The sequence below is a fragment of the Vicugna pacos genome, chromosome 14, assembly GCF_048564905.1.
Source record: "Vicugna pacos chromosome 14, VicPac4, whole genome shotgun sequence".
Taxonomy (NCBI): Eukaryota; Metazoa; Chordata; class Mammalia; order Artiodactyla; family Camelidae; genus Vicugna; species Vicugna pacos.
In genome coordinates, this window is record NC_133000.1 from 22857747 (window position 1) to 22929835 (window position 72089).

The following is a 72089-nucleotide window of genomic DNA, read 5'->3' on the forward strand; positions in this document are numbered from 1 at the left end:
GAGGGCAATAAAAAATAAATTAAATAACCTGCAGCATGCCACCTTCAGAAGACCTTAGTTTGTTTAAAATTTTATTTCTTTTTGTTTTTGTGTTTGCCCTGAAGGAGGAAGACAGGAAAGGGAATGACTATTTTAAACTTTAACATAAACTTTCTTTAAATTCCTTTTTAGTTTAGTGCACTGTCCTGAAAACAATGAGGAGGCCATAAGAATTTTAAAAAGAGTTCTTTTTTAAAACCATTCATTTTTTTCCCCAAATATATGTTGAACCTCTTCTCTCTGTCAGATGTTGTACAAGGTACTGAAGTTAACATGGGGAACAAGGGAAGTATGTTTGCTGCCCTTGAGCAATTTGGGAAAAGATAAATCAGGAAGAGTTTTCAATGTAAGATTAGATCTGGCTTACTAGGGGCTGTTCAGGGTGCATTAGGAAAATGTGTAAGATGTATAAACGGCATCTATACTGGGTTGAACAGGGTCCCCTCAAAATTCATGCCCAATGGGAACCTCAGAATGTAACCTTATTTGGAAATACAGTCTTTACAGATGCCGTTGGTTAAGAGGAGGTCATACTGGGTTAAGCAGGCCCTAGATTCAATGACTGGTGTCCTTACAAGATGGCTGCATGAAAGCACAGACACATTCTGGGAAGACAGCTATGTGATGATTGAGACAAAGGTTGGATTGATGGTCTAGGAATGTCTACAATTGCAAGCAACTCCCAGAAGTTAGGAGAGAGGCATGGGACGGTTTCTCCCTAGGGTCTTCAGAGGGACCATGGCCCAGCCAGCACCTTGATCTTGGACTCTAGCCTCTAGAATTGTAAGAGAGTACATTTCTGCTGTTTTAAGCCACCCATTTGTGGAATTTTGTTAAGACAGCCCTGGGAACCTAATGGATCATCTAACTCAAACCTCAGGGAAATTGAAGAGAATGGATGTTACACGGCGGAAATATTTCAAGTCAAATGAAACAAACTGTGTAAATACCCAGAAGAGAAGGAGAAAATTTTGCACTTGAAGTAACAAAAATATTTTTATACATTGAAATATTGAAGTGTGGGATCAAGAGTCAAAGCGAGGGAGAAATATAGGAACTGGATGATAAGGGTGCTTCTAAGCCCTGTTAAGGATGTTAGAACTTTATCTTCACAGCAATAGGGAGATAGCAAATGATCTTAAACTGGAGAAACACAGACTTATACTTGCAGTTTATAAAAATCACTATAAGTGCATCGTATTCTCTCCAGAAGAATGGTCAGAAGGACAAATCTAATGGGAGAAGTATCAGTCATGAGGTTTTCAGAAATTCAGATGGAAAACAATCATTATCCAAGTAAAGAGAGTGCAGGTGGGAATGGAGAGATGTGAGTAGATTTGACAGACAATTATGAAATCAAATTTTTACAATTTGATAATTATTAGGATGTTGAGGGTAAAGGACAGAAGGAAACCAAAGATGATCACATATATGCTTGAACAACTAAGTGACATCCACTAATTTACAGCCAAGAGGAGAGTGAGCAGGCAAGTGAGGAAGAGAGGATTTTAGATTTGGACATACTGAGTCAAGGTGTCCGTGGGACTTCCAAGTGAACATGTCTCATAAACAAGTTGGATATGGGGGTCTGAGTCTCAAAAGGGGATATTTATGAAATAGAGTTGGAGGGGGGAAATTGATCAGAAAAACAGAAGATTCAGGCAAGCAACTAAAAGAAGAAGTGAAGAGCGTAGTAGTAATAAGGATTTAGATGAGAAGAGATATTAAGGAAGTGAAATACACAGGACTTATTGGAGAGAGAAAAATTTCTAGAGGGAGGAGTGGAAATACTATCTCTTATCTCTAAAGAGATTTGAGCATATATGAATGTTAAGAGAAAAGAACCAGTAAAGATGGACAGATTAAAAACAAAGCTGAGACCCATGAGAATTAAGGGAATCAGATCCAGAAAATAGGCTTGTTGTAAAGAATAATTATGAACCAATGAGGCATCCCTGACACCAAATGACCCTTACACTAATACATAGCCTGGATTTGCTAACGGATGGCATATAAATAAAAGATGGCAGGCACCCTCAAGAAGATTATACCTTTAGGTGCAAAATCAAAAGCCATCCAATTTTTCTCTTTAGGAGCATCATTTAATAGCATAGGTGAGGGGTGATATTGGACTGCGAGGGTTGGAAAACATTTGCAACAGGGGAAAAATGCTTAAATAATAGAAATACCTGTATAAATCTTTCGAATAGCTTTTCTAACAGCTGGGCTTGAGGTGTTTCATCACATATTCCTGAGCACTAGCGGGTTTTACACAGGCAGTAGAGGCAGGCTGGCCTTGGTAATCAGCACCTCATCCAGGAAATTTACAGAGATCACCAGGGGCGTGGAACTGGGGCACAAGTGCTGGTTTTCGAATATCTCCTGTGAAGAGAGGGAAGGGGAATATTTAGGTGAAAATTAGGATGTATTTGAAGGTGTAGGATTTAAGAGTGAGAAAGAGACTGGACCCGATGGTGTCTAATTTCTCTGTAAGGGAAAAGGTAAGGTTAATTGCTGAGAATGAGGGTGACCGGGAGTGGTGAAGGGACTTAGGGAGGTTGGTGACTTCTTAAAATAGTTCATCTGGGACAAAAAAGGTTGACGTGTTGAACATTGCAAAGCAGTTCTGAAAACATCACAATAATACCATAATCTGTTTGATCAGAACTGTAGTAGCTGCTTGTGGTGTTAAGAGAAGGTTGTGACTCACAAAACGCTGAGTCATTTAGGTCCAGTTTGTGATTCAGCAAATGGGTGCCATTGCTTGCAGTTCTGATCAGGATGTTAGCCTACTAAGTCGCTATTTGCAAATGTAAGTATTGGTCAAGGCCAGAGATCATTCACATAGTCATTCAGAGATAACAACCCAGGAAATGATTATGAGAAATGCAGCTCTTCTGTTTTGTGTTGTTTTGGGCTCTTGTCCTTTTTAAAACTTTCCTTTTCCTCTTTTTGTGCTTCATTGTATTTTTTTTCTCCTTTTTCCTCATTTTTATTTTCAGCAAGCAGATGGTTTTATAACCCTTGTAGATCCTGCTCTTATTATATTTCAAATTTACATATTTGCCATTTAAAAAGGCAAATAATACTTCCAGTCCTGCAAGGAAAAGGAATTATCTTCTAGAAGCCTCACCATCCTTACCCCAAGTCCCTTGACAATCAAATACTTCACCTGTTTGAACCATTGCTTCTGGTATTAATGTATTCAAATCTTAGACGTTAACTTTTTACTTGTAATATTGCAGTTGAGGATTTAACTCTCTTGTGCCCTGCCACTCACAAGTACGGTCCTCACTTCCCTTCCTCCCGACATCATCCTATGATAATATTGGTTGCATCAACTTTTATTTAGGATTTATAATGTGTTGACTGTGTAAATATTTGTCACAGCAGAAAAAAGCACACACATACACACACCCCCTCCCCAGCCTTTTGTGCCCACCTTTTTATTTCCAGTGGAGTTAATAATTGCCTAGCTACTTCCTTGGCTGAGTTTTTTTTTATTTAACCTTAGACTAACTCAGCCCTAAATTTCTGGTAGAAGTGTACATTTTCTCTCAATATGGTAAGATTCATCTAGGAATTTTCTAGTTCTATTTGAGTCCTTTCACCTCTCTCAAACTTTCCCTCCTTCTCTCCCAATGTATTTTGATGCTGTCAAACTCTGACAACTCTCATTTGCGATTTCTTTCATCATCAGCCCAGGGATTTTATTTAGCCCTTTCCTGTTACATAGTCTATTTTTGTTTTGATTTTTTCGGTGATTTTTCTCTGTATTCTTTTTAATTGATGTATAGTCAGTTTACAATATTGTGTTAATTTCTGGAGTCCAGCATAGTGATTCAGTTATATATATAAATATATACATACATATTCCTTTTCATATTCTTTTTCATTATAGGCTATTACAAGATATTGAAAATAGTTCCCTGGGCTGTGCAGTAGGAATTTTTTGTTTATTTATTTTATACATAGTAGTTAGTATCTGCAAATCCTGAGCCCCCAATTTATCCCTCCACCCCTTCTTCCCTGCCTGTAACCATAAATTCGTTTTCTATATCTGTGAGTCTGTTTCTGTTTTGTAAATAAATTCATTTGTTTTGTTTTGTTTTTAGATTCCACATATGAGTGATATCACATGGTATTTTTCTTTCTCTTTCTGGCTTACTTCACTTAGAATGATGATCTCCAGGTCCATCCATGTTGCTGCAAATGACATTATTTCATTCTTTTTCATGGCTGAGTAGTATTTCATCGTGTGTGTGTGTGTGTGTGTGTGTGTGTGTGTGTGTGTAAATAGTATCACTATGAACTTTGAGGTTCACGTGTCTTTTTGGATGCTCTCTCTTACACCTTCTTTTGGAATACAAGCTAGAATTGTGTCAAAGCAAAAACTGCACTGTACAAATTTAAATAGGCAAGGAAGACTTAATTCAAGGCTATTGTAACAAGGGAGTGAATCCAGAGCTCTAAGTTCAACTCTGCTGAAACAAAGGGCTGGAAAATCTTTAAGAGGCAGGTTGGAGGAATCATAGGCCATCCGTGCTTGCTAATTGGCTTTATCTAAAGGAAAATAAACTCTGATATCTTTATCACAGGGGGTAGTTTTACAACTTAGAGGAAGATGCCTGCCTAAGATAGACTCTTACTCTGCCAGAGAAATGGGAGATAGGACCACTATCTTCCTTGGTGAGTATATTATGAAAAGATGGCTCCCAGGTCCTAGAGAAAGATATGCCTGGGTTGTAAAACTGCCACGTCTTTTAAAAAGATTAACATTGCTAAAGAGCAGAGAAATAATTAATTCTAAGTTTTCTAAAGTAAATGCTATAAGAAAAAGGAGTCGGGGATCTAGAGTTAGGAAGAAGCTCATTTAAATTTAAGTGTTGCTGAGAGGAACGTTAAGGTCTTCTAGATCAGCTGCCTTAGGAAGGGACTTGACTGGTCTTTTGAAACATTTTGAAACTTTTTAAAAATATGTTTTTCATACTTCAGTGGCTGTTTTGTTTTGATGAGGAATTCTAAATTGGAAGTCACTTTTTCTCATATTTTGTAAGACATTGTTTCACTGTCTACTAGTTGCAATGCTGTTGAAAAAATTGGATGCTCTTCTTCTTTTGGATCCTGAATATATGCGCTTTCTTCTTTCTGTGAGATTATGCTCTTATTTTTCCTCCTAAGATTCTGAAGAAATTTTATTAAAAAATATGCTTTTGTGTGGGGTCTCATTTAATTTATTATGCTAGGTGCCCAGTGTGGCTTTTTTCAGTGAAAAAAATATCCTTCAGTTTATTTCTTAGATGATTTCCTTTCTATTCTTTTTTCTACTTGAGAGTTGAAACTTGTAAATTAATTGTTTTTAAATCTCTTTTTTTTTTTCTTTCCTTATTTCCATCTTACTTTTGCTCTCTCTTTTTTTTTTTCTCTCTATCCCTGACTTCAGTTCCATTCTCTTTTAGTTTTGTGGTGGTGGTGGAGGTGGTCATTGCTTTTTGAGTTTTGCCCATCTTTTTATAATTTGCAGGAGCTCTTTCTTACTGTCTTGATTTTCTTTTCCTGTAGTGCCCTTTTTCTCTGGTAATATTTATACAATGTCATCTGATACCTCTCTGCAGATTAATAGCTATTTCAAAGTTTCCCACTGCTCCCTACATGGTCCCTGTTTCCCAAAGATTGTTCTTTGTTTCTTTTATCTATTTTGTTACAGGCTTGTTGCTTTCTCTTTTGCTTTATTTGTCTCTTTCATAGCAGCAACTCTCCTGGAAATGTCCACTGATTATTATCTGCCATTTATATTTATGCTATGAGGCACTGAAAAGGTGATTTTAAGGTCTTTGTACATGGACAAAGTTTGTTTCTACCAGACCTCACTGCAGAGGGATCGATCACACAATGACTTAGCAGACATGTTGGAACTGCCTCTAAATGCAGAGATCTAGAGATCTTTCCTCTCGGACTTTCTAATATTCTTGGTTGGGGCACTGGTTATATAAATACAGTTATATAAACACAGGGACCTTTATATAACCAGGTGCTATGTAACTGTGTTGAGTACTTGGCTTCACCTCTACTCTCAACTTTGCCCTAAAATCCAGGTGCAGAGGCTCTTCAGTTAACTCCTTCCAGATGGACTGCCTCTTGTTTCCCCTCATTATTAGTGGAGACGGTTGCCTAGATGTAAGGGCTCCAGGCTTTTGGAGGCCTGAGTAATTCTCCTCAAGACTTGTATCTAGAACTCGGTATGGCTCAAAATCCTGAGCCTTTCCCAGGCTGGTTTCTAGTTGATTTTCCTCTGTTGTCCTGCAGATGTCATCTTTTATTTTATTTTATTTTTTTTTTGGTGGTGGGGATTAGTCAGTTATCACTTGTCTGTCAACTTGGCCTCTTTTAAATTTGGTTGACATCTGTTTTTTACATTCTTTTCTCCTGTTTACTTTGTGTTGGTGGATATGTATGTTTCAAAATTCTTAACTGGTTTTTCTTGGTAGGTTTGAGGAAGAATTGGACATAAACACATGTATTCAATCCATAATGTTTCAATTCAAAGTGACATTCATTTTATAACACATTCAAAAAACATTTCCTATTTGTATTTTCAGGTTGTAATAGGTTGTGAATTGAGATATCTGCTCTGTAGTCTTTCTTTAGATTATGTTGCTGTGTTTGGGGGTTATTTGGCTCAGATCAGCAGGATGTGATTGTAGGATGTGTATGTATGTATATGTATATGTGTATATATAAATTTAGGGTAATGAAGAAATTGGAGCATGCCCATTGTATGTGTGTGGCTTTTGTGGAGGGGGATTTGAAAGGAGAGAAAAAAAATCAGAAAAAAATGAATATGAGAGACTGCGACCAGAAAATAAGAATATGTGGTATTTCTAATTCCCTGAGAAAGAAAACTTGAAAACATTTCTTCTTTATGGTGATAAATATAAATGTGGTAATTAGTCTCAAAAGAAAGCTTGCAGATTTCCAAAAGTTTTGTGGTATAGATAACTTTACCTATACCTCTATCTTATTCTCTATATAGAGTATATAATTCAATATAAATACATATATACATATGTATTTCTATTTATATAAGATTTTTCAAAGAATGGCATATACTACCCCCAAATTCTGCAATTATACTTCATGTATATCCTAAACAGCTATTCCGTGGGGGGCCAGTGTTTTTGAACTTGAACTAGAATGTTAAAAAGCATGGAAGACATATTTTTTTAAAAAAAGAAACTGAGTATTTAGCAAGAAATGATTTATTTTACATTCTTTTTTTTAACATTTTTTATTGATTTATAATCATTTTACAATGTTGTGTCAAATTCCAGTGTTCAGCACAATTTTTCAGTCATTCATGGACATATACACACTCATTGTCACATTTTTTTCTCTGTGAGTTATCATAACATTTTGTGTATATTTCCCTGTGCTATACAGTGTAATCTTGTTTATCTATTCTACAATTTTGAAATCCCAGTCTATCCCTTCCCACCCTCTGCCCACCCTGGTAACCACAAGTCTGTATTCTCTGTCCATGAATCTATTTCTGTCCTGTATTTATGCTTTGTTTTTGTTTGTTTGTTTGTTTGTTTGTTTGTTTTTTAGATTCCACATATGAGCGATCTCATATGGTATTTTTCTTTCTCTTTCTGGCTTACTTCACTTAGAATGACATTCTCCAGGAGCATCCATGTTGCTGCAAATGGCATTATGTTGTCAGTTTTTATGGCTGAGTAGTACTCCATTGTATAAATATACCACATCTTCTTTATCCAGTCACCTGTTGATGGATTTAGGCTGTTTCCATGTTTTGGCTATTGTAAATAGTGCTGCTATGAACACTGGGGTGCAGGTGTCATCCTACTTCAGGATGACATCTACTTCAGGATATTTTACATTCTTAAAAAGAAAAATGATCAAAGATGATTCACTTGCAGAAAGAATCTGTAATTTTGGGGTGAGTTTGCTTTTCAAACTGACTTTTACATTTTAGGAAATTTTTTCTGCCATGAAGAGTATGGTGTGTTACAATTTGCAATGTTTCACAAAATATTGAATAAATTTTATATAATAAGGATGTAAAATATATTTTAATTAAATTTTTTTATAAGGTTATATATGTCTATATATGTATATTCTTCATGAGTTATTGGGAATATATATGGCTCAATTATTTAATTAATTACATTTCATAATCAATACCTTCTCATCATGCAATTTTTAAAAGCCATGTATTTGGGAAATAAATTCAATAGGTATTTTCACATTAACGTAATTACATTATGGTAAAACCAGAAATCATCTGCTATATTCTGTAACTTGTTGATATTATTTTTGAATACTTGCTTTCCATCTCTCACGCCAGCATATCATTCCACATATTGTCTCCAAATTGGAAATTTGGGAAGCCATTTGTTTTTCTTATTATCCTTAATGGTATTAATAGTCTTTAATCACAAATTCTGGTGAATGAAATAAAATTAAAAACAACAATAAAAAATTATAGTGAATTGACCAAACCTGGACTACATATGAAGCTAGAGGCTGAAACTAGAGGTTGAAATTAACTAGAAAATAGATCATCCATACTTAAAAAATAGTTTTTTAAAAATAAATATGATAGCTATACTGTATTGGTAGGAGAAACTTGAATTGTGGTTTTATGGTTGAAATAGTTGGAATTCTAATATCTAGTGAGTGAAAACAATCTAAACCTGTCATGAGAAAGAAGTTGCTCCATGAAAGTCAGTAACAATTCTCTTCATCATTAGCATACCATTAGCAGGGCTAAAAGTCCATTTAGACAAGGAATGCCTATCTAATGGTTACCACAATGTGCACATGGCCACCAATTTGCATTGTTTACAGCCACATTATTTTCAGATACCTAATATTCGTGCTCATTCTGAAAGTAGAAGTTCAAAAATGAAGGCATAATTTGGTTTCTAGATATGAAATACCAGTATCTACGTAAGCTTTAAAATGCCCTCCTGCCTGCTCCTCTGGTGGCGAGTCTGCTCTTGTGGACAAGACTAGGTACATCGTTCTGGTTTTTACTTTTGACTCTGGAAAAGGAGTTCAGGAGGATGGTCCCTCATCACGCACAGACTGACTGGTGAAAGCTGATGGCACAAGATCATTTTCTCCACATCTGGAAAGGGGGCCACCTCACTTGTCACAGGCTATTGAAAGCCATCAGCTTTCATCAGTGGGTCCTGACACCACAGATGGGAATGATTCACCTGAAGGAAGCAGAAGGCATAGCATTTCAGAAGTGATCTCTAAAGATTGATAATTTCATGGCTTTGACACCCTGCCAAGGGCTAGACACATCGAACATTTGGGATGTAATGGATCCTACAATTCACTGACTGTCTAGAATCTCCGTGGGTCTACCAGAAGATAGCATGGCTGACTTTAGTTCAGTTTTTATTACATGTTGTAAACATTTGACGGCTCTGATATGCCTTGTCATTGATGTGTCAAGATTGGACTCTGACAGCGTGTCTGACCAGATTGAAATCAGGGCTTCTCTGTTGGCTCTTGTAGAAAATAATGGGAAAGCTTCTGCTGTAGGACACTGAGCAGTGGAATACATTTCATCCTTATGCCATTGAAAAAACACAAAGTTATTTTAACAGCATTTTAGTAAGAGTGAAGGGGCTTTCCCTGGTCTGCAGAATTTACAATTTAATCAGATATTATAAAAACTCAAAAATGATAAAGTCACAAGTTAAGACAGTTTGCTTTATAAGAGGACTAACTTTGCTGGTGGAAATTTGTCCAGCCAACACCAGCTGCTAAGTGGTGTTTTGTTGTTTTACTGCAGTTGATGTAACTGATTTATTTAGTACACAAGAGAAATCACAGAAGACTTGTTATCAAATGAAAGATCAGCTCTGCTTTTGTTATTCCAGCATCCAAAGTGCTCACTTGATAATATTTGAAAATCTTTTATGGCTGTCTCACGAAATGCAGTTTTGAACAAGACAATCTCACACCATAAACACACTATCAGTGATAACAGAGGTTTACCCTGTGGAGAAAGGATTGTGGATCAAAACGGTTTTTTCTTCTTCAAAGATATCTCCTACTCATAAACGCGAGCAAACAGGAAGATAAGGGTATTATTTTACCCACAGTAAATCCCAATCAAAGTAGCAGAGTACTGGTGGGAAAGAGTCTCTCCAAAGCTGACTTTAGATTGATTTTGTAATTTTTCAGTGGGAGAGTGCCCACTTTTAAATTAAAAGATACAGTCAGTCCCTGTCTGGCAAAGTTGATATTTTGAAGATGTTAAGTAAACAATTGCATTCCTCCGTTGATTTCAGGAATATTGCCAAAACCAATAGTAAAAAACTTCCATGCAAAGAGTCTTTTAAGTATAGGAGGAAAAAACTATGGGGTGAAAAAATGTCACTGTCATCAAAACTTACTCCTTTCCTCTTGTTTCTCTGCTCTGTAGGTGAACAGTGTTAAATTAAAAACAAACAAAACAAACAGACAAACGAAAAATCAGCAAAGCCTGACAGTAGTTGCTGTGATAAAAACGAGTTTTATTCAGGAACTATAGCAGCAGGCAAACAGAGACCTCAGTATCAAACTGGGCTCAATTCTCAGCACAAGAACAAGTAGGGATTTACAGTCAGGAAGCAAAAGGGGTTGGTTAATGGATGGACAATTACAAAGGAGACATCAAAGGCAGCGGGATTCTTGATAAACTGACTTTACAGGATTCTTGCTGAAGGCAGGACAGGGTATTCAGATATCACCTGGGGGATGATGGAAGATGAAGAATTTGACCAAGTGTCAAAAGTAGGGAATTCTCTCTAAAATGACTGAGCAGTGTTCTTGCTAACACTGGGCTACTTGGAACCAGAAAGATGGGGATAAGTTTGAGGCTTAGTCCAGAAGAGGGTTCAGGGGAGTGTGGCTAACATTTGGTGAAGGACAGAGTCTCCACCAGTGACAAAAGCCTTCTTCATTGGCACTCAATTCATCGTGCCCATCTACTGTAATTTTTTTCTTTTCCATTTTTCTTGTTAAAAAGTATTATTTCAAAGTTAATTTACACCCACTGGAATCTTCTGATATCTATCGGTATCTTTTATGAAGTTCTAGTATCATCTCGGAGAAAGTTACATATTATTTATCTAAAGTATATACTTAATATTTGAAGCAATTAAGAACTGATTGAAAGTTTTTGGAATAGCAGCTGAGAATCAGGCTTTGGAGTCAAAATTTTCAGTCTTGGTTCATTATTTGGTAGCTGTGGAAAGTTGGACAAGTCACTTACTCACCTTCTATACCTCAGTTCCTTAATATCTAACGTGGAGATCATATATCTATAAAATTGTTGTAGAATGATATAAAATGTCAGGTTTTTAGTGCAACAGTACGTTACCACATAATAACTTAATTAGTGCTGGCAATATTCAAAACAAATGTGAGCTTTGTTTAAATTGGACAAAAAGAAAGAAAACAAGCTTTCTCAAATTGAATACAACTCTTTAAAAATTCTGGACTCTGGATTCTGTCACTGCAGGGTGCCCTCTCTGTCAACTGTAGTTTTAAATCTGTTACTTATACTGTGCAGCTCCTCAGTGAAGGAAATTATTCAAAAATATACAATGTCTAGACTTATTTAGCTTTAGAGGAGACAAGAAAATAGAGTATCTGAATTTAAACCAAAAAAAAAAAAATCAACCTTGGTCCAGAAATAATGATTACAAGTATTTATAGAAACAAAGGAAGCAAAACATATACATATAAAAGATCTGTTGGCTTAACTAGTCATCTATTTGTTTTTGCTAAACACAAATATAAGTGTGTGTGTGTGTGTGTGTGTGTGTGTGTGTGTCTGTATCTTTTAGAGATTTTGGATTCAAATTTTAATTTGCCCATGAAATTGAATTTTCTTGTTTCCCTTAGGAGGCAGTTTGCTGCATGGTCTTGAATATTTCATTCAGAGATGTTCATCTATCTCATTCGAAAAATTTCACCTAGATTCAGCTGTACTTTCCTTATTCTCAAATTTGATTTGGTCCATATTTTTCTATTATAATCTACTGCTTTACCCTAAAATACATTTTTTTCTGAATTGGCAACCAGGACTTTTAATACTACAGTATTATGTAATTATAAGATGACAGTTGTGCAAATTTAATACACATTTATAGTCAGTGACCTATACCACTGTATTTTTAAAATATGATCAAAAGATGCTAAAAATCTGTTGTATTTCTGATTCATGTTTACCCAAGATTCTTATTCAATTTTAGAGTGATTTTTGTTCACATCAGAAATTATGGCACTCTTGTAACGCAGAATCATGCTGAAAACTGCTAAAAGAAAGCTTAACTTTGAGCATAAACAAATGATTTAAAGCTTTTTAAAATTTTACCAGCACCTACTTTGTAATCTCGGTAAGATTGAGTAGTGTGTTGTCACCACTTAATGCTGTTCTGCATGTTAGAAACTGACTGCTGCTCTTCTTGAGAGAACCACACTTGGCAGACATTGACAGACATTGACATGGGGATGCAGAGCAGATCCCAATATGATGGCCAGTGGGGCTTTCAGGGGGCCGTCCTTTGGATTTCCGGCAGCACAAATGCCTCCCAGCTGGAGGGGAAAGGGAAATAAATGGTTTTTCAGCTTAGAGAAGGAGCAGCTTTTAAAATTGTTTAGTGATGACCTTTTTCCTATATAGCATGATCCATCAGTAAGCAATTCCGTAGCAAACTGACATTAAAAAAAAAAATTCCCATTATGTTAACCTTACTGATTCTATTGTGTGTTAAAAGAATATTCGCAGAGTTTGGGGGAGACCAAGGGATAAACAAAGATTAAAAAAAACAAAACAGAATTCATTCAGAATACATGTTAGTGTTGGAAAAAAATTCTTAGTTTTATTTTCTAGTTTCACTAAAGAGCAAATTGAGAACCAACATGAAGTGACTTATGCAAGGTCACACACAATACATTCTAAATTGACTCCCCATTACAATGCAAACTTTTACGAAGTCTGTTTTTTCTTTTTCTTTTTTCCCATTGTCTTGTGGTATAATGTCTTCCCACTAGACTGGGATGAAATGAAGTTTTTAGCATCAGCTTTGATAGCTTCCATAGCTATCAATCTACTGATGTAACAATCTTCTGGATATATTCATTTCGTCACAAAAACATTTTAAATGCATGACACATTTTGTATTTTGTCTTTCACATTTTTAATATATCATCTTTCTTGTCAGCTGTACTCTTCCAACTTATCCTGCCATCTTTGGTGAAGTCAACATTTACTTCCATCCTTTGGGAGTCATCCTTTAATTTCTCTCCATCTTCACCTTGATGTCTATTGAATGAATAAATGGCAGCATGATCATCTGTGTATTTGTCTCCTATGGTATACTGTATGTTCTTTTGGGGAAACAAGCTTAGTCTTATTCATCTTTGGATACCTGGTGTTTGCTAAACTTTCTTACACATAATAAATACAGCACTGATGAGAATGAAACAATGGATGGAACTAGAATCTTTTATTTGTTGGGTTTTTTTTTTTTTTTTACTGCTGCAGCACTTATATCCAACTTGCCAAACAAAAAATTCCAGCACATAGTGTGAGATAAAATAAGTCCTGACTTAGATCAGACCCTTCTCAGGTCTCTGATTTTCCTCTGGGCTACGCCACAGTTTCTTAATACTCATACTAATTGTGCCCACTTTCAAATTGTTCTTGTGTTGGTATCTGTATCTCTCAGTAAATATTATCCAGATACCCATTTAAATCATTTAAACCCAATGTTCCCTCAGTTCAACACACTCACTGATATTTCTAAAGCATTTGGTTCTCAGATCAGGTCTTAAGGAAAAATAATGCTTTTTATATCCATTCAACCAAATGTGTGCCAACCTCAGGGTTATGTCATGGTGTCAGTGTCCTGGCCTTTTGGAGAGCCATGTGGTCACCTTTTTCAGACGTCTCCTACTCAAGAGTAAAGGATGATAAAGAGCTTACCTCCCAAGATCCTAAATGATGTTAGTGATGACCTTTTTCCAGTGTAGCATGACCCTAAATGATATTCAGATTCTAAATTCAGATTCAGATCCTAAATGATATTTCTAAATTCAGATCCTAAATGATCTTTCTAAATTGTCTCTCCCCTTCCAGATATCCATACCACTGTCACCCAGTCCAGTTCATTAAAATAGTGTTTATTCATGACAGACAATCCTCCAGCCATTGTCAGTGACTTTATTGGTGCAGTAGCTCCTTCTGGTCCTCCTAGCTCAGAAAGGAGAACAAGATCCCATTTGAAATGCTGCTCCCAGATGAATCCTTCCTTTACCATAGGGGGCAATGGGCTGCAGATGAGAGTGTCCATGCTGATAATATCAACCTCTGGAAAAGCCTCAGTCTGCTAGTCCTCTTGGGTGACAGCCAGTGAGAGCTGCAGCTACATCATATTGACTTCACAATGGCTGTCCACAGTGGCTGCCCAGAACATCTCCTGGACCATGGGCTCCTCCAATCATTCTTCCTCCAATCAGTCCCTCACATTTTGTATTTCTATTATTTTAATTTTTCCATCTAGATCTTTTTGGACATTTTCATGTAGCTCTCCTTTCAAGTAGTCAAAACCCCTATCATTATCCACAAAGATGATTTCATGGAGTTGATGTGCTGGTGTCCCATCTATGACTCTGTGCACTGTCCTGAGTGAGACTGACAAAGCTTCACTGTAAAAGCAAATAACAGCACTAGAGATGGGCAGATCCGTTGGGTGGAGACTTTTCTTTACCTGCTGCATTACTGTGTCTGATAAATCTCCAGGGTAGCCCAAGAAGTTACTCAGAAGCATATTAAAGCCATGTTTCTGATGGCCTAGTATTACAATTGCTGATCACTTTCATTAAAAATCAGTTCAGAAGAGAATTTCACATGGCCTTCTTCTGAATATCTAATAGGACGATCTATCACATCATAATTTTGTTTGCATTGAACCATGACTCTCATACCAGACTTGGAGTGAAACATGGATAGAATTTGGGGGGGAAATGATCCACTGGGGCCCAGACTCTTGATGGACACATTCTTAAGGAACTGAGTCACCTCACTGATGTTGAAATACACAAAGAGCAAAAATATCCAGGCATATGTAAAAGGACACCCCAAAAGAAACTTCAGACCGCGACACTTCCTATTATTGACCTAACACAGCTGAAAGGCCTTTTTCAGTTTTCTGGAGAAGAAGCTGCTGGAGCCAGAAGCTGGTGTAGACTGGAGACTGAGTGTAGATTGTGAGAGTGAGGAACTCCAAGGAGGCAGCCTGAGGGGGGAAGAGGGTGCACTCTGTGGGCTTTACTTCCAGGCACCCCCATCAGGTCCTCAGGGTGAAGATCTTGGAAAGATACACTTGTGACTCCCAAGACTCAGGCTGTAGCCCCCTCCTTCCCCTCTGCAGCCAGGGTCACAGCTGCGCTGGCCCCAGCAGGGTTGCACAGGATGCCTGGAAGCCCAGTGTCAGGCAGGCAGAGGACATGCTGGCAGCTCATCCAGACCCCAGAGCCTCCCACTCCCACTCCCATCTTTAGTTTTATCTCCCCCCCACAAGAAATTAGCAGCAAAGTTCTTAAAATTAAACAGGAGTGAATAGCATGTTTCGGGGAACAGCAAGAAAGACATTTGAACAATTTCACTCCTCATATGATTCCATTTTGAATTAAGCCAGGGATATTTGAAATAGAAAAGACAGAGCCAAGATCTATGGGGAAGCCAGATGAAAGAAAAGAAGGAAAAGGGAAAGAATAAGGGAACATGAAAAATAATGATGCTCTATTAGTAACTGGCTGTTGATTTTTTCCCTTTTTTTCTCTTTTTTTTTATTGATTCATAATCATTTTACAGTGTTGTGTCAAATTCCAGTGTTCAGCACAATTTTTCAGTCATTCATGGACATATACACACTCATTGTCACATTTTTTTCTCTGTGATTTATCATAACATTTTGTGTATATTTCCCTGTGCTATACAGTGTAATCTTGTTTATCTATTCTACAATTTTGAAATCCCAGTCTATCCCTTCCCACCCTCTGCCCACCCTGGTAACCACAAGTCTGTATTCTCTGTCCATGAGTCTATTTCTGTCCTGTATTTATGCTTTGTTTTTGTTTGTTTGTTTGTTTTTTTGTTTGTTTTTTAGATTCCACATATGAGCGATCTCATATGGTATTTTTCTTTCTCTTTCTGGCTTACTTCACTTAGAATGACATTCTCTAGGATCATCCATGTTGCTGCAAATGGCGTTATGTTGTCGGTTTTTATGGCTGAGTAGTATTCCATTGTATAAATATACCACATCTTCTTTATCCAGTCACCTGTTGATGGACATTTAGGTTGTTTCCATGTTTTGGCTATTGTAAATAGTGCTGCTATGAATTCTTTTTTTTTTTTTTTAAAGAAGCTGAAACTCTCCCTTTTGAAAAAGTTCATACAGTTTGCTTTCTGTCTTCTAGTATGGAGACTGACATTTCCCTTGGGGGCAAATAGCTCCTTTTATGTCAGTAATTGTGTTAATGTATCTTTCTTATGCAGAAGTGAGGCATTTTGTCTAAGCATATGGCACCCTGACTAGCAGATAGAAGGTGCTAAATAAATACTTCCTTGAATTAAATTGAAGAATAAGTTTTTGAGAGGCAGGAGGGTAGAGCACAGTGGTAGAGTAAATGCTTAATATGCAGGAGGTCCTGGGTTTAACCCCTGGTACCTCTAATGGATAAATAAATAAAAACTTAATTATCTTCCCCTCTAAAAAGTAAAATAAAATAAAATAAAATAATCAGGAAAGATTAATTAAAAAGAATCATAAAAAAAGAGTAAGTTTTTGGCTTATGTTGAGATTCCTTTAAAATGTTACTTGTGTTGGCTATATAAAGTAACAACTGAAAAATGTAAAAAATATTATCTACCTCATGGAGCTGGTGGTAGGGTAAAGAAGCTAATATTTGGACTTAGTTCATTCTCAGCATTCAGTAAGATCTCAGTGAAAGCTTTTATTACTTTTGCTGAGCTGTTATCAGTAACGAACACAAACGGTACTTGTGTGCATATGTGTGTGCACTTAGGTTTCTGTGTATACATTTATAACTGTGCATGCATTTTTAAATACTACAATATCCTGTTGAATATGGTTCTCTAAATTCACTTAAAATGATTCCTTCCCTTAGTTTTGAAACTTAAATTCATATATTTTTTAAAGACAGTGTACATTACTACTGCATAATGTGCTTTTAGGGAAATGTGAAAAAGTTATTCTAATCTTTATAGCTTTCAATATTTTTAAATCTATTTTTAAAATGTGGGATTATCCCCTTGAGTGCATGAGGAAAGGCTCGGTTTCCAAAATTGAAAGAATGTGTGTTATTTCTACCTAGGGCACTGGCACATGTGAATTTCACAGGGATGGGAAAGATTAACTAAGAACTCAGTATGATGTAAAGGCATCTGAGAGGCAGTAGGAGATGATACTTGACCTTTTGAGGCTTCTTAGGGGATTGAAGTTAAAGCAACTCCAGGTGGTCTTCAGAATCACTTGACATTTCCCATAAGTGATGGGCCAAACAGGAAAAAACCAGAGAAAGTCAGAGTTACAATAAAGTTCTGTTTCACCAATTTATTGAACATATTGATTTAAGATATCTCTTTGGCTCTGTGGTTAGTATATCTGGAATGACTGTCTGTCCTCTCACAGCAACCAACATGGTGCTTGTATTTATCAAATAACATCTTCAGGTCTTTCCCTTTGGCATAGTCTTCCCCTCCAGGCTCTCAGTCAATTCCAGAATTTCAGTAATTGCATCCATGTTGACTACCTAAATCCATGTTGCCAACACCAGTATTTTTCCTGAGATCAAGACCACCCTTTTTTAATGATTTCTATTTACATTTGATAGCTTGTCAGTATCCAGGAGTCAGGTCCTCCATTCTTCAGGATGAGTTAGCATCTCCTAATTGACATACTCTGTAGTCAACACGGTGGATACAAATAGGAACAAACAATGGAGTCTCTTCCTGGAGGAGCCTGTGGCCCAAACCACAAGACAGCAAACTTTATTTGTGTGTGTCTGAAAAAGACCAAATAAACCCAATTCACAATAGAAGTTAGAAAGGCTTTCCCAATACACAATGGGAGTAAACTGCTTCTCCCACCATGTGCCTATTTTGTGCTGTACACATACCCCTATTATACCACTTACCACGTTTCATTATACTTGTTTTCTACACAGGGGTCAGTAAACTACAGCCTGCAGCCAAAACCTGTACCAGGCTGGGTCTTCTCAGTTTGTAATTGAATTATAAGTTGTAACAATTTGTAATTGTTAGGAAACATTATTTTTTATTTACTTCTCAAAAAGCTCTCTCTCTAAATTTAAATTTATCATTTTTGATAAAGGAGACCATCACCCTCTGAGATTGTTGGACTAGTTATGTTGGACTGTCTTACACTGCAGCTTACTTTAATAGTTATGGTGTCATGTAGACAGGGGCATTCTAAGATTTGTGATTTATAAGGCTATTACAAGATACTGAATATCATTTCCAATGCTAAGACCTTGTTGTTTATCTATTTTTGTACACTAGTTAGTATCTGTTAGTTAAATCCTGAATCACCATCTTGTCCCTCTACCCTATACCTCAGCCTCCCTACCTGGTGACCATAATTTTGTGTTCTATGTCTGTGAGTCTGTTTCTGTTTTGTAAGTAAGTTCATTTGTGTCATTTTTTCAGATTCCATGTATAAATGGCATCATGGTGTTTTTCTTTCTCTGTGTGACTTATTTCACTTAGTATGACAATCTCTTAGTTTATCCATTTTGATGCAAATGGCATTATTTTATTCTTTTTTATGGCTTAGTAGTATTCTATCTATATCTATATCTATATCTATATCTATATCTATATCTATATATCACAACTTCTTTATCCAATCATCTATTGATGGACATTTAAGTTGTTTCCATGTCTTGGCTATTGTAAATAGTGCTGCTATGAACATTGGGGTCTATGTATCTTTTCAAATTAGAGTTTCCTCCAAATATATCCTCAGGAGTGAGTTTGCCGGATCATATGATAAGTCTATTTTTAGTTTTTTAAGGACTCTCCAACAAACAGCTCATACAACTCAATAACAAAAAAACAAATAACCCAGTTGAAAAATGGGCAGAAATCTTAAACAAACATTTCTCCAATGAAGACACACAAATGGCCAATAGGCATGTGAAAAAATGTTCAACATCACTAATTATCAGCAAAATGCAAATTGAAACTACAATGAAGTCTCTCTTTACACCAGTCAAAATGGCCATCATTAAAAAGTCCATAATCAGTAAAAGCTGGAGAGGGTGTGGAGAAAAGGGGACCCTCCTACACTGTTGGTGGGAATGTAGTTTGGTGCAGCCATGATGAAGAACAGTATGTTATAGACTCTTATATTGGTCTTCTAGGGCTGCCATAACAAAGTACTGAGAATTAAGTGCCTTAAAACAGTTTATTTTCTCTTAGTTCAGGAGGACAGAGCTTAAATATCAAAGTGTTAGCAGGGTTTGTTCCTTCTGAAAGATCTGAGGGAGAAACCACCTCATGCCTCTCTCCTACCTTCTGGTCGTTGCTGGCAACCCTTTACATTCCTTGACTGGTATACACAGTACTCCAATCTGCCTTCATCTTTACATCACCTTCTTGTCTGTGTCTTTCTGTATCTTCTCTTCTTAATAAGGACTCTGGTCATAGCATTTATGGCCTATACTAAATCCAAAATGACTTCATTTTGAGATCCTTACCAAATAACATTTTCTAAATAAGGTCACATTCTGAAGTTCTAGGTGGACATGATCTTTGTGAGACACTAGTCAACCCATTACACATCTTAACTCATATTCCACTTTGATATGCCCTTACTTACTACTGTGTTCCCAAAATGTCTTCATTATTCATTGTTCAAGTCTGGCTAGTTCTTTGCTCAACAATATTTATAATTTGCCAAAGCTCCTGAAATAGGGCATAAATACTTTTTCTTGGTATTTAATCACGCTCCCTCATTTCAAGATTCATGTCTTTTTTTCCTAGGTGTTTTCTTCTATGATGTTAAACACTAGCTAAACTGGCTTACTTTTTCTCTAAACAAACCCTATGATTTCCTACCCATCTGTCTTTTGGTCATTCTTTTCTTTAAACTAGAATGAGATTTCCATCAAGTCACTGCTAGTGAAAAAATATCTATTATTCTTTAAGATGCCAAACACATAAAAAATTTAACTAACTGGTTAACTAACTATCCTCTACCAGGAAAATTTATTGTTCCCCCCTCAAATGCCTATAAAATGTTATTTCTCTCTTCTATGAGTAATAATAGGAAAACAACAGTTCATTTGCTTTTGTATAGATCTTTGTTGCTTACAGAGTACACACAGATCTTATTGATTATAAGTATTATTAAAGCCATCTGTATACATGTCCAATTTCCTTTAGGTTCAAAGTTAGGTGGGAATGATGTGGTGTCTTGGTTATTGTACCATCCCTGCAGTAATTAGTGTAGGATCTTAGGAGTAATGTAGCACCACCGTACCGAAACTATTATTCTACGAGAATCTTGCTAAACTGGCAGCATGGAGCTTTGGGATTATGAGCATAATAGTTTGTAGAGATCTACTTGCTTGAGGATTCTGTCTCAAATGATATTCCAAGGTCATTTTACAAGATCTTAGGTGTTATAAAGACAATCAAATAATTAATTGGCAATAACAGAATTCACACTATATAGCTAAAATAAATTTATTTTATTAAATGGGATTATGGTAGGTCCTCAGGGAATTGCTTCCATGGCTTTATCTTTCTATTACCCACCGTGCAATGATGTGTCCTTTATAAAGAAACAGAAATTAATACTAAATTGTGGTCATTGTTCCCATTAAAGTCATCACATCCTTCCTTATAGGATACGGGCACTGAAGAAAAATAAATAATGCATGCAAATGCCCTGCTTGAATATTTCTTTCTGTAATCTATTGAAGGAGACGTGTCCCTTAGTAAGAGAGGGAATTTTGCCGGAGAGTGGGTTAATTGAATCAGTCCATTAGTTGAAGTTGTGGGTAGAGTTAACTGATGTTCTTAATCTCTCCCTGAGATACAAAATAAGAGTAGAGGAGACACCTTCCCCATTTTGCTGGAGCAGGAGCCCACATAGTCTCTCCCAATACCCTGATGCTCTCGCTACTGTCAGCTCCTAATTACAAAGGAACAATGCCACACTGCGGGCTCAGGATTCTCTGACAAGTGAAATCTCCTTCCTGTCATACAGAATCGTGAAAACAGTGTAGGTTTTATTTAAATATATTCTGTCTATTGAAATTGAAAGAAAATAAAAAGGCAAATACAACCTTTTTGACAGGTTTTTGACATGTCTCTTAGTATCCTGAAATGTTCCTTTCATTATAATTAAAAGATTCAAACTATAACTTCACCTAGAAAATAGAGGTGCCCTAACTTTGTCCTAAGAAGTAAACACAGTTAACATAAATATGAATTAGTGTTTAAGAGCATGTTACATGGATGTTGAAAAATGGAAACTTCCATCCTTCACTCCTCAATGGAAAAAAGTAAAAAAACAAAAAACAACATGAGCTTGACTGATTTCAGATATACTAAACTAAGACCCAGAAAGTAGACATGCCCCATTCATCTATACCTCCTTCCTTACCACAGGTTGTGGTTTCTTCTCTTGCTCCCCTAGTTTTTAAGGCTTAGTGATGTTTACCTGAGCACTCCTATGAGGAACTATAAGTTGACTCACACAAAGTTAGTTGAATAGAAGTAAACTCATTGGGTCCTATCTGATATTGGGGTTTTCATCAGAATGAAGTGCAGTTCTATCGGAGAATAATAGGTGAGGAGGATACACCGTAGGGAAGGGGCAAAGGTACCCAACACCTCTTGCACCTCGCCTCCCCACACCGGCCACCTGAGAGGCATTTGCTGTGTCTTCCCTGTGAACCACAGAGACCAGCTAGGCTGGAGAAGTAAGTTGATTCTTCTGGTAAATTTTCTATACCTTAGAAATACTAGAGAGATACCATGAGGGACAGAAAAGCTAAGGACATGTCATATAGGTCACATTTTCTGCTCTCATCCAGAATCTTTGGACTTTAAAACAGTATCTCATGGAACCTAACCATATGACCCAGGTCCCAGAGCCTAGGCATGAGCCCAGTTGTAGCTCTGCCCACTTCCCTAACCCCACTTTGTGATGCTTAGCCACTAAATGGAGTTAAAAAGTTGGGCTAAGAAGCAAAACTGGCACTCAGACTATCTCACTGAGTGAGAGAGATGTGATGCAGGCAGAAATGTCACCAAATGTACAGTTGATGAGGAAGTGAGAAGACCTGATGTTTCATGGGGAAACTGTACCCAGGGCTGTTCAGATGTGCAAGGCTGGTACCCTCCCAGGTGCCCTCAAGACATGTTGGCAAGGCTGGGCCATGGAATGTGCATGGAATGTATGAAAAATGTTAGAGTTGCACTTCTGCTTGAGGATGAAGAGGCAGATCCATGTTTGTTGTGGATCCTTTTGTCTCTGGATACAGATGAGCAGCCTGAGGTCCTGGCCTAATGACCAGATCTGAGGATGAGTAAGTAATGGGGCAGAAGATGTAGTCTGTTATTGATGGCACTTTGTCCTGGAAAATTTTAGTATACTTTGAGGTGAGTATGTCTAATTGTTAGAAATATTCAGCCTTTTCTTTTGTCTTCTCCAAATTTTTTCTGAATCCTCTTTGGTCAGTCCCAGGTAATTCTGTAATTTTATGATGGGGTTCAGGGTAGGCTGCCTCAGAATGTTCCACTCTGATACATGGATTATTTTGAGTATGAAGGCATGAAGACACTCAAGGCCCAACAGACTCAAGATGATTTTCTAACTTCCTAAACTGCCAAAAATAATTTAGATGGGGGCTTGTACCAGGAAGAGAGCTATTACCAGAGATGACTATTTACATCAGAAAGACTTATCTGAGTGGCATGACAAACATTTGTTTACCAAACTTTTGCTCTTTCTACCTTTCCATGAATTGTCTTTTTCCTTTTTGAAGTCCCAGACTCCTATTCACTTCTCCTAAACTTAGGGTGGCATATAAGCTTCAATTTCCTGCCAGGAAACCTCAAATCTTTGGTGTTCCTGGAAGTACGAATTATATTTCATTTTTTCCTGTTAATCTGTCCTTTGTCAATTCAATGTTTAGATCAGCCAAAGAACCTAGAAGGGAAGAGGAAAAAAGAGTTCCTCCTCTACATCTACAAAAGAATAAAAAAATCCCTCTTTTTAGAGAATGTCTACATCATGACAGTTCTTAGTCTGTGATTCCTCCAAGATTCTCCATTGTGTCAGCAAGTCTGGGCAAGTTTCAGGACTTACTCAGTATCTGTAAATAGAAGATTTAGATCAAAGTCCACGCATAGTTCCCATTTCACAGAATCTTTTCTGTAATCAAGAAGATAAAGTAGTAGGGGAGGTTTTATAGCTCAGTGGTAGAATGCATGCCTAACATGCTTGAGGTCTTGGATTCAATCCCCAGTACCTCCATTAAAGAACTAAGTAAATAAACCTAATTACCTACCCCTACAAAAAACAAAAAACAAAAAAACAAAAGTAAATGAGCTTTAAATGATCTTCTAGAGACACATTACTTGATTATACCCTGATTATAAAAAAAGAAGCAGAGTTATATTTGTATTCTCCTGATCTGCCCTATTTTATATCAATGAGGGGATTATATACAATTACTCTACTGTGGTTTTGGTGAGATAGATAAAAATTCCCTCAGATGAGTCCAACCTGAAAACTTCCCACTAGCAATTCATCAGTGTTGGACACACACCACCCTTTTGCCCTTCTTGTGTCTCTCATTCCTCACTCCCATGACTACATTAAAATTAAGGATTATCACTCTTCAACATTTCATAATTAGCATGCCATATGTGGCTATTTAATTGAAGTAACTAACCAGTTGTTGTTTGTACATCAATAGCAGAGACAGTCAAATAAACACCAAACCAAAGTTTTGATGGAACCCACCACTGACTTCCACCTAGTGAAGCAGTGTATATATCATTTTATGGACATAGTAATAAATACATTGATTTGCAAATGGTATTACACGATAAATTTTAATAAAAGTTTTGTTAGATCCTACTTATTGATATAGTTCTCATTTCTCAGAAGTGCTATGAATCAGGAAGATACAGTAGAAAACATTTAATGACACTTCTGAAATATATTATTGAATCATACCCTGAAAATCCTTTTATATCATCACTAACTGTGTTTGTTTTTATTTACAACTAGCCCAACTGTAATGACAAGTTCAGAAAATTATGATGATGAAGATAAATAGGGTTTCTGTCTGTCTCAGCAAGTTTCTTGATGCTATAGATTAGATTTTCCACCTCTAAACAAATTCTTCCTTATCCACAGACAAGGTCTTGAAAAGAATGAAGTAAACTTATTTCAGATAGGATCCATTTGGGCTTATTATATTTTTCCTGGTTGACTGCTATCCATGCCCATTTTAAAGCTTATCTATGTATTTTAAACCACATTGTGTTGCAGAAATATAATTAAAAACAAAATGTCCCAATCCAGAAATCCTCTCCACAAAGATAGTAGAGAAAATAAAAAACACTTTTATTATAAATTTTTTGTTTTAATTTTTTGAATTTGCCCCTTTTTAAAATTGACATATAGTCGATTTACAATGTTGTGTTAAATTCTTATGTACAAATGGTGATTCACATCTATCTATCTATACACATATATATTCCTTTTCATATTCTTTTTTATTATAGGCTATTACAAAGTATTGAATATAGTTCCCTGTGCTATACAGTAGGACTTTGTTGTTAAAGCCACTTTTATTATTGAATAATCATTGTTAAAAACAAAATTCAACTGAGTTAATATAAAGATCTAACAGGCTTTATTCAACAATTCATAAATTGGGCTGCACCCCATCTAACAATTAAATTGGTGCTGCATTGAACTGTACAGAAAGGAAGGCTTTTATAGGCAGAAGGCTGGTGGGACAAGGAAATTAAACCAGTGGATTATTTCAGGCAAGGTCCCCTTCTCTTAGGGGTAGACAGGATGCCTTATCAAGGAGATTACTTCACTAGGGTTGGTCAGGAAATTCCAAACTGATTTGTTTAAAATTCTACTCCTGGGAAATAAAGACTGCAACTGCAGTTAGGTTTGGTATTAAGTCTTGGTGTGGCTTAGCATAGGTGACTCCATTTGGGGGCTGTTGTTTCTTTTTAAAAACATTTAATCGGAATGTGATGTGAGTCACAGGCCGTCCACTAAGAGACTGCAAATGTGGAAAGAATACTCATCCCTTTCTATACCCAGCAGGTACAATTCATTACATGCACATTTTCAAGGTGAACAATAACTAGTCCTCCAGTAAGAGGACCTGACAGCACCATGTGTCACACACACGTACACCTTAACTATACTTGGTAATTGGGGTGGCCCTACGTGTTAGCTAACTGGCTACCAGAAGAAAAATAAACTTCTCATATCTTCATAACAGGAGGTGGTTTTCCAATTTGAAACAAGGCACCCACTGAACTTGAAATCCTACCCTTTCACAGAAACTGGGAAGTAGTGATGCAATCTCCATTAACATTTACATTTCAAAGCGACAGCTTCTATGTCTTTGAGAAAGGCATTCATAGGTCATAAAGCTGACAAAAAGTCTGCCTAGTTTTTAAAATAATTTATATATATTTCAAAAAAATGAGAAGTTTTGACAAGTTTTCTAATGCAACTGTGCTAAGAAAACTAGGGTAAAGAGTAGTTGCTTCCCTTATTTTCACTGAGGAGAGTGTAACCTCTTAAAAATTTTCGTTTGTCCTTAAAATCATTCCAGTAGTATCCATATTATTCGAGTAGGAAAAAAAGAAAAAAACACAACACAGTGTTTATGAATTAATTTTGACAGTGAGACAGGAGGAAAGGGAGCAGAGCATGATCATTAAATGAATGACATAGCTGTTGAGGATACAACATAAACTGATTAGAGCAAACTAGGCCCAAGATGGCAGAGGATTTGACATCCAGTAGACCTTAAGACTCATTATATTCTCATTATAATGTAGTAGCATGCTTAATAACACATCCCTAGGCTCCATGACAGTTCTGAAAATGATCTGAAAGACCAAAATGTGGGCAGGGACCCAATTCTTGGAAACCTTTCCCTTCCCCAAAAACAGCTGAAATAATCCTCCCACTTGTTAGCATTTGAAATTACCCATCCCATAACAATTAATCACCCTCGAATCTCAGCACCACCCTCCTTTCTGAGACAGCCTGTCTATGGAATGTGTATCTCTTTAAATAAACTTGCTTTCACTTTACTGTGATTTCCTCTTGAATTCTTTCCTGCATGAGATAAAAACCTCTTCTCCACTAACAATAGCATTCCCTTCAAAACTCATTAATTTTCCTTAAGTACTATATTGACCTGAAACAAATAGACTTTCAGATATTTCTCCAACAAAGATGGTTTATTCAGGATCAGCAGAGAATTGCAATTCAAGTTCTGCAACCATGGCAGGCCACATGGAAGTCCCTGCAGGGCCAGGGAAGAAAAACTCTTTCATAGAGAGAAAAGGGAAGGGAGGCCATAGTAAATAAAGAGTCCATGGGTTTTTGTTAGACTGACCAGGAAAGAAGAGGAGTCTTTCTTCTTCCCATCAGACTCTGCTGTAGTCTTAGGGCATGAGAACTCCCTCTTCTGGTCTTCCAACTATATTTAATTGAAGTTTCTGTTTATTATTATTATTTTCTACAACTACCATAGAGGGGGCCAGTGTAAAAAATAAAGACAAAATGAATAAATAAGAAAGTCTGAAAAGCAAAAGAGGTAGCTATTTTCTTAAATGAGGCAGTCAAAGCATGCAATGGGGAAGACTACTCCATAGTGTCACATGCCTTCCTTGTTTTTCTTTTTAGTTCTGCCGCTGAGGTTGCCATTGTAGATGCCATTCAAAAGCTATCAATGAGAGGTCTAGCCAGATGACTTTTGATATCTGGACCCTAGGTCTTATGCATAAAGAGATTTTGACCTCCAAATACACGTGCATACAAGCCTTTCTCTGGTATCCATAAAGAAATTGATGAGACTATTCCTAAGAAGTCAATAAATATTACTTTTTCTTTTCAACCTTCTTAGAAGACACACAAAATACTTTTTGTTTGTTTGTTTGTTTGGTTCTAAGGATACTAAGGGTTAGACTTTCACAGTGGTACAGGCCCAAACCCCAGCATTTGATTTTCATGCTTCTGACATTTTTCTCTATGATTGTTAGGGCAGGCAGATAGCTAGATATGAACAGAGAAAGGGGGCTACAAACCAAGTGGCAGGAAACCATACATCTTGTGAACACAGGGTCCTTAGGCAGAGAAAGAAAAGTAGAAACCTCTGGCCTGATAAGAAACCATACATCTTGGGGTGACAAATGTCCTGGAGGCAGACAAAGAAAAGTGGGAATCTCTGGTGTCTTAATGCAACTTTTTGCTCATTGTGTCTTCATTACAATAATATTATGCTTGCAGAAGTACCCATCATGCATAGATGCTGTGACACTTTTGATCCAGACTAAATAAGAACAAAAATCCCTCCTCCCCTCATGAGGGTGGAGCTGTGATGAAAAACCAGGAATAAAATCCCAAACCACTCCATCACCAATGAATATTCTGCCCATTCATTTTTACACCCCTATAACCAACTTGCCAAAGAAATTCAGCACAGCTATTCACCTGAGTCTGCCTGCACTCCCCTTGAGAGTGTTCTATCACTTAATAAATCCTCACTATACTGTCTTGACCTTGTATCTAGTCTCTGAATGTTTTCTATGATAAAACAAGAACCTACTCTCCAGTAGCAGTATCATACATTCATTTTCTTATGAGTTATGGGGAAAGGAGAGCTCATGTTGCAACCAGGATAGAATAGAGGTAAAGAGGGAAAATGCAAAAGGTCAATGGAGCATTGGCTGAGTATTTCCATCAGAGGAAACCAGACAATAGATCCTTTCAGCAAGGCCAGAGCTGTCAGTTCCTTGTGTAAAACACAATGTAAAAGAAGAATACCCTGGAGGAACAAATCTAAATGGGAGAGAGGGAATGTCAAGAACAAACCGCATAAATGCTCCCCAAGGGAAAAATATAAATGCCAAAGTAAAAGAATTGAGGCTTAAAGAGTTTTTAGAACTTTAATTAAAAAACCAGAAAACTTAAAAAAAAACCCAATATATCCACTTCTGGCTCACTTCTGACAACACTTAAATAATAAAATGTTCACTGAGGATCACTGAACACCTTTATGAGGTGTTCCTGTTCCCCTTAAAATGAGGTCAAGCTGCCTTGACACCTAGGCACAGTGTTCCTTTAACAGGGGTACAAGAAGACTACACTGTTGTGTCTTGTACCTCAAAGCTGATGTACTTGAATATTGAAAAATACCTTAAAAATCAATCAGTTTTTGCTAGCCCAGTGAGGTAAAACATAACAGACGCCACATGGCTAATTGTGTTTTGCATGGTTTCAAGAAAAAAAGAAATATGCTAGTAAGGAGATGTCTCAGGTCACAATCCTTCAAATTAAAGTCTAAATTATTTATGTACTGAAATACTTGAGCATCTGTATTCCAAAATATATACATTCTAGTTTTTATATAAATATGTATTTATTTTATATACATATATTTAAACACATTTATACTTTAAAGAATGCCTTCCTCATCTCTCTTCATATAATCTCTTCTAAATATACAAATAATGACAAGATTGATTTTTAAAATCTAATATATAAAAATACTACTCTTAAAAGTTATGATTAGAATGGAAATTACAAAAAACCTATAGATAAACGAATGGAAACAAACTGCATTGCTCTGCTCTTGCAGATACTTCACAGATTGCTTAGTCTGGCAAGACTCTGTGCCAAAGATTTTGTAAATATTTTATTACTTAATCTTTAGAACATTTTTGAAACAGAGGCACTATTTTCTCCATTTTACAGAAAGGAGATGAGATTCAGTGAGGTCTGTTCCAACTAGTAAGTTCCCAAATAATTTTAAATAGTGTCTGATGCAGCCCTGCCTCTTCTGCAGATGCTTCTCAATGTGCTCCCTGAGAACATTGTTTTCCCGTTAGGTCCTCTATCACTCAGGGCAATTCCATGCCTCGGGGGTCACTCCCTTTACCTGGACCACTCACTCAACCCTACAACTCCCACCTTTATCAATTCCTAGTCATTTTTCAGACTTGAAGTTAAGTGTAATTTCCCTGGACAAGGCTTCACACAGGGCAGAACAGACCTCCCTTCCATCTTTTATGGTACCCACCAAGATTCTTCAAACGACTTACCGAATTTTTCAATAGCTCAGTTGACATTCATCTATTTAATGTGTGCCTCTCAGAGCTAGAATGTAAGGTCTATGACCGCAGGAGCTGAGTCTTCTTGTTCACAGCTATGTCCCTTTTCTGTAGCACAGGGTTCTTGTATTGGCTGAAAGAGTGGATGAATAAAATATATATACATGTGAATCTGAAATTCAATTGTAAAATTCAAAATTTTGACTCTAGATCACACACCTTTAGCTAGTAAACTAGGCTAACTCTGTGGCTACACTTCCAGAACAGAACCACTTAGCTCATATGGAAATGAGAAATATGAATCAAATTCTAGAATGAGTTCCAGTTGAGGCTTTTAGAAACACCGCTTCAGTTTAAAAATATCATTATGTTAATGACCACCAATATAAATTATTCCTTAATTTAAAATGAGACAAAAATCACATTAAATTAGTCAAGGCATTGTTGTTCATATAAGAAGATCAAAGTGGTTCCCATTTATTATGGCAGCAAACTCTCTTCCGTAGAGTTTAATCTCTCATTCAGAATGTTTAGATAACCAAAAAGGGGTCAAATTCTTTGGGATTATCTTCATTTTATATAGTACAACAAATGCCTACTGTCCTATGGGGTCCCCATTTGCCAATGGTGGGACAATGAAATATGTCTTGCACAGAGAGATTACATGCAACTGTAATCACATCAGGCCAAAGGGTGGCCTGTGGCTTCTTACGAGACTAACTTGTGGACAGGTATTTGCTGTAAGCTACATAACAATTTAGCACTTATTGCTATGTATTATTGCCACTGCCATGTATTTGAAGACCAGCATAGAAACTAAAATAAAAGAAAGACAATTAAGTCTATTTTTATATATAATAAGAGCCAAATATAAAAATTGATGTAAAATTCATGGAATTTAATTTCAACCATTCCTGACAGAACAGATAAGCTTATCTAGAACAAAGGTTATATCAGCTCCAGTGTGGAGGGAAACTTAGATATAGATCAGGGTTGAGGGTAGAGTACATAGCTCAGTGGAAGGGTGCATGCCTAGCATGCATGAAGTCTTGGGTTCAATCTCCATACCAGTACCTCCATTAAAATACATAAATTGAAAGCAAAAATTTTAAAATATCAAGACCATCAGTAGTATCCACATAAATCTTTTAAAATGTTGAAATGGTTATAATTATTATTAATTTTGCTGCATATTGGTTATATTTATAGGCTAAATATCTGACACTAAAGGGTTGCCTGCTTTTGTGTTGAATGTATATTTACAACATGATGAGATAGTCTATATGATGTCTGTGGCAGTTATCAATGTCTTGCCTCAATTCCGAGTTCAAGCTTTGGTATACCTGCTCTAAATAACGGGCTGACTCTTCATTTTCTCCTTTACAGTGAGCATGACTACATTTGTCAGTAGAGGGCGCTGGAGAAAGGAGGACAGGGGCTTCTCTTTTCTGGTTAGGGTACGTGGTATTTTGTTTTGCCTTCTTCCTGCCATGCTGTCTGTCAAGGAGCAGGTATGTGGGAACATATAGTGTCACTCTGCCCCATCTGTGCACCCAGAACACACAGTCCCTTGGTGACCATGCAGTCCCAGCCCAGAGGTTTTCTTCCCTGCTTGTTTGATATCTGTAAACTTATTTTGGCTTAGACAATCCAGCAAACTTCTTCACTCTTCAAGCTAGATCGGAACCCTATCCTGGATGAGGTGATTGGGGTAGGGTAGAGGGAAGTATGTCTTTACTTGGGTACATTTTCTTTGCTTTAGGAAAAGGCAGAGAAATCCTTCAATGTGCACTTTAGAGTCTCTTTCATTTTCATAGTTATGATTCTATCATAGCTTAATCCTTCTTTATCTTGAACTTCCCCAACTTACGTTAGTATGTGCCTCTGTCTCCTGATTGGACCCAGATCAATACAGAGTCCACATATAATATAAAGAAGAACATTTAAAAAATCTGCAACATGTTTTTTTTTCTTACTTTGTAAATGATGACAATAGCTGGTATACATATTTATTTTCTAGTCATGTTAAGTCTTTAATCAAGAATCCAGTTTAGAATTACAAACTTTTTTTTCCCCTAGGGAAAACTCATACACATAGTGGTCTTATGCTTTATTTCAGTGCATTACAGAGAAAAGCTGTGGCTTTATATATAAATAGGCATGTCATATTTTTCTACTGTGAGATTGCTGTTTTGAGAAGCAAGTATAAAAACTATCCCTTTCACTTAAATAGTGAGTGACCCAAAAGTCAGAGCTTTTGTAAAATGTGCACATTAAAAACACTGAGATTCAATTTCTAAATCTGTGGCTGTCAGTTATCATTCTTCTCAAAGACTAGGAAGAAAGCATAGCACAAGTATTTTCTTGAAAGTTATGAAAAGAAGTATACTTTTATTACAATTTTATTAGCACAACTGATTTACAATATATTTTTAATTATTAGAGTGATAGGATTACCTATTAACTATTGGATAGCAATTGTTGTCTAACCAATCTAGGACTTGGTCATGGCAGGAAGAGTTTAGATTGGATAGAATTGGGAGGCTAAAAACTAACACTGACATAAAATCAGCTCTTGGAAATTGTACGAGAATTGAGTGATGGAAATCCAGCCAGACAGACAAAGCAGTCCATCTGGAGAATATAAAGATGAATACTAGGCAGTAATGAATCAAGGCAGGTGGACAGACAGGCAGGCTGTCATGCTGGTGTCCAGAAAGACCAACAAGAGTGATCAAGTTAGGTGTTAAGTAACTTTAAGTTAAAACAGCCAAGTAGTAAAGCAAAGACTCTAGAGAAGGTTACAGAAACACCAAGAAAATCGAAGAGAAGTCACATAATTCTTGATGTGGGGCTAAAATTCTCAAGACAGATTGGAATACAGAATCTACAAGAACATGGTGGGACTAGAACCCTAGGTGGATAGGGGAAATGTGCAGGGAATCCAACCTAGGACCCCAGCGCGAGGTTAAACAAGGGAGAGAAACCCAGCTACTTGATGTAGAATGTAGGATGTCTTCCTCCCAAAACCAAATCTACAAAGAAGAAATGACTACAAGAAAAGAATGGAGTTCCCAAGAAGATACCTCAGGGCGGAAATGCTGATTTACTGGATTGGTGCTTTTAAATTCTATCCGAGGAAAATCCTTCTTGATCCTGGGGCTGGATTTCTCAGGAAATTGGTATGAAATTGTTTTTGGTTATAAGGGATGACAGCGAATGGGGCAGAGGAATAGATTAGGGCATTACTCTTTATCACAGCAATAATGTGTTTCTATTTTAAAGTCCATTGAGAATTAAGAATTCACCTATGTTTATTATCTTCATATGTGAGAAGAATCTCAATATGTTAAATAGTAGAAGACAATGTGCTAAAAAGAAAAACACAGAAAGACTAATAAGAAATATGTTTGACTTTCATAAAATTGATTATTTGATTTCTAAACATTGTAAGATTGCATTATATTTTTTTAAAAATGCACTTTGTCAGGACACTGAGGTATAGTGGGAATAAGAGAAAGACATGGGTCTTGGTTTTGCATCCCCATCCTCCCCCATATCATTGCATGAATGTGTGCAAATTACTTCATTTCTCCTTGCCATCATTTTTTGGTTAAAGATTTGTCTTATAAAAGGGAATGTTGGTGTCCCAGTTATCTATTGCAGTGGAACAAATGACCATAAAACTTAGTGGTAAAAATCCTACAATCACTCTATTGTATTCTACAATTTTTTCTGGTCAGGACATCCAGCTGAGCTCAGCTGGATAATTCTACTATTCCATGTGGCAGAATGGAAGTCACTCGATGATGAAACTAAGAGACAAATTATCTATCCCACACTCACCTAATGTCAAAGATTAGACAGGCAGAGGATAACTAGAGTAAACACTCCAGTTCCATAAGGACAAAAATGAGACACACATAACAATTACTGTCCTAGCAATTCTTAAATATAATTTGGCAGATGCTTTTATTTTTCTAATTAAGTTTCACTCTTGATCTCTGAGTAGAATTCTACATGGCTCCTGACTTTGGATCTGTCCTCTGACAACTTCCCAGTCCTTTCTTCCTTTTCCCATAACATCTAGTTTCCAAAAAATCCAGTTTTCTTAGATTTTTTCTTGCAGCCTGGATTCACTGAGCCTGTGTTCTCCTGGGAGTGCCTCAAATTTGATCTTTACCTTGAGATTGTCTCTTACTTTGAGGAGAACTCCTGCTTCACAAGGTAGTCCAAAGTCTTTTACACTCAGTCTGTAGTGTCTTAACCGTTGATTATTTAGTTCATCTCTCTTTTCTCCCATTTCAGTAGACAGCTGGAAGAAACAGGGTGGCACCTTCAAAACTTTGCCCAGAAATCGTCTTAGCTAGATTATCAAGTTCATTAAGTACATTTTATATTTCTCAGGTTACCTCAGGTGGCAGTATTACCAAACTTTCTGCCAGCTTTCTGTATAATTTTTTCTTCAACCTCCTTCAAGTCCTCTATACCAGTCACTTCAAGGCTCATCATCTTTTGCCTGCTGTCCTGTCCCCAAACCAAAGTCACTCATTTTAGATTTTGTGATGTTAGCACCTCAATTCCAGGTACCAAATTCTATTTACCTATTGATGCATTAAGAAAAAAAAATCCTTTACAAACTTAATTGCCTGAAACAATAATTCTTGTGTTATATTTAGTAATTTTATGAATCAATAATTTGGTAGCATTCAAATGAGTGATTCTTCTCCTTCATGACGCGTTGATGGAAGTCACTCAGGGGTACTCAGCTGGCAAATGGGCTAGTATGGAGGGTCCAAAATCAATTCTCAAAGCTTCCAGAGCAAGCCTTCTAGCTATCACCCATTGATGGGAGGAAGGCAATAAAATAAAATAAAATAAAATAAAATAAAATAAAATAAAATAAAATAAAATAAAGTGTGGTCCTGTGCCAAAACTGAGCTAGATGATCATTAACATCTTTTTTGTATTTCAAGTGTCTGTTTCAAAAGCAACAATGAAGAAGGAATGAATATGAAACAAAAGGAAAAACATTTTAACTTTCTACAAGTTATAAGTATCTAAACCTGATGAAGCATTAAATAGTCTAGAGCATTCATCTCTCAAAAGATTTAATTCCAAAGATAATTGTAGGTGATAAAGACATTTTTGGCTGAGGTCAGGTGGAAGATATCTAAAAATATGTAACTTTATATCTGTGTTTCTATAAAAATGGCTGTATTGCTTATAACCTCTTGTCATGAAATGCTTTTCCCCCCACAAAGCCTATAAACAAAATTGAAACACATTATTTTTAAAGTTGTAATCTCAGCTATTTTGATAATATGAAAAAGATTGCCACCTGAGAAGTTTTTAATGTAATTCATTATTTAAGATCAAGTTGCCAAAATCAATAAATGATATTCACCTCTTGATATGGTTCTATGTGGCCCCTGACATAATTAAGACATCAAGATTGGAATCATCTTCAAGATCATCTTGAGTAAATCCTCTCAGTCACAGATGAAAGAATTGAGCCATCCAGGGCTATGAAGCTTGTCCTAGGTCTCTTAGCTGGTTAATGGGTAGAGTCAGGGCTCTTTCTATGACCACGATGCTAACAGTTACAACAGCACTCTTGCGAGAAATAACCTTCCCAAATGATAGGACTATTCACTGGCAGTTTATGCTTTCATTAATTTTCTTTAACAACTCTTTATTCATCTGTTGTACATAATTTTTAGACCCACCTTACTGAGTTGAAATAAATTCTAGTCAGGTTGAGTTAGTAAAAATGTAGATTCATCATACTTAAAAAAGAGCAATAATAATATAGATAATATTGTAAATCTGTTTCTAAAAATAGTGAGAAACTGGTAAAGAAAAAAATAAGTTGATTGCTTGCTTTCTTTCATTCAGTATCTAGAGAATCATAGATTTTCTGTATGAAATACTGTCTTAAAGGATGCCTTTTGACTCAATTTGGAAATATCTTCTAAACCACTCTGATATATAAGCATACCACACAGGTTTGAATACTTCCAGTTGCTCATTGTTTCTGAGGGTTAAAAAAGGGAAATCTTTGGTAAAACAATTATAATTATTCTTATATTCTATCTTATAAAAACTTAGCAGCTGCCTCTAAGCAATTTTCTCAATGTTTTTTTGTTATTGTTGTTGTTGGTCTATCTACCATCATGAAATATGTCAACATTACTTGTTAAGATGGACATCTTCAAATATTCGAAAAAAAGTATCAAGTTGTGACTAAGTGTTTAATAGTTTAAATATACAATAGTTCCCCCTTATCCATGGGTAATATGTTCCAAGACTCCGAATCAATGCCTGAAACTTTGTGTGGTACTGATTCCTATATATACGGTTTTTGCCTATACATACATATTATGATAAAGTTTAATTTGTAAATTATACACAGTAAGAGAATATCAAAATTGCCACCATCACTACTTTTGTGCTCTGGGACCATTATTAAGTAAAATAAGGGTTACTTGAACACAAGCTCTGTGATGCCAAGATAGTCTATCTGATAACTGAGGTGACTACTAAGTGACTTCTGGGTGGATGGAGTATACAGTGAGGATATACCGGACAAAGGGGTGATTCACATCCCAGGTGGGGCAGAGCAGGTGGGCCACAAGATTTCATCAAACAGCTTAGAATTATGTGCAATTTAAAACATGAATTGCTCATTTCTTGAATTTTCTCTTTAATATTTCCCGACCATGGTCAACCTTGGGTAGTTGAAGTCGCTAGAAGCAAAACCATGGATAAGAGGGGATGACTGTCAGCAATTTCCTCAATTGGCAAAGATTCTAAAATAAAGTGCATGCACTTGGATGAGGATGAACTACACTGGGAGCCCAGCTAAGAGGACAGTGTTACTGACTCACTTGCTTTGCTTTTGTCCCATTTCTTTTTACTCGTCTCATAAAGTAATATTATCACATATCTTTTTGAATTTCCTTTTTTGTTTTAAATACCTTTATGCTTTGTGTATAGTTCTATAAAACTGATGTATATATGAAATTGTTCTATTTGCTTGATCTTGTACGACAAGAAGGCAATGTTTTTTTCGTAACAAGGGTTGACAAATAAGGACTTTTAGAATTCTCATGTTTAGATAATATGCTTCAAGATACTAAGATTACACAAGATATAAATTACAGACTGGATGAAATTATTGTGAATAAACAGTCACAAATTGGGGACAAAGCTTTCGTAGGTATGATGATGTTTCTAATCACTTCTGATTTTTTTTTAATAAGTAAGTTTTCACTTTGATGGAAGGAAAGTAGTTTTGAACTGAGCATAATGCAGTGCACTCATATAACCCATGTAATTATCAGTGAAAACTTTTCCTTTGTGTAGATATGATGTGTTCGCATTGCCTGCTCCCTGAATGCTATCAACATTATGGGGTCATTGCCTTTATTAAGACTGTGTAATACCAACAAACCTTTGTCCTTGTTATGTTATCCAAGGCAGTAAAGAATATACTAGATTGAAGGCTGAGTCCAGTAACAGTAGCACCTTCACTTACTTTATGTGAAGTGTGTTTTCCTAAGTCAACTACATTCACCCCTGGTGTATATACTCTTTATATCATTTCTCACATGCTTAAGAGTTATTTGTCTATGAATGTGTCATCTCACATGTGATAGTTATTTTTTTAAAAAAACTTTATTGTAGTATAATTTCTGTATAATAAACTATACATATTTCAGTTACACAATTTGGTGAATTTTGATAGATATATACACTTATCAAACCACCACCGCAATCATGACAGTTCTTTAATAAGGATTTTATTTTATGTATTTTTGTAACTAGTCAAATGAACCTAGTTTAGTGAAAAGCATATAATTCAAATCAATGATTAACTTTAATGTTTTAGAGTATTTAAAATCATTTTAAAAATCTGTTGCCTAGAAGTGGACCTGTTACTCTATATGAGATCTGACCACTGAATAATACTATTGTATAATTATCTTCCTTCAAAATATCAAGTATTTAATTTGTTTCACTGACATTAGGATAATATGCATATATAGCAATTTTAGTACTTTGCAGATCATATTATACAATTCATAGTTAACTGAAATTCTCAGACATTATATCCATGATTTTTTTCATGTCTTTTCATGATCTATGTCTCTCAAATTTTCTAAAATATTAAATTTAATACCACTATTCATTCCTGTGTAATTTTTGTCCTTGATATTTGCAGTAATATGACTTACTGTTTTATTTGCTGTTATTCTCCATCAAATATTTTCTAAGTTTTAAGTCTTCCATTCATCTTTCAAAAGTTGAAATCCAAACTCATTACCTGCAGACAACCATGTCTATTAGAGATGAGTGTTCTATTTCACTGGCCACATGTAAATTTCCTTGAGAATTGAGTTTGACTTTTGTGATATTGCTTTGTAAAGTACTATATACATTAGGTATTCTAAAATAAATGTTTGATCCTAGAATATTGGATTTTTGGTAAATGTCAGATTGGAATGGAAAATAATATAGTAATTTGTGACTGATTTAGGACATGAGTTGCATAATTTCTCATTTCTGTGCTTAGATACTTAAAGATATGCATTTCTGTTTTATCTTTTAAGATTTCACACAAAGCTTTTCCTTGTAAATGCAGTTGAATATTTACCTTTCTTAAACAATGCACTGTTGATGGACAGAAAAACTAGATATACTTATTGAATTTATGTAAAGTACACCATCTTTAAAGTCTCAGTTATAAGTAACTCTAGTATCAAATTCAATATATGAAGAAAACTTAAATATATGCCCAAGAGATCTAGCTGTATAATACAGTTTTTTGGCTAGCTACATATTTTTATAAGTACCCTACTTCAATGATATTTGCTGATTATATTCCCAAGTAGCACTTACATTTCTGTTATTTTCTGCTAGAGATGTATTTGTCCATTTCTCTACACCCATTAACATCTTACGATTTTACATAATTTTCTTCACTACTTCACCACAAAATAAATGCAAGATCATTCCACTGTTGTATCCCCACAATTCTATAATAATGATACTGTTGCTAAGATGACTCTCTTTCTCATAACTATGAGTCACTCTCCAATTTTCTGTTTTGAGCAGGTTGCTATAAACTGATGGAGAAACAGTTTATCACAAACTGTAATAGATGAATGAAAATACTATAATTTAAAAATAACTACTCCTAAAATGTGTAACTGTTACTTTAGGATGTGTTTCTTTTCTACCATTACAATCATTATTTTTGTTTGATTTTATAAGTCTATGTATCAAGAGGCTGAAAAGGGTATGTCTTCCTTTTCACTTATTTTTATGAGTCAGGAAGACACCAATCCTCTTTTAATGTCATTTCCTTTCTATATAAAGGAAATGTTCATTTAGATCCTTTAAAAAGCATTAGCTTCTGTGAAAAGTTAGCTGGAAACTTTAGGAATGAATTTTGCATTTTTATTTTCAATCAAATATATTGGACTAGACTGAAAAAGTGAGGGGCAAGAAAGGAAGCCAGGCAGTTCTTGGTGCTATGATTGATAATGCAAATTAGAACCTTGAGGAAACACTTGAGTTCTCTAAGTCTACCTTCATTTCATTTTTATTTTTGTATGTGTACCTTTACTATTGGAAATGCACTAATAACCATTCCCACAGCTCATCTACAACTGTGCCACTCTGTGTAGTTTATCCCTCTGGTTCTTAAGACTCAAGAATGCTTGACTTTCTTCAAGAAGCCCTCCTGTGACCCAAGGGCTTCTAGAATGCACTGTGATTTTTTTCTGTTGTAGCATTGCTTCAATCCATTCTAATAAATTATTTCTTTTTCTCCCATACCCATTAGACTATGAATATCTTGACAGCAGGATTTTACCTTGTTTCTATACTCTTGTTTTTATCCTCTCCATCTTTTCCAAACCCATGTTGTTAAGGATTCTGGAGGTCCATATTTCTAACATAATTAATTTATTCAAGTTCACCATGCTTGTCTTCAGTAGCATTTTGTTTTGCTGGTTTACTCCTTGAATTCCTTTCTTCTTTTGGATTCTCTTGTCACTAAGTTCTTCTGGTGTTCTTTTGCCATTTATCTCTTCTTACTTATCTCCATTTTCTAATTCTTCCTTTTATAAAAGATTACTGTTATTTCATTCATTAATTCAACATTTTACCAAACATTCTTCTAGGTCCTAAGGATTTAGAGGCACAAAATAATAATGAAAAGAAGAGTATCTTAGGACTTTATTCTAGCCCCTGTATGCTAACTCTATCCCCAAACATCATTATTAGTGTTTTTGATTTCCAATTTGTTAAGGACTTTGGGACCAGATCCCAATTATGAAATTAAAATGGTCTACTTAAATTACTGTTAAATATTCCTGCATAGAAATCTCACAATAAACATATCTAAATCTAAAATAGTTTTTTTCAGAAAACACTCTACCTCTTACAGGTAGAATGGAATTGAGACAATTATTTATTACAAAAGAACTTTTTTACAAAAACAAGCTTGAATTATATAGAAAGACTGTGTCATAATGAGAAGGACATTGAACTTGCGTTCTGGGTCTGACTCTGCAAGATGTGCCAATAACTAACATGGTAACCCTGGAGACCTCTCAGAATTTTATTCTAATTGCCAGTAAAATAGTATACTTTCCTAAGATCCAAAAAGTTCTTGTTTCTGTGATTCTAAGGACAATATGCTGCTATTGTAATGACATTTGGAAGAAGGATGAAAATGAAAGCACAGAAACTGTAACTCTAGATGGGCTTTCCAAGGCTGTTCATCGGATGATCTTGACTTTGCATTGTTGCTTCCTCTTCCCTGTAGGTTGATCTTTTAACATATCTCCTCTTGAATTTCACACCTTTCCTCCACTCCAAACCCGTTGAAATAAAACATGGAAATATGACTCGATCTTGCACATGATTTTCAAGCACGGGTCCTATGACTGAAAGAAGCTTTTAGAAGTTAATATGTCAGTTATTTTTATCATCATTTGATGTTGAAACTTATCAACACATAGACACACTTTTTTTTTTAACAGCCAAAATTAAACTGACTTTGAATTTTGAGTGTTTCCTCAGAAATAACTATGCTGGAAACATTCAGCTCAATAGAGGTTTAGCAAGTAAGTTGTTGTGACAGAAACAACCATATGTATATCAACTTTAGTAAGTCAAATATATGATAGGCTGGATGGTCTAGCAGTGGTAGCCTCCAACATTAGTTTAAGAATAAATGTATTGAATAGAAAGAAAGCAAGTATGAGAAGGGCAGGGGAAATTCAGCTCTAAGGAAAGTGGGGAATGGGATGAGTGAGTGGTTTAGAATCAGAAAAGCTGATAAACCATGGAAGGGAGCTGGTCTTGGAGAGAATCACACATGCCTGGTCCTGGTCCTCACCTTACTGGGCACTCCATCACTCTGAGTGCTCTGGCCAGGTGGTTAGGATTTTATTTTGCCTTTAGAGATGTGCAGTCCTCTTGAAGAAGTACAACATATGCCTTTGTTACTATTTATATTTAGTCCTACTCTTGTTCCTTTATTTTTAATCTAAAGAATTAGAAAGTAATTTTCAGATTACTGTAGAAAGAACAGTAAATGGAATCTGAGAATGATAATCAATGTTATTATAAATTCCATGTCTAAGACCATATTTCTGTACAGTAAAAAGTTTATAGTTCTTTGAAACTATGGTGCAATCTGTTTTATTTTTTCTTGGTCTTTTTGATCAAAAGTAAATTTAAGAGTTTTTTTTTTTTTTTGCCATTGTTGATCTTATTTCATTTGACTTGGTCATTGTAAAAAGATAGCATTTGTACTTCCAAGGAAGCCAAAAACTCCGCTACATATTTTATATAGGTTTAGATGCACTATTACGGATTGGTACAGTATAAAGTCTCATGATAAAGAGGGATTATATTAAAATATCATTTTTTTACCATGCATATTCAATCAAATATACTTATTGGTTAATAATAAAAAGGGAAATATTGTAAGTACTTAAGAGTATCTAAGAAAGATTATATCTAGTAATTTCCTTCATGAAGATTTCACTCAAATAAAATAACAATACATAGACAATTGGTCATGCAAAAAGTAAACATTCATATGCAATATTTAGGGGCTTCACCACTAAAAAGTGTTTTGAAATAGGCCAATATTTGAGTGGTTTTAGACCTTCATTTATAAAATGTATATGCCATGCTATTTTAAAAACAAAATGAATATTTCATAAGATTATTTATAAATTCAGATGAAAGCTCTAAATGTCTTATGGAAGGCTGAGAAGAATGCAGGATTTGGAAACAAGGAAAAATAAATAGCCAGGGTTCTCATCATGGCTATTCCACTTGCTAGCTGAAGGGTTCTGAGAGGTTTATGGCCTTTCAGTTTCATGTTTGCTCATCTATTAAATTCTGATAATAAGAATGACACTAACCACACATTTTATTTTATTTTGGGGTACTAACCATATTAGTATATTAGTATTAGTTACCCAAGCAATGTGAAAACATTAAAGAAATTTATCATAGTGAAAAGTAGCATCATGCTCTTCCAATTTCCCAAAAGTTCTCAAATCAATATTTTCCCATATTCTTCTTCCATTGTGTTTTATAGCACTTTTTCTTTGCAGAAATTATCATACATAAGAATGAACACATCTTAGTGGTTTTGTGTAAGATGACAATGTTGGATTTTCCTACTTCCTTGCCTACTTGGAATATTACCTGAACAACTATTTTTGTTTTGTCTTTAAACAGAAATGGGGAAGCAAAAGCAATTCCCCAATTCTTTGTTAATCAGTGTGTAAACGCTAAAATAATGCTTCCAAAATAGCCTTTTTTTTTCCTGCTAAAAGCAGAAATATGTGGAAACAATAATTCTAGAAAATGCATGCCAGGTCTTCCAAGTACCAGATAATAAAGCTTTTAACTGATATTTAACAAAAATATGGATATGTTTTCATTTAGCTTTGTATTTTAGGGTTTACAATTCCAATTTTATATCTTGAAGGTAATGTAATTTTTCATTTTCTGGAAAGAATCTCATCAGTTTATTGCATAGCCTGAAGCCTTAATTAAAATATATGAAAGTTCTTCAGACAATGCACATTTTAAAAAGATTCTTTTAAAAAACCTACCTAGATAAAAGTTATCTTACATGTATAAAGGTATTTTAATATATAATAATATATTTCCTATTTCATAACCAAAAATGTCAAGTGACTGGAGCAGAGTAAGAAGTGAAAATATCTATTTCTATAAAGACACACATATAATTGAGTGCACAGAATATATACTATATATGTATGTGATAGAAGGATTTGTATGTAAAACAGCTAGTAATTTAACTTACCTCAGGTAGAAACAAATAGTAGCCCAGACCCTAAAAAATAAGCCTACCTAATTTGCTCTTGCAATCAGCCCTTACAAGTTTAAAGTCTTTGAAATGAACTCTGCTTACATAAAGATTAATTGCCTTGTTAAACTGTACTTATATTACCATGTAAATATTAAGTCCTTCTTACTGCTAGTGATTTTTGTGCCCTCTGTAAAGCTTCAAGAAGGCATTTTTTTTCCTGATTTGATCTAGTTACGAAACTGAGTTTAAGAAGGTAATTAAAAAAATGTGTACCTAAGAAATTTAAGTCCTACCAGGCTAAACAAACAGTTTACATAATGTTTTGCAAAGCAAAGGAACTCGACATAATGAACTAGCCAACATAAAGTTAAAATTCTCTTGTGATGCTTTCCTTCTTGGTAAACGTCTTCCATGAGCTATAAAATCTGCTTACAAGTTACTACATAAAACCCTAGAGGTGTTCTCATGACTGTGTCCTTGATGGTTAAAAATTCAAGAAAGACTAGAAGATGAAGGGATGGAAGAGTAGAAAGATACAAAACAAAATCAATGAAGCCTGTTCCTCCTGAGATTTGGATAACAATTACGATGCATACGATGGATGCACATACAAGCAAAAAGAATCAGAGATATCACAGAGAGTCTTTTCAAACCAAAAAAAAGAAAAAGGAAAAAGGAAGAAAGAGAAAGAAAAAGAAGAAGGAAGCGAAGAAAGAAGGAAGGAAGGGAAGAAAGAAAAAGAAAGAAGGAAAGAAAAGAGAAGGAGGGAGGAAGGAAAAACGAGGGGTTTTCCTGGGTTTTCTTTTTGCTTACTAAAATACAAACATTTGCACTTCCTTGAAACTTCAAATGAGAAGTTGTTTCTGGACAAGTTGTTCCCAAAGCAAATAAAAGAAACCCGTATCCGAAAGCCTGGTATTCAGCCCTGTGCTGTTTAGTTGATGACTTTGTCAAGCAGGGGCTTCCGAGGTAAATAGAATAACCTCCCTCACAGGAAACTTCGAGACAGGCTTAGGAAACACACACGCAGACAAACAGGGAGACAGAGATGCGCAGCCTTTTTTGTATTCTAATGCAGATGCGTGCGGATGCGGAAGAGCATAGGACGTGAGTGAGAAATACACACATATATGGGAGTAGCTGACGTCTGTATCGGCAGGTCTTTATATCATCTATGTAGATATATGTGTGTCTGATGTCTGTATCTCAGGTAAACGTCTTTTTAATTATCCTCTTAAGTTCGGTTTCATAACTAGATCAAATCAGAAAAAAATCTATATGGCAGAGAAACATGACGTGTTGAAAGCAGATGCCGGTTTAAATTACAAAAGCGCCACTTGTGATTACTATGTTCGGTTCAGCACCACATTGCTTTCTCTCAGTCAATGGCGTGTTGGTCTGGCTGCGAGCCCAGGTCTCTCACATAATGATCAACCCGAGACTAGCACGGTACCATCTGGTAGCGTCTCAGGTAGGAAAACATGAAAAATATCTACCAATTTATGCATTTCATCCTGAAAGCGTAAGAGTACAAACCAGGACCTGACATTTCTTCAGTCATGGAGTTCCTTGCAAATAAATGAAGGAGATAACGTTTTACTTCACTTTTCTGAAGAAGAATGAAAAAATAAAATAAAATCTAGGGAACAGGTGCAGAAGGATGATTCCTTTCATGGTGGGAGAAATTTGAAAGTGATCACACGTTTTTCGTTATGGGGACTGCCTAACTAGTTACACAGCCAAGGTGAGTGTCGGGAAAGAGGCAAGGCCACTGCTGGTCCAGGATGGCGGTGAATCTAAGAAAGTGTCATCAGGAGAGAAGTCATGATCTCTGACTTTGATTACATAGTGAAACAACGGAAAAATAACATTTTTCCTACTCAATTATTTATTTTATTTGTATATGGATTTAGGCAGTTACGTAACCTGCACGTGACTTTGTCTTTCTGTCATTTAGCAATATTAATAGGAATTGACTTATTTTTCTTATTTTACATAAGAGAAAGCCTGATACTATTGTGACGGTATTTCCTTCTCATGTTCCATTCCTGTACACATTTCAGGTATTACATATTTGGTATTGGGATTTGCAGTAAGAAAGTATTCTTGTTAACTCTACATATTGCTGGGACAACAGTCCACCTTATACGTCTGAATTCACCCCATTCATTGAAGATTTGAGAGTAACTGAGAACGTGAGTTTGACTCACAAAAGGTGGATTGTTTTCTTCATTTTTTGTTTCGCTTTATTAATAAAGATGCCTTCATTAAGGATATTCATGAAGGTTTTTTATGTTCTGCAAACTACATGTAGCAACTGAAAATATTTGATGTGGCCAGTGGATAAGGAAAAAATATATGATCAAACAAAATCTTTTATGGTGATCTTACAAATACTCCTTTTGACTATAATGTAAAAAATGTCCCCGATCTTATATTCTCTTTTTCAGAAAGGACACTGGGGTTTACAACATAGTCAACACCACATTACTCTGTTATAGGTTAAAAAAATGTTACAACTCTAGTCTTTCACTGCTTACTCTAATGAATTCCCTTGGAGGAAGCATGAGATACCTCAGACAGAAATTCATCTTATAGTAGGTCATATTATAGCAAGACTTCAGGGCACTTAGATATAAATTTTTTAGTTTATTGTCTCCCTTATTTGCCAAACTGAGGTGTTTTGAAAATGTAAAAATTTTTCTCAAAATTCATCATAATACTGGTATTTTTCAGAGGTTGAATGAATCTTTGACCTTGGAGGAAACAATAGCCTAGATACAGTTCTCTCCATTCAAACTTTTCTTTAACTCCTCATTTTCCTAACTGATTTACACTGCTCACTGCTGCTTCCATCCATTGGGGCATTATATTTTGGATACAGACACCACCTAGAGAAACCTACTTCTCCATTTCTTACTTCATTGTTTTCTTCAGTTTTTCTAATGGACCACAGAGCTGGCAGATGGTGTCTTTGAATGCTAGATCAGAACACCAGATCACGGAAACTCAAACGTGACCTTTTATCATAAACTGGTAATAACATTCCATCAAAAAAGGATGAAATCTTAAGATTCAGTAAAAAGATATACTTAGTTTTAGTATATGTTTAAGGATGTCTATATATAGATAAAAGCCACAAATAAATGCTTTATCCTTCTGAAAATATACAGGGGAGTTTGGTACTTACAAAATACAAAGGTGCCAAAATTGAAGATTTACTTTTATTGTAAATCCTATAAAGAGAGCACATCATTTTGTGGTTGCTGTTGATTGATTTGACTGTGAGTAATATTAAAACAGTGCTTTTCATACTATTATGTCATTAAATCTAAATATCATATATATCTACATTTTTTGCATATATGCAGACATTCTTGGAGAGATGCATGTTAAGTTTGCTAAAAGATCCTAGAAAATTTCAATTTATCAGCAAGTATTTTCTGAGAAAATCTCCTTACTGTCACCTTCAGTTACTTCACAAACTGATAGACCTTGGCAGGTTTAACTGTTGAGAGTCCCAGAATTGTGATTAACACTGCAGATAGAAATGGTAAAAAAGCAAAGTTCTCCTAACAACTATATGGTTGTTCAAAAGTTTAAATTAGAAATTTTAGCAAACTAGCTTTTTTAGCACTAAACCTAATCCCTTAAGGAAATGGCAGCTACAAAACACTGACAGCTCTTTTTTCTCTTTTTAACAAGCTATATATGAGTTACTAGTTTAGAATAAAAATAGTTTAGGATGAGAAATACACATTTTGATGTAATTTAAATTACTTCTGATAATTTATTCCCCACAATTCAGTCTATTGTGATCTTAGAAATCTTTCATGAATTGAATAATATGCCTATTTGATATATTGCACAATTTATTCTAATGTAAGGACATAAGACAATTTCTATTCTGAAGCAAGAGGCCTCTCTTTGTCTTTCTCGCTCTCTTAATGTTAATAAGACTTACTAGGGCAAGAACTCTTTTCTAGTGTCTGTTAATCTGGAAGGCAAATAACCAAAATTGTACACTATAGATCTATATTTTATTGCTATAAAAGAGTGCTTACCATCATTCAAACAAATCACAGCATTGAATGTCTTGCACATTTTATACTGAATATTATTATAGGTACATATCACCGTAAAATAGTACTTTCATTTTGAGCCCATTGTTAGGCTTGTATAGTTTGCAGTAAAACACATTATATTTAAAGGGAAAATAAATTTAAAAGGAGGTTTGGTACAGAACAATTACATGTACTGTAACTTCTGTTTAAAGGGATTCATAGCTAAAATTGGTTTCCATTATAGGCTTTCAATAGAGATTCGGATTTGTTGGGCACAGTCCTTTTTTTGTATTTCTTTTCTTTTACTTTGCTTTTGAGGTTGGACAATTTTCTAATTTTGATTTGTTGGTTAAGATAACATTCAATACTATTAGACCACAGAGGGAAAGAGAAGAAAATAGTATTTAATTATTTCTTAGGAGTCACAGAAAAAGAATAAGCTACCAAAATTAATATAAGCATTCAGTTATTAACAAGTGATAAATATTTGTTTCCCCAATATATGAAAAATACTATGCTTGAAGATTATGGTGTCTTTTTGTCTTGTCATTAGATACAGTGTGACACTTTGGTCTAATATCTGACAATCTTGCTCAGGTGACTACTTTCAAGACAGATATATTTCAGGATATATTCTGAAGTATACAGCAGACACTTTTTCTGTAATTATTGGAATAATTATATCCCCCATGTGTTGTTATAGTGAAGTACATCTATCCATCATCAAGTGTTGAAATAAACTTCTATTTGTTAGATGATTCTCCCTTGATCAGGATGCATTTTGTTTATATATTTCTTTTATATATTTGCTAATAATTTGTTCAGGATTTTGTATCTTATTCCATAAAATATCTTTCGGTGGATGCAAGTAACTGCAGCAGAGTGTCTGCTACAATGGTGATTACTTGAGGCTAAGGCTGTGATACTGGTGAAGTTCTTCGGCTGTGTGTGCTCCTGGAGACACTTCAGGTTTAGTGCAACCTGGAGAGACAGTAGAGAAGTGGTGACATGACAGTCCCACCTGAACAAGTACACAAAGATGGGAACAATCACAGCTTTTAAGACCAAAATCAGAAATTGGAGGGCAGACTGTCATCTGAACATTGAGAGCTAACTTACCTTTACCATAGCCAGACAGTATAGATTCACAGAACATTTCCAGATGGGTTGAAAAACAAGTACCTTGTAAAATAGTTTAAGTACCAAAGAATGAAATCAACTCTTATTTTAAACTATTTACATTGTATTTATTTAATTCCTTGCTTAAATATTTATTTTTATTTACATATTCACATAATTTGTTTGTTTAATCTGAAATGCTTTGTCATCAGATTTTTGTCTTACTTGCCTCTTAGTAGGATACCAGTCTTAACAAAATGGCACCTTCTCCCAAAAAGCTTTCTTTGCCATTTAGTTTAAATTACTTTCTGTCCAATCACTATCATATCACTCCGTTTTAGTGTCATTCCTGAATTTTTCATTCATCTGCCCAGTTTTTCATTTGTTTATCTCATCTTCTCCTCTAGAATATGAGTAAGTGTGTGTGTGTGTGTGTGTGTGTGTAAATATTTGTATGTATCCAGTGGATGAGATACATAATGACAGAGTGGATTAATTTAATTTAATTTAAAATGTTTATTTTATATGATTCCAAGAAATCTTGAGGCTACTGGAATATGAACTATACTTAATCAAACTAAAAGAGACCCTTTTAAAAATTATTGAGGGGGACTTATCCAAATGGAGAGCACATTATATTGATCATGAATACAGGTATGAAATAATGTAATAATGATAACTTTGAAATACTGTTATATCATATTATATAAATGTCATGCCAAAATCATGCCTAAAGCTAACTTGTAGCATTCACAGCATAAACAACAATGGCAGATGACATGACTAAGTGATTCTTGCCAATAATGATACTAAATTAAAAAAAAAAACACATCTCATCTTTGGACCTACACTGTATTAAAATACAAGAAAGAGGATCTAGTAAACCTGGGAGAAAGGCATTTGGAGAATGGAGGATTTTTCCATAAATGCTTTTGTTAGGGTATGCTATCATATCCTATTAACAGATCTTAGGTGAGGAGGAATTGAAATGTGCTACCAAAGCACTGAAGAATACCATTTATATACAGTGAAATACTACTCAGTCATAAAAAGTAAAATAAATCCATCTGTAGGAACATAAATGACCTAGAGATTATCATACTAAGTGAAGTAAGTCAGACAAAGACAAATATCACATGATATCACTTATTTGTGGACTCTAAAAAAATGATACAAATGAACTTATTTACAAAACAAAAAGAGACTCACAGATACAGAAAACAAACTTAGGGTTGCCAGAGGGGAAAGGAGCAGGGAGGGATAAATGAGGAGTTTGAGATTAGCAGATACAAACTACTGTATATAAAATAGATAAACAACAAGATCCTAATGTATAGCAAAGGGAATTATATTCAATATCTTGTACCTATAATGAAGAATATATATTATAACTGAATCACTATGTTGTACACCAGAAATTAACACAATGCTGTAAATCAACTGTACTCCAATAAAAAAGAACACTATTTATAATTGTATACATTTATGCTTGTAATCAGTATAAGATGTGTACAATCAACTGTACCTGGGGTAACATATGTCATGCCAGCAGATTTGAATGGGTACTTACAAAATTTAAAGAATTGAATTAACTTATATTTTCTTTGTAAGAACATTTATTTGTTGTTCAAGCAGGACACTTAAAGAGTACAGTGTTGACACTCTGGAAAGAGCTAAGAGATCAAATGCAGGCTTAGGAATGTACAAGTAGAGTCTGACAAAGTGATTTGTTGGTGGCCTGTAGAATATGATACACATTTTCTCTGTCAGATGGAAATGCCAAGCAAGTGTGCTATAAAAATAGTATGTAAATTTGTAGCAATATTTACTGTTATAACACTGTTTTGCTATTTTGTGCCCTTCCACATTGATTACATCTTCTTGGTTATTCAAATCAAGTATTTCATTAGATTAACCTTATCACATTTTGCTCTTTATCTCATTTCTAATTTCCTTCCTCATTTTTCATTGTTCTTTGTTCAATGGCATTCATTTTAGGCTTTCATTTCAATAGTAGTCAATTTAATCTTTTCTCTAATGCACTATTAGCATTACTTGCTAGACTCATTTGAACCATTTTTATTCCCCTTAAAACATTTCCAATTTGATAAATTAAAGTTTAAAATTAAAAAAAAATGATGAAACACTGGAAAGGATACCATTTAAAGTACACTTTAAAATTTCCTATTTTGCTCAAAATAGGCAGTTCAGAAATTCTGCGAAATGTCTATAGTTCTTATAAACAATTATACCTACCAATATTTATCAGTATTTATCAATTAGTAGGATTATTTTTATATGATCTCTGGATGTTTGCTTATTGATTGGTTAAAGTTATTGCTTAAGAATCATGTCAAACTGAATATAGAGAAACTCACCTAACACTTTAGCAGGGTAAATTCATCTTATCCTAGGTAGCAATTATCATCATCATCACCAACACAAAAAAGTACAGATTCATTTTTAAAGGGTAATTTTATCAAGTCTATAAAGCCCCTGAATAATTATTTCCACCTTGTAAGTACAGATAAATTTTACATACTTTATTGGGTCATAACACTCAGATTCTGAAGAAACCAGGAATTTCCTTTATAGAATTCTCTTGGTAGGGATTTTTTAATGACTGATTGTGGCATTTTACATACTTTATTGGGTCATAACACTCAGATTCTGAAGAAACCAGGAATTTCCTTTATAGAATTCTCTTGGTAGGGATTTTTTAATGACTGATTGTGGCACCCACTATCAGTGAGTGAGCAAAACTTGCTTTCTATCTCCAGTAAGGATAACATTTTTGTTACTAAATCACCTCCTTACGTAACCAAGGAAGTGAACTCCCACATGGAATAAGAAGCAGTTTTAACTTGGTAGATATGAAGAAATATAATCATAAATATTTCAAGTGGATTCATATAACAATAGCAATCTCTTTTGTGCTTGACAAAGATTCACAGGCAACAGATTCAGCTTTAGATGATGAGAAAAAAATGAGTTTGAGGCCAAATTATATCTGTTATGGATCTTTATTATGAAAAATCAAGTAGTATTAATGGTTTAAGATATCCTCAGAATGAAGGTGACAGCATCAAAGATGTTTTGTCATTAAAAGAAAACTTTGTGTGACTGAGGAGAACTGCCACCAGATGATCCTGAACAAGTTAATCACCTCATTTTGAATGGAGGCATTGAATGAAAATTTTTTTTACTGTGGAAAGCTATGCACTTCTGTGGTAAAATCTCTCAGTGTAATATGTAAGAATGTTTGAATGACGGCCTTAATTTCCCAAAGTGATACAATAAGAAAACTTAAAAAAAATACTCTCACTGATTGCTAGAGGCTCTTTCTTGAACTCGTAGTTAAATTGGAGAGTCTCACCCAGGCAGTGTGCTGTCATGAAACAACCTCTGAGACACTCATGGTTCTTCCGTTAGGTTCAGTGAGTTGCACAAAGACAGTTTATGACTCCAATAGTGCATTTATGAACCTTAAACATGGTCACATGTGAATTTGTGAACCTAGGGAACTTGCGTCAATGAGGAATTTTGTCATTTACTTAGAAATCTCTACACTTTCATAAAGCCTTTGAAAAAGAGATGTGGCCAAACAGTGTCAGAATAAAATTACAGAAATAACACCTTCTCTATAGGTTATTTAATCAGATATTATAAATTATACTAAATAATGAATACTGGTCCTGCAACTTTATTGATTTATAATCCAGAAGACAAAACAAAGTGTTTATTACTTTAGATCTTGCAGGAAATTATCATCTAAACATAGATGGAGCCCTTCTCATCAATGGCTACAGTTAATTACTATTGTAAAAGTTAAACCATGTGACAGCCTCAAAATGACAGTGCTCAAAAACTAGTCCAAAGTGGACAGAAGAAAAGAGAATAGAAGCAACTAGAGTCTGGTGATAACCTGTAGTAGGGGAGCCATGATCTTGCCTCTTCTCTACAATTCCTAATTGGAATATTTAGGTCAACACCATGGGTGGGCTTAGCTCTCTCACTCCCACACTTCCAGAGTTTGCTTACAATATCAGATTCCATCATTCAACGCCATATTGTAGGTCTATAAGTTCCTTCGGTATCTAAACAACTTCCTATGAAATACTTCACTTTCGTTAGTAATTTTAAATCACCTTAATTCATAAAATATCAGCCCAATGGATTATAGTCAATAATAGGACTGACTGCTGTTCCTTAAGAGCCTTTCGCTAAATGTGTGAAATAATTCTATATGCAATCCAATAGACTTTTCAAGATGCAATTTAATCATGAAACTATTGTGAAATAATTTGGAAATATTTCAAAAACACATGTTAAATGGAGTCCAAATGATTATATTGTGCTCAAAAGTCGAAGGTAAAATTCCAAATTCCATCAGAATACTGTGAGCACATTGAATTTACCTTTTATCAGTCTATTAACTATTTGCTTGGAGTTGATTTTCCTTAGGAAAAGGGGGAAACTCAACAACTCATTTTGTGCCAAAATTAATTCAAACAGTGATACATTTTGTGCTCCACTGACTTTCAATTTATTACCAGTGGAGCTTGGTTGATTGTTTTGATCTTCAGTTTATTGGCAATGAAGTAGGATTTACTGTGCCACCACCTTTCAGTAACATAAATGGTACTTTATTGAGCTGGTGCCTCATTCTAAAGCACTACAAGAAAATAATTTAATTGTCTGTCTTTGCTTAAACTCACAATACTTTTGAGGGTAGGAAAATGTTTAACGTCAAACTTTTATCCATGCATATTTAACTTTCCAATTTCAACTCTTAGGATCTAAAATATTAGTCTAAGGAGCTGCCATTGCAATTTGATTACACTAACACCAGATGGCAGTGCATAGGTCCCAAGGTATTAGATATTAGATTGTAGGCAGGTGCACACCCAAAGCACTATATATCCTTTAAAAAGATTTGATATAAACTTCAAACAATACACTCAAAGATGATTTTAAAAAACAGCTTGCAAGATAAATATACATCTAATGATACATATATCATTCCTTAATAAGACTCATTTTTTTACATTTATTTTATTTCTGGATTTAAAAACCTAGTTTCAGTGCCAAATAAAGGATCATTTTTAACAGTTTTTTTTTTGTTGTTATTTTGTTTGAATTTTTGCTTCATTTCCTATTAACTCAGCTTTTCCTTCAATACCAGTATTCTGACAATTTTCCAATACATTCAGAGATGTTTTGCTGGGGTCTTTTTTTGTCACAAAAAAAGGGTCTGCATTCTTTTTGCCACACTTATATACATACTAATCCAGAGTCTTTTACATTTAGTTTAGTCTAGGTACAAGACTGATGCTCTGTAAGCACTTTGTGAAAAAAATTTATGACTAGAGATGATTCAGTAAACTGGAGTTGCCTTTACACTGTAGCTTGCAGACTTACTGAAGCCTGAACAAGCGTTATGTCATTATGTTCCTACTTAGAAAGTATTTTAAGAATACCTATGAGAAGATGGACAAATCTTCTCCTTTGGTCTGAACCATAATATATACATTTTATAAATCTTATGAATTTTTCCCATGCTAGTAATCCTTGAAGGGTTCAATTTTCAATGGAATGTTTTATTTTAGGAGCTCTCACTTTGTGTGAAGAGATCATAAATGTCATACATTTCTCGTTGAGGTTTCACAGTGAGACATTGACTCTATAAAAATTCAGTGACGTTGGATAATACTAAGAATATTATTACCATTAGTGTAGCTATCAGGAGAATGAGCTAAGTAAGAAAATTCATATTTAATTAAAACTAAAATCGCAGAGCATATTAGGTGTAAGAAAGAAATGATATACATGTATGGTATTCATTTAATGCCTAATGAGAACATCTGGTCATATTTCTAGATTTTAAATTTAGACTGTGAAATAGGGAAAGCCCTCCTTTCCCACAGGCTGCAACAGAAAGTCAAAGCTTAAGTGATATAATCAGTAGATTTATGCTGTTCAATTGTGGTGTCTCTAAACCTTAATATAAAATTATACTGCAGAGAATGAGAGGTGCTTACGGAAGACAGGAACCAATATTTATCTGATAATCAAGGCACCAGGCAGAAGGAACAATGAATGCAGAAGACACACAAATGCTCTCCAGATAAATTCTTTTGGTCAGTAATCCTTCAGGAAGAAATCGAGAATTTAAAAGAGTTCAGTAAGAACACAAAGAGAGAGTGCTCATAGAATTATATTCTAACAGTAGTGATTTTCAATGACTTGAACGAGGTTGACTGAGTATGTTTGGAACAATATAAACGTCTCTTCACCAGAATGAGCTCCATAGAGATGCTTAGGAATATGCAATGGTACTTTTGAAATAGCATACCACACAATTAGTGTTGAGTCATGGTTAAAATAAAAATGGCAAATATAATGTAAATGTAAGGTACTGTAAAATATTTTTTAAAATTTTATGAGATAAAATATTTTAAATTATTTACTTAAGAAGTCCAATAAAAAAGAAGTCCAATAAAAATGATATAATAGAATTTGATTTAAATTAATGGCAGTGATCCTTACATTGGTAAAGGAGGTGATGTTATGCAGAGAAAAATGTGAGTCAAAGTTCTTCTGTAAATATTGCTATTAATGCAGAATCATTTTTCACTGGAATCCAATCTGAAATGCTGTTATCTTATATTTTGTATATTGTTAGGTCAATGAGTAAATCATAGAAGTCATTTAAAATAACAATGAAATAATAATCATCTTAATCACCAAGAACTCAAATAATTAAGGGAAAGACATTAATTTTATCATTCAGTCTTTTAACAGTCATCTCTCTCTCTAAACTTTAAACTCAAAGTTCAAATAATTTTATAAATATAAAAACTGTCTACTTAAATAATGCTAATGGTGTGCTAAACAACTGAAATATGTAATTACATCTTTGTTAACCTGAACTCACTTGGACCAATTATTACTCCTGTTTTTTCCTTCTGAAGTCACTGTAGGTTAGGAACTATTTGTATGAAAGAAAGATTTTATAATGTACATTCCAAATTATATTTTAGGGTTCCTGTGCTTTGTCAGTTGCTGATTCTGAAGAAAAATAGTTCTTGCATGTTGGAAAGTCCATACAAATTTAATATTTAAAGCTATTATTTTAATTTCTTCGATCAAAGTGTATTTAACTAGGTACTATTCAGTATAAACAAAATTGAGGTAGTTATTTCTTTGACCAACCCTTTAGATGAAAAATAATCAATTTAAATATAATCATACTTTTTCTTTTTTCTTTAACAGGGACGGAAAGAAATGGATAAGGAAAGTCTATAAGTGCCATGCTCACAGACGAGATATATATATATATATATATATATATATATATATATATATATATATATGTGTGTGTGTGTGTGTTTTAGTCAATATCGTATCCTTAACACCTAATCACAGTGGTAGGTTCTTAAAAATATTTGTTGAACATCTATGTGGATACACAGCACAAGCAAGTGATGCTAGCTAAATCGTATGAAACTACTTTAAGAAGCTTATGCTCGGTGAGAATCTAGCAGTTTAAAAGGAGCTCCCAAAATGTCAGGCTTTTTCCTGGAGAGCCTGACTATCCCTGGTTACCTCAAGATGAGGTTAACCTTTATGAATTCTCAGTAGGAACAGTCCTTGGCTTCTTCCTCTAGGTTCAAGAAACTAGTATTATTCAGAAGATTGATCATTGGTGAAATTATTTAGTGACAGACTTTTTTTGCATTATGACGTTCATTTAATAATTACAGAGTCTAGTCTATGAATTCTGCTCACACTCGTTTCTTCATTGGCATCTAAGGGATGAAGTTCTTTAGTCCAGGCTCTCTGGTGTTCTCTCGGACAGTGAAGGGATAGAAACACTAAAAAAAAAAGACATATTCTTTTTCTACATCTCTGATAGCTTCATTATGTCTTGCTTTGGCTGGGGAAATTTTTTATTTCTTCAAGATTACATCCTTCCAAGTGTGCACATTTAATGCTGCTCTTCAAGCTTACATTTCAATTGCAGATAGCATTTGTTCCATTTCTAACATACAGTGATGAGTGATGTATTGATTCCTCATAATTTCTATGAGAATTATTTAAAATTTTGTTCTGATTTCTGGACCCATTTGAGAACCTGATGGAAAATATTGACACTCTTATTAGGAAACACTACATCTACATAAGAATTATCTACAATATAATTATATATAAATACAATTTTACATATTATATACATAGTTATATATAAGAATCTATATACTAATTACCTCCCCCTAAAAAGTACAAAATAAAGTGACTGCTTTATTAAAAAATATAAATATACTTAAGAATTATGTATAAGACTATATATATGAGTTAGAGTGAGAAATATTAATAGGTACTAACACAGTTTGCCAGGAGTTTCACAGATATAACTAAAGTTTATGTTTATATAATATGTCATAGAATTATATGAAGTCACAACCTGCAAGAAAAAAAATTCAGTATCTAATTAGGAAGAAAAAAGAGATATGAGACGGTGAGGGAAGTATGTGAAAAGAAAACAAGAGAAATCTCTCCAGTGATTTCGTGGGACCAAACTAGTCAAGTATTCCGTGGTCAAGTACCTTCCATTTTTTCATCCAAAAAATAAAAATATCCTTCCCACCCACCCCCCTAATCTTAACATTACCTACTTTCAGGAAATCCCTAGGAAGTCAGAAACAAATTACATAACAGGTACATTTTGGGGCAAAGATCAAGAGAGATGATTTGTTTCTTGCCAGGCCCCAATTTAATCAAAGGCAGTAAATGAAAACTTTAAAACTCCAGGAGACAGACATTAATTGAAAGGAATTTTCAGTAAAAGCCTGTTATTTTCTTATGCCAGCTTAATACATAAAAGTCAGATATCCATTTGCAATAGATTTTAAGTCTCTGGTGGTGGACTTTCTTGCCTCAAACGGCTCCTAAAATCTTAGCAGGATGGGGAGAAATTCCTTGTCTTTTGTCTCAGCCAGGGGCTTCTGCTGAATCCACACATATGACCAGATCATCCCTTTGCCTCTCTTTATTGACTCTATTCAGTGCCCATGATTATTCAACGTTGGTAACACCCAATTAAAACGTTTCCTTTTTCAGTGTAATCTTGTTTATCTATTCTACAATTTTGAAATCCCAGTCTATCCCTTCCCACCCTCTACCCCCCCCAGTACAGGGAAATATACACAAAATGTTATGATAAATCAAAAAAAAATGTGACAATGAGTGTGTATATGTCCATGAATGACTGAAAAATTGTGCTGAACACTGGAATTTGACACAACACTGTAAAATGATTATGAATCAATAAAAAATGTAAAAAAAAAACAAAAAAAAAGGATAAAACGTTTCCTTTTTCATTTCACCGAGAAGTTTGTTGATTCTTTAATAAAGATTTACAAAGCAACTAGTATGCAAATAAGTCTCCTGGATAGATCCAAGTTATATAAACTAAAGATTCTACCACATAAATTCATTTTCTCTGGTTATAATATAAATCATCTTAGATTTGATGTAACATGTTCTTCTTATGGTGGTTTGCAAATTATGTATGTTTGTAAATAAGCAAATCATTTTCTCAAGGCAAATGACCAAGAATTCCTCTTAGCCCATTGAGATGGGAGGATTGCAGAGAACCCTTGGTATCGGGACTTGGAGATAAGAGAATATATTACACAACTCGACTAACTCCTGCATTTAGTCTCAAATAAGTTGCTCAATTGTCTCTATTACCCAGGAAATCATACAGTGCCTGAGTCTCACCAAGCCATTAACTAAGTAGAAAGTGAGTCCAACACACTTGTTTGCTGTACAGAATCTGACCCATTATCAGTTCAGTGATGAAGAAGAAAGAAAATTTTAAAAAGGAAGAGGAAACTTTGCAAAATGGCAATGCCAGCTATTGCTACCAGGTCAACTAGAAGACTAGTAAGACCACCACACTACTAACTAAAGGTAACACTAAGAACTAAGTGAAAGAAATCAGTGAAATCATGTTTTCAAACAAAGTGTTTCTTTTCTTTTATTGATGTTAATAAAAATATTACCGATAATAACAATAATAATAAAAAATGCAACTGTTCAAAGCATTTTTATAAAGCAACCACAGAGGGAGATATCTGTGAATTATTATATGAATGCAAAGATTCAGCTCATTCACAAAAACTTGCTGTCTTCTTTAGACCTTCTCAACTTAGCAGAGCTCTACTTAATAAGAGAAGTTCTTTGCATATATTTTATAGTCCATGGTCTTCCTAAATCAGAACATAATTTTATTTCATAATCTCCTGTGTACATTTGAATAGCTCACCTTTGTCAGCAAATAAGTCATTCTAAAGAAAACAATTATTATCCAAAATAACACTAATAACCAGTACCATCACCTAAAAAAGATTGATGTTTTTAAATTTGGTTCAGGACACATTTAAATGAACAAATGTTGTTTGTAGTCAACAGCGTACTTACAACATAAGCTATTTTGTTTATTCCATCAAGCCTACACGATAGATTCTGGGCCAGGAGGCCTCAGTGTTAAGGGTTGGAGCAGTGCCTCAATTCATAGAACCATCTCTGTTAGGTGCGCAGAACAGAGAACGCTAATACTATACCAATGATGCTTGATTTTATTTTTTACCTTTCAGAAAGTCAATACTGAATGTCAAACACCCTCTATGATTATTATATTTATATTATAGAGTTAGTATAACCAATATGTTGTTACTGAATATTTCTCCTGAGTATGTTTTTAGGCATTGCCAATTTGGATGTCTTTTTAATTTAAATTGAACTCACATCGGAATGAGAATTTTAAAATAACACCTTATTCTTAAAGGAAGCTGAAAATTCTAGGAGTCAATCTTTTTTTTTTTCAAAGAGGACACAAACAGCTCACAGTGAAAAAAATATGAAAATGAATATATGTATGTTCATGAATAACTGAAAAATTGTGCTCTACACTGGAATTTGACACAACATTGTAAAATGACTATAACTCAATAAAAACGTTAAAAAAAGACACAGTGATCTTGACACTTAATGAACTTGAATACTACAGACAATTATTATAATGAACATATATCAATAACATTTGAAAAAAATTTAGATGTTATTAGCAGTAATAACATCAATAGTTAATCATCCATTGCCTATTATTTCATTAGCTTGTCATTTGAAAATTTATTTTTTTTAAACTAAACACTTGCTTACCCTGAGGTATACAATGAATTGAGGGCCAATTTCCAGTTGGGCAACCAATTTTGAGATCTACTAAAAGGCAAAAGACAAAAAATTCATGTCCCCCGAATGTCTGAAGTTCTAGGAGAAGAGAAATTAAGTTGAGAAAGAAGCTACTAGTCTTTATCTTTGCTTCTGAAGCTTGGGTGGTAAATTTCCTACCATTAGCACCTTGTGAAATCTACTCTACATGCTAGGGAATGGTACCACCACACATACTACATGGATGCTCCTGGCAGGACATCTGCCCCTGATGCTTCTGGAACCAGATGTAGCTGCCACCTTTGTGGCCACTACTACCTTCACTGCAGTGGTGGCTCTGACTGGAGAGTCTTCATTCATTCATTTCCTGGACACTCAGTGCAAATTGGTTCAAAAGGTAAATTGGCTCCCACACTTTCAGCATCTATATAGAAAACCAGGTTCTGTCTGGTAATATGAGAGATTTCTTAAATACAGGATGGGGATTCAGACACTGGGCAGACAAAACGAAAATAATAAATGTTCTTACACCTTCCAATCCTCAACAGTCTTGTCTATGCCATTTTTTTCTTTACATCTTTATAGCAGCCTAGTGGGAGTTTTTTGGATTTATAAAATAGTATTATCAAATTTCAGCTGATTTTCTTTAAAGTAGGTATATGATAACTATATGAGTCTGATAAGCTGTTGAGAACCTATCAGATCAACAGTCAGATTGAGAGATAAAGAAGTAAAACAAATGAGTTCAGTGTGGAACAGGGAAGAAATGAGCAAAAGGGAAAAAGCCAGGGCTGGAATTTTAGGCAAAGGTATTAATTACACAATCCTGTCGCTAGACACTTGATAACAGCTATATTATATGTGATCAGACTTGTCTGGTTTTAAGAATTACCTTGGGAACTTGTTATAAATAAGGATTCCTAGGCTCAACCCAGATCAAATGAATTAGGCACTCTTAGTCTTTGACATGTTTAAGATGGTCGGTGTGATTCTTGTTTTCAGAATAGTTTGGGATGTTCAAGGGAAATTAGATCTTATTTGCTGACATTAGCTCCTAGACTGCAGTCAGTTAATCTAAACTGCCCCAGTGAGCACTGAGTATCCTGATATGGCTGTGATAGGTAGGAAACTGCTGTAAAAAAGACAAAGAGTTGCCCTTTGAAATTCTTGACCTGAACTTCGTTGATTTACTAAACAGCTCTCTAGGACTTCCATTAACTCTTCTGGCCTTTAAGATACAGTGAAAAAATAACTTACTATGTCAGAGTTATGGCTTGGAAATTCCCTCCTGACCTAACAGCTTTTTAAATCCCTCAACCATGAAAGCATGGTATATGATATTTATCTGTTTAATAAGACTTTTGTTTCTGATTGACTGAGTACCTGCCTATATCATTTATTTTAAAGTGTCCTCTTTCTATTGATCCAAATACATTGGACAGGTCCATTTAAAAAGTCACTATAATAAAAGAAGCAGTTAACACTTTAGGTCTCATATATATATGAGATGTTTTATACACACACACACACATATATATATATATATATATATATAAAACAAAATTTCCTATGAAAAAGAATTAATGTACTTTTGGTTAAAATTACCTACTTGATTTCTCAAAACTATAGACTTGGGAGGAAATTTTTCTTTTGGACTTTTTAGACCTCTTTGGGACTAGGGGGCATCTGTGTGAGGTGTACTGTCTAATGTAGGTTTCAGGGTGTATGTATTTGTATGATCTGGGCTGTCAGCATAGGTCTGTGGAAGTCTGCATGTGTGTGTAGCATGTAGATAGAGATAAAGATGTGTGTGTGTGTGTGTGTGTATTATGTGTATGCATCTGTGTGTATCTCCATATTTTTTATTAGGGATTTTTAACCGTTTTTACTTGTGGCAGTCTCAGGAGGAATACCATGTTCTATCCAGTCCTTTTTGATATTCATAGGTCCCCCAGGTACTTACAAAATATCCACCTGTCACTGGCACAGATAAGGATTTCTGAATTCTTTGTCATGCTTTATTCTTTAGTATCTGGATTTTTTTTTGAGAATAAATTGAATCAAGAGGAATGATGTAAAGATTCTAGAATAGATCAAAGAGCCTTTACAAAACCAAATGCCTGAGAAAGTCCTCAGATGATTATTTTCAACCTATTCCCATGCTTCAAGGAAGGAATGTCTCTAAATTGTCTCTTTGATGCCTTTTTTCCCTCCATTGTTTTTGTTGCATTGGGCATTTATAGTTGATTCTGGCTGTGGTATTTCTATTTTGTGACAGATAGTTATTTCCTCCCTTTATAAACATTCTTCTGACCTGTAATCTCCACAACCACCATCTAGTTAAACACTTAAGTGAATCTCAAATTGTTTTGGTATATTGCTAGCTTTTCCCATTTTTCTCAAATAAAACAACCAATTTCATGAAAGGAAAGAAATGGTCACATACTTTTTTAAAAAATTTCCTAGGCTTAAAAACTCAGTTCTAGGCACAAAGTATGCATTCAATGAATAAGGACTGATTCCAATGATAAGATTTGGATCATGAAAATTTTGATGTAAGTCTGAAGTCCACCTTTGACCTGAATTGACAGAAATGTAGATAAGTCTCATAAAAGAGTTTGAAAAATAAACTACCTTCTTCTTATTCAAGGTATATAGTTTTTGTTTTGGGAGAGACATCTCCTAAGGTATATATTGTTTCCAAAAAATGTCTAAGCAAGATGAAAAAGAGGGTTTTCATCAAGTGGAGGAGATATGGGGAATAAAAGGTAACAAGTTGAAGGAAAAATGATGAGAAAGATGAATCAAAAAGAAAGTAAAAGGAATAAAAGTGAGAGAATTATTGAAATCAAAAAGATTGAATCAATATATGAGAAGGAGTAGAGGGTATAAAAAGGAAGAAGATGGAAGATGTAGTATTTAAAACTACGGGTTAATTAAATGCAATAGAAAGAGTCTAAAAACATTATATGCCAGCATGTAAGTTCTTCAGGCTGAATAGTATCTAAATTGTGATTAGAAAATAAAATCAGTTTCAACTGCAATCTTTCACTGAGTTTGATACATAAGTTCTAACTTCTAATATAATATGTGGTGACATGGACCAGCTGAAAACTGGCCTTGCTATGACACACAGTGGAAGACAGGGTGGCTTTTTTTTTTTTAAGTTCCAAAATGTCCATTGACAGATGACTGGATAAAGAAGCTGTGGTATATTTATACAACAGAATACTACTCAGCCATAAAAAAGAATAAAATAATGCCATTTGCAGCAACATGGATGGACCTGGAGATCATCATTCTAAGTGAAGTAAGTCAGACAGAGGAAGAAAAATACCATATGATATCACTCATATGTGGAATCTAAAAAAAAGAGAGAGAGAGACAAATGGACTTATTTACAAAACAGAAACAAACTCATAGACATAGAAAACAAACTTACGGTTACTAGGTTGGGGAAGGGGCTGGGAAGGAATAAATTGGGAGTTCTAGACTTACAGATACTAAGTAATATACATAAAATAGATAAACAGCAAGTTTGTACTGTATAGCACAGGGAACGATATTCAATATATTGTGGTAACGTATGGTGAAAGGGAGTATGCAAATAAATATATGTATGTTCCTATATGACCAAAATATTGTGCTGTACACCAGAAATTGATATAACATAGTAAACTGACTATACTTCAATAAAATTTTTTTTAAAGTTCCAGTTAGTGTTATATTCACTCTGTGTAAAAGATACTGTGAAACCCTAACTACGCTGAGCATTCCTCTTCAAGTCCCCTACTTTCATATATTCTCCATACACGTGATACAAAGAAGCTGGGGGACCTGGGAGAGCTGGGGTCCAAAGTCATTATCATCACATTTGGCATACAACACAACATTCCTGAAGGGAGAAAGTTTGGGAATATAAATAGGTTGTCCCAGAAATGGAAACAGGATAATGGGAAGCTTGTGAATTGTTCGAATCTCTCTCCCTATCTTGAATCTCTCCAGTACAAGCATAATCTGAAAAGTATTATACTCTCTAGTCCAGGCATCACTCTTCTGTAACACATTAGACCAAATTGGTTTAGGGTAGTAAGCATCATAAATTTCAGAAACATCAAAATGTTTTAGTAAAACTTGCTGTTTATTTACCATCTTTGCATTTATAATCCCTAACCCACTTACTACATTTTAGACGCTTCCTTGTTTTAAACACAACGTTGGCTGCTAATGAAATTGCAATCCCTAGCTGTGCCCAAAAGAACATAGATTTGTAAGCACAAAGGAGGCATATGTGGAGAAAGGGAGAAAGAGCACAGCTATTCAGGACCAGAAGATAAATGTAATAATTGTGGTAGGCAGAATTACAAGATGACTCTCATGATTCTCGAGCTCTGGTGTATATGTTCTATATAACCTTCTTTATTTGACTGAGAATATAATGGCATATCACTCTCATGTTTAGGTTATGCTATATGGGAAAGAAGAACATTTTCAAATGTGATTAAAGTTCCCAATCAGTTTGTCTTAAAATAATCATAGAGGACTCTCCTGGATATGCCTGAATTAAGCAGGTGATCTGGTGAGAATACTTTAAAGAGGATTTAGAAGTAAGAGAGAGAGAGTAAGATTCTCTTGATGGTCTTGAAGAAACAAGCCACCGTTTGTGAACTAACTGCCTATGGGGAGGACATGTGGAAAGGACCCTAGGACAACCTCTAGGAATTAGAACAGGTTTTCACAGTAGCCAGCATGAAAATCAGAAACTTAGTTCTACAACTGCAAAAAACCAAATTCTACCAAAAACAATCAGTGAGCTTGGAAGAAGATTCTGTGTCCTTTTTATGATTACTGTTTGATTTACACATCTTTTCGTATTCTTTTACTTTTAATCTATTCTTCTCTTTATATTTAATTATACTATTTGTGTCTTGCGATTTTATTTAGTCTGTCAATCTTTGCCTTTAAATCAGGGTGTTTGTACCATTTATATTCAATGTACTTAACCAATAATGGTGGAGATCAAAACTTTCTTACTAATCTTTCTTATAGTTTTATTAATTTCACCAGTTAATTTTTTCTTTTTTCCTCTTGTTCTATTTTGGGTTTTCTGTTGTTGTTAATTTTGTTAAATTACTGTTAATTGTGGTAAAATATACATAATATAAAATTTGCTATCTTAAACATTGTTAAGCATATTCACATTTTCGTGCAACTGATCTCCAGAACTTTTTCATCTTTTAAAACTGTCATCTTATACCCATTAAAAAAAACTCCCCATTTCTTCTCCCCAGAGGCTCTGTTCCATAAATTCCAGTTGTCTAATTCTCCCTGAACTCTGATTTCTGTTTCCTCAAATTAAAAATTTTCCTTCTTGTACCGTGAACCCAAAAGTGCTTCAAGAAGAAATCTAGAGTAAATGGACAACTTACTTTCTTGTTTCCCTTCTCTTAGGAATCACAATCCACTTTTGTTTTGTTTTTGTTTAATATCTGAAAATATTTGTTTTCTGCATTTTATCTACTTTTCCATTTTTCTACTAAGACCAGCAGGTCCATTCCCACTTATTTTATCATGGCCAGACGCAAGAGTTCACCTTGAATTTGTTTTTAAGGTTTTGACAAGTACCCTGCCCAGAGATAATGGCCACTATAGACAAATAAATTGATATTTTATTTAAATTTTGGCAGATGCTACGCATATTGTCTCTTATAAAACACATAAAAGCAGAAAGTAGAATGTGACTGTTGACGGCTAGGAGGAGAGGGAAATGGGGAACAATTGTGCTTCAACTGGCATGAAGTTTCATTTATACAAGATAAATAAGTTCTGCAGATCCACTGCACTGCATTATGCTTAGAGTTAGTGGTACTCTAGTGTGCACTTAAAATGTTTTTAAGAAGGTAGATCTCATGTTAAGTGTTACCACAATTACAGAAAATAAATTAAAAGATGGAATTGTGGCTCTTGAGAGTTTATAGAGGCTTTCTAAAGGAACCGGACTTTGAATTAAGCATTTAAATATGAATGTTAAGTAAGAAGACTAAGAAATATCAAACAAACTTCCCACTTTCTGAGCAGGATGATCAGAGTTAGTAAAGTCATTAAGGTATATTGTAGACTGGGGACTCTGTATTAATATGATTAGGTTGGGATATGTGATTATAACAAATCAACCATAAATTTTCAAACACTTAACTCTGTAAAGGGTTATTTATTGGCTGTAGGTAGTTTGATTTTGAGCTAATGAGCTTTCTCCATGGTGTAGGAATGTCTCTAAAGCCAGAAACCTACAAGGTCATCGGAGAATTGCAAGAAATAACAGAAGTGCACAGAATGATTTAAGGGTCCTAGAAGAGGTTTGAAAAACTATATGTAAATATTTATATGTATGTATATAGCCTTATATAGTTTTATACATATATATATAATTTTAAGCATTTTATACACAACATACATAGATCACTAGATTTATCTATCATCTATGTGTATGTATATATATGTAATTGCCTATATATCATTTGTATGAGATATTATCATAAGGCTATGATACTTTGATACTGAGATAGAAATGAAGATATTACAGTGAACAAATCAGAATAGGATTCTGCTCTCATGAAACTGACATTAGAGTGCAAAAACTCACACATAACAGACAACATAGAGAAACAAAATAATTTCAGATTTTGACAAGTTTGATAAAGAAAATAAAGAGAGATGGAGAAAATAAAAGGGTGCTTCTTTGTGCAGATAATAATTGGGCATAACTTGTGAAGAGAATTCCAGAAAAAGGTAATATTTGATGCTAAATTGAAAAAGAAAAGGAGGGGTTGGATTAGGAGGAGTTCATCAAGAAAAGGGGAGAATAGTCTGAGATAAACAAGATAAGTGGAAACCAGATCAAATAGAGCTTGTGGAAGCTTTTAACTAAGATTTTATTCTGAAGATAATAAGAACACAAGGAATAATTGCAAGTATTACAGTAAGATGATCTGATTTACATCAAATTGCCAAAAATGGAAATGGCTTAGACTCCAGTATAGGCAGTGGAGAACAAGAAAAATAAATGAATTTTTATTATACTTGGAGGCTGAACTGGAAAGATTTACTAATACATTTGGTGTGGTTCTGAAGAAAAGCAGGAAGCAAAAAGTGTTCATAGATTTTTGGCATGAAGAATAAATTAGGGGATAATATCCTTATTGAGGGAGACTGAGAAAGAAAAGAATTTTATTGAGAAAACCTAGTTTGTTTTTGATACATTTAAATTTAGTGGACATTTCTATCTGATAGGATTCCCTTAGTTGCAAGTGACATAAGCCCATATAAAACTACCTACATTTCTTTTCTATAATAACATTTTCTAAATTGGCCAGATTCAACTGCTGCCAGTTATATGGTTCAGTGTTCCTACTGACCTTACTGTCCTACACTAGAAGAGGAGATTTGGGTGAAAATTAATGATAAATAGAAACAAGAAGTGATAGCTGATGTAAATAGAGCCAATAAGCAGATAAGACAAAAAGGAGAAAAGCCAAGATGATATGGTATATCTACAGATGTTGGCAAGGATGAGGGTCTTGGTCTGCAGGAATCTCCTTTTATTTGAAGCTGAACATCCAATGTGGGTCCTAATGGCTAAAAGAATCACTTAAAAAAATTCTGGGTGTGCTTTTAGTTATATAAGTCATTTACATAGAGAAATCATTTGGATTGCTCTATTTTACAGTCCTTATCAATTTTAATTTCCACTAGCCAAATATATTTCACATAATAATCAATATTTACTTGGACGGATCATGGCTGTAAACGCACCATGATATCGGGCTTCTCGTCTACCTCCTCCCTTGAAAGACAATGATTGCACTATTACTTTAAGAGAGAGAAGTTTCATTCTCATTTCCTACTTTTTGTTATCACCCATGTAACATTTTGCAGTAAATTATTCACCGGTCTTTTTTCCATCTTATGAATAAATCCACCAAAATTAATCTAACATTGTCAAATTTTCAACATATTTCATTGTTTCTCTTCAAACTCACTCTTTGCATTTATTATAAACCAAGTCAAATAAGGTTCACAACCTCTCAACCTGGAGTTCTCAATGTGATATTTCTCAATGACTTTAATATTACCTTGTGAATGATCACTTGACAGGCTTCCAACATTGTCTTTTCTTTTAGTCTTCATTTTAAGGGTTTCATCTAAGGGAAACCCTTTTGGGAGGTAATATGCAGGAACTATTGCCTCTCAAATGCACACAAAAGATTTTATTCATCCATGAAATTACAGACCACTGTGTGACTGCTAATCTGAGTGATGATCTGTTTTGAAACATGCCCAGATGTTTGTTGGAAGTCATGATTGTCACAATACCATATTCCCTTAACATATAGACCATGTTATTGTGAATTCAGGATAACAGTGAAGGGAAACAATCTTCAGCAAATGTTAGTCAGTGTCAGGTTAGCTATAACATGATGGGTTGTGTATTTACCATTGATAGTCCTTGGCTGTTATAGTCCATTCTCTGTCTGACCTTGTCATTGGAATGTTATAGCAGATATACATTCAAAAATTTTCATTTCTCTTTTCTGCCTACTTAGCATATCTTCCCCCTAATTTCTAGTAAGAGGATTCCTCTTTCACTCTGAAACACTCCACAAAATCACCCAGAGCAGTAAATATAATGACATTATTGGCCACCACAAAGAAGAAAAATGATCATAACAAGATCACAAAGATCAGTGAGGTACCAATGGGAAGTTTTTTGGCATTTGCAAACTCAAGTATATTTGTAGATGTCTACTATCCATATATTTCTATCCTGGGAACTCAAGATCATCTTAATTTTTTTGGATAGGATAAAGATAGAGAAGAAAAGATTTTTTTTCTCTGAAATTACCTTAAAGCTTAAAAGATCAAGAGAGATGTTTACAGTCTTAGTGTGAGCCATGGTTTGAAAACAGTCACCTCCCAGAGTTTGACCTCATTTACTCAGTGTACAAGAATGGAAAGGCACACATTTTAGATATGCAAGGCTTTGATACCTGTAGGGAGTGTAACGTCACAGAGGAAAGAGAGAGCAGATAATCAGAAAGAGATCAGCAAATTGCCAAACACTGCAAACCAGAGTCCTTTCTCAACCCAACAGGATGCTATTTGTCTTTGGATTGTGAATCACTGACATCAGACATATCTTGGTTTCAGAAAGCCAAGGTCTTGTAAGACTAAAGCATTCTATCGATGTGGTGGTAATCTTAATTAAAAAATCCAAGACAGGAGTGTAAGAATGGTGGCTGGGCACACGTGTGTACTGCATCTAGCTATGTTTTCATGCATGTGTATATGTGTATATGTGTGGAGGTGTATATAATTACATGTATCTGTGTGCATGTATGTATGTGTGTATGGCTTTTTGGATGGCATAAAATCTTATCATTACTAAACAAGGCATTTAATGTCCATAATGCCAAAAGCTAAAATGAAAACTTAATAAAACATTTGGGAATATCTGTATTATATATGTACCCATGTTCTAGATTTTGTCTTATTTTAAATGTATTTCTCATGGTTCAAGACACCCTGAGAGGAAAACTGTTGTGTGTTTTGGAAGGTGAGTATGAGAATTAGCCTTCAATTAACACATCTTGAAAACACAATTCCTGCCTTCTGAATATGAAGACTTTGGAAGATATTTTCATGTCTTATCCTTTCAGGATGCTTCTTTTCAGAAAACGGGCCTATGACCTGTCAAAGGGACCCATCAAACAGACTTGTCTGTTTCCAAATATTGCCTTTGTCGCTTGCCCAAATAAGGAAAAGTGACAGCATCTAATATGCGTTCTAAACTGCATAATACCCCAAATAAGTGTTATAAAATAAAAAATAAAAACCCCATGCCTATGCAGTTATCTCTTTCAAATTCTGTCTAATGTTAATGAGAATCTAAATCTCCTATCATCACCTCCCCCTACCCTTCACAGAGGCACTGGGGATTGAACCCAGAACCTCATGCATGCCAAGCATGTGCTCTACCACTGAGCTAGACCCTCCTGTCCCTTCATCTCCTCCTAACTGATTGTTCTGTTACAGTCCTAAAGGAAGTATATCCAAAGTATGTTGTTTAGAAAGAGATGCAAAATCCATCTAGCTTTTCTAGCTTTCAACCTCATCCAGCCACAATTTCAGAACTGTTTGAAGTTTTGTGGTACATAAACTAGTATACAGAAGTATATTTGTTGTTCTTTCTTTTCTCTGCCAAGATCCCTGCATACTGTACAAAGAAGGCCACTTAAACACAGATGGATAAACAGATTGAAATAAAAATATTATAATTCCCACTATTAAAATACCCTTCTCATCAAAAAAAAAGAACAGAAAAACAACAATTATAATACTTAAGTTATACTTTGTTGAAGACAGTGTGCTCCAGTTGAAATATACATATTTTTATTAAAGTTCTAACCATTTGCAAATGCCATTCTGAATGCAGGCTATATAAATTTTAACTATCTTGTACAGCACATAGTTAACATGCACAATTAGATCAGCATGCATGCATACACATCCCTAGAGGTCTACACATTTAAAAACTTGTTAAGAAGTACAAGCTAGTCTTATGCTGAACCCTTTGATGTTTACATAGATTAACTTTGCACTTCAAAGAAAATAAATGGCCATCAAGGCCAAACTCCAAGGAATGGCAAAAGTGTATTCAGAAGTATTCATCAATCAGGTTTGCACCTTATTGTATTTATTATAGATTAGAATATGCTTATTGTTTCATTTGATGGGGAGCACATGCAATGGCATTCATATCACAGCAATGTTTGTTGATGGCATCAGTGGTCATAAAATGTCTAATGTTAGTGGATTGCAGGATTTCATCTTGCCTTTGATATTTCTGATATTCATTTAATTTCTATAGCACTCCTACTGAGATATAATTCACATACCATAAAATTCTTCCTTCACAGGGTATAATTAAATGGATTTTAGTAGATTCATAGAGTTGTGCAGTCATCACTATTATCTTAGTTTTAAAACATTTTCATCACCCCAGAAAGAAACCCTATATCCGTTAATAGTTGATCCAACATTTGCCCTTCCCTCCAGGCCCTGAAGACAAGTTGATACCTTCTGATTCTTTAAATTTGCCCATTCTGGATACCTCATTAAAAAGGAATCATATTATGTGGTCTTCTGTGACTGCATTATTTCACTTACTGTAATGTTTTCAAGGTTCATCCATGTTGAAACACATATCAATACTTCACTCCTTTTTATGATTAGTAATATTCCATTGTACAGATATACCACATTAAGTTTATCCCTTCATCTATTGGTGGACATTTGGGTCATTCTCATGTTTTAGCTATTATAAATAATGTTGCTATAAACTTTGGTGTGTATGTTTTTTGACTGGACCTATGTTTTTATTTCTCTTGAGTGTATACTGAGGAGTGGAATTGCTGAATCATATGATAAGCATATATTTAAAATTTCGAGAAACTTTCAAACTGTTTTCTAAAGCAGCTGCACTATTTTATAATCCTATCAGAAATGCAGAAAGGTTCTAATTTCTTCACAGTCTCTCCAACACTTGTTATTGTCAGCCTTTTTGTTTTAGTCATGCTTCTGGGTGTAGAATAGTATATCATTTTGGTATTGATTTCCATTTCTTTAATGACTAATAACATTGACCATATTTTCAAATGCTTGTTGGCCATTCATATATCATTTCTGAAGAAATATCATTGAGTATTTATATCCATTGACTATTTTGTAAACTGAGTTATTTCTGTTTTTATTATTGAATTGTTAAGACTTCTTTAAGTATGATGGGTATAAATCCCTTACCATATGGATATTTTTCAAATATTTTTCTCCCATTTTTCAATTGTCTTTTTATTTCTTCTTGGTGTCCTGTAAAGCAAAATGACTTTTAAATGATTTTTATGAAGTTCAACTTATCTCTTTTTTTGTTTGTTTCACTTTTGCTTTTGGTGCTATAACTAAGACACCATTGTCTAATCCAAGGTCACAGACTGTTACTCTTATATTTTCTTCTAGGTGTTTTACAATTTAGTACTTACACATTTAGATCTATGATATATTTGGAGTTAATTTTTGTATATGGTGCAAGGTAGAAATGCAAATTCATTCCTCTGTATGTGAATATTAAGTTGTACCATTATTGATAGTTCATTAATATTTAATATTAATTCATTATACTTTATAATATTAAAATGTATACATTAAAACTTATCTTCCTCCAGAAAAGTTTTTCAAACACATTATGTTTTTCTTCTGCTTTAAGCTGTTCAATGTCTTTTCAATAGACTTAGAAATATATGCAAATGCCCTACTTCGTCCTACAAGGTCTTCAAGTATCCATCTCCCCTTGTAATGTTTCAGGGCCTTCAAAAATGCAGTTCTTTGTACTAGAATGACTGTTTTGTATCTGTTAATTCTTTCATGTCTAGAGCTTCCCCCAAATTAGTTCCTCCCAAAAAAACACATTTTATTCTATTTGCATGTTTAATTATTCTGTCTCTGAGTTTATTCAATAAAAGGACATTCAACCCTAAATTATTCATTTTTGAAAAAAATCTAAATGTATTATGGCTATGTTAGTATAATGCATCGAAAAAACAAAATATTTTAAAATTTGCATATATCTATAAAATAACAAAGTCTTTATTTTTTAAGCTGAGATTAAAAGCTTGTTATATACAAGTAATTTCTAGAAAATTCCTAA

General features: G+C 34.7%; 1 pseudogene; it reads right to left on the reverse strand.

Moving 5' to 3' along the window:
- Positions 1-13750: 13750 nt before the first annotated feature.
- Positions 13751-33833, reverse strand: LOC102537186 (polypeptide N-acetylgalactosaminyltransferase 11-like; annotated as a pseudogene).
- Positions 33834-72089: the final 38256 nt, after the last annotated feature.